Raw genomic sequence first — 69429 nt, 5'->3', positions numbered from 1 at the left:
AAAAGAGGTTTTTTTACGTTCATTATCTTAAAAAATTGTTGGCACAGCTGAATATGTTATTAGCCTATTTTTACCTCTCCGAGGGGACAAAGTCCCCTAGGAGGAGTTATACAACCACCGTGTCTGTCTGTGGGTCTGTCTGTCAGGCCTGCGAACGCGTTCGCATTTTCGGTGCAAAGCGTAATCGCTGCGTACGCAGTTTCTCGAGATCTCTGTGTTCGCAGTTTCTCGAAGGGTTGGCAAAACCACCGTGTGACGATGAGCGTTAACGGATTCACTTGCGGTTTGGTTTGGATGGTGTTTTTTCGCTCACCGTCGTGACGGTTTGGTGTATTACGTTTTTGTAATGTTTATGCGTAGGTTGTGAATGTTGAATTTGTTGTGTTTGTGTTCTGATGGTTGTGCATGTTGAGTCTGTTGTGTTTATCTGGGCGTTTTCTCTTCAACTTCTTAATGACTTTGGGACGGGCCGAGTGTTGAGTGTAATGCTACCTCTCAACGTCCAATGTCAGGGTTTCCACCAGTTGTACACGGTATTCGTCTTAGTATTAATTTGCGATCGCGTCGGGTGGGATTTGAACCCGAGACCTCCTGTTTGACAGGCGGACGTTCTACCACAGAACCACCGACCCTCAGGATACGCGGGTGGGCAAACCAATACAAAAGCTGTTGAGGCCATGTGATTTCCTATCGTTTGATATATAATTTACCATCCTATGTTAAAGAGTGGCCACCGCCCACCCTCAGGATACGCGGGTTAGCAAACCAATACAAAAGCTGTTCAGGCCATGTGATTTTATATTATCTCGGTGATTAAATTGGTATTTTCTTAGAGCAGATATTTAATATGGATTATTAACAACTGCATAAATCATATTATTGCAAAAATGTATTTATGTAATATCATAAGTGGTATTACTCTAAGTACCCAACTTCGAACGGGTTCTATGGGGGCCATGCTTGTCCGTGTGCCAAACTCTCTCTCTCTAAAATAGTACTATCTATACCTGCTACTAAAATGAATGCTTACCATTTCCGTCGTAGGCTTACGCTTTAGTGCTCGGTTACTAGAAAGCCGACTGGGAAGAAAAAACGAACGTCTCTCGAATTTCCTCTCGATTCCCGAGGCTCGGCTCGATTCGCGGAGAGGGGGATAGTTCTGAATATTCTTTCCCCCAAAATATCCTATACAAGAGAAACGGCCTAACCCAAGGTAGGTAAAAATACTGCGTGGGCCTAGCCCTACGCCCCGTTAATTCCCGTTTGGCACACTAGTGGGCGCCACTAGCAGAAATAAAATTCAAATCTTTCTCTCTTCGATTTTTCGCGCTCGCAACGGCCCCCTGAACCTCCTCACGTGCTGACGTCACGAAAAGGGGGAGAACACGTCCCAGAGAACAGCGCGTCTTGGGTACTTAGAGTAATGCCACTTATGGTAATATGGCAAGACGGAGATTCTGTCCCCATGGTCGCATACTTTTCAGCTTAAGGGCCTGTTGCCAAAGTGCTAGCCCATTGAATTTAACATGTTTGATTCTAGCAAAGCAGACTTTTGCAACACGCCCTAAGTTCGACTGCTTTGGATTTTTTGGTCTCACTCTTTCTAGTAGACGCGAGCGTAGACGATTCCAATCTTTTACTTTTATTGTTCTATGAGACCAAATTGTTTTTTCGATCACTCTCCCTTTAAGGGGGTTGGTCGGAGGGGGCGGAAATGAACGGCACTGCGTGCGCGTCAAAGTAGTGATCGTACGGGGACACCGACCCCGACCCGGTAAGTTGGGGATCCCCGGGTTTTCAACCCCGACCCGAGTCGAGTGGGGTCGGGTTGTTAAATTTTTGGGTCGGGTTTTTTTTAGTCGGGTTTTCCAAATAAAAACAAATAATAAACGCCCGAGCGAGTGCTTAGCTACAGCCTACAACCAAAACGGAGAAGGAAGGGGCAAGCCAGTGGCCTAATCTCTCGGCGACTTCTCTCGTTCGAATTTACAAAGGTCGCGAAACACTCGCCAGGCTCGCCTCTCGTTCACCCAGGTTTTGATTTAGTTTTTGGTTTTAGCATAAATCTATAATATTGCTCCATAATTTTGTCACTTTGGGGAATATTTTACCGAGAGCTAGTAACGGAGTGACTTCATCGCAAGAAGAAAATCTCCTCCTAGAGAGGCGCTCGAGGGGCTGATCACTCCGCGTAATCGGTGTACAGAGCCGTACCTTTGACTGTACTAATGGGATTACGCGTAATCTTTGAAGTCGCTGCCTTTGGCAGTGCTAATCTCAGCGTAATCCGGCGTAATCGGTGTACAGACTTTCTAAGGGTGGTTAGCCCCTCGGCTAGATCCCGCTCTCGTATAGGGTAGGAAAACAGAGTTTTGCATGTGAAGAATAGGAAGTGTCACACTTATGAAACAATATTATACACTTATGGTTTTACTTTGACTTTTAAATAGTCGGCCGTTGAAGCGACTACTCTCGTCACTTTTGTAATTAGAAAATGCTTAATAATAAAAATTCCAAAAAACCCCGACCCGACCCGGTTTTTCGGGGTTTTTTCTCTCCCCGACCCGGACCCCAACCCCGACTCAAATGTCACCCCGTACGATCGCTACGTCAAAGAGCTCTATCGAATGACACCAACTTGTTTTTTTCGGTCACTTTCCCTTTAAGGGGGTTGTTAGGAGGGGGCGGAAATTAACGGCACTGCGTGCGCGTCATAGAGTTCTATCGAATGAGACCAAATCTCTGGACCAACTATACAAACTATACAAGTTCGTCAAGAAGGCGATAATATTATTTTGTGCCACACATAAACGACTTCGATAAGAAAGTGCCACCCTTATTTATTACTTCTGACCATACACGGTTTCGATAAGAAAGTGCCACACTTACTTATTACTTCTGACCACACACGGTTTCGATAAGAAAGTGCCACACTTACTTATTACTTCTGACCATACACGGTTTTGATAAGAAAGTGCCACACTTATTTGTTACTTCTGACGACACACGGTTTCGATAAGAAAGTGCCACACTTATTTATTACTTCTGACCATACACGGTTTCGATAAGGGGGGTCGAAATTGTGCCCCCTGTTTACCTGACAGACCTGAAACTGGCCATCGGGAAAAGTTGAGTAGCCCCACACTGTAATTCAAACTTCCCGCCACGCCCATGTCACGCTTCGTGGAATTCCACTGGGTTGGGGGCAGGGGGAGGCAAAGTTTGTGGTTAACTTGACCCTAAAACGCCGTAAATATAAGTAAAATAACGCGGAAATTGCGACAACTTAACTAGACAAATTGCCCCGCGTCGCTAAAAGCCACTAGAAGTTCCGATTATAATTTGCGTAGAGTGGCGTGGCTTGGTTGGTAAATTCGTCGGTACTAGAGATTACGCGGCCAGCGGCTATCTGAGTTCGAGTCCCGGCGCCGCCAATAAAATAATTTATAAAATTTATTTTTCGCAGCTCCATCTACCGTGTCGTTGCTTTTCCACGACAAACAAACACTTAACGACCAGACTTGGAATTAGCGGGAGTCTTGGGGCCAATGGCTCTTAATAAAAATCAGTGGGCTCTTAAAATAAATCATTCGAACGGGGGTTGCGGGCCACCAGGGCTCTCAATTTAATTGAAAAATATTTATTAAACATTTTTCGCAAATTTCTGGAACATGATTTGTACGCCGTTTTTGAAACCCTATACGAGAGCGGGATCTAGCCGAGGGGCTAACCACCCTTAGAAAGTCTGTACACCGATTACGCCGGATTACGCTGAGATTAGCACTGCCAAAGGCAGCGACTTCAAAGATTACGCGTCATCCCATTAGTACAGTCAAAGGTACGGCTCTGTACACCGATTACGCGGAGTGATCAGCCCCTCGGATCTAGCGTTACAAATGATTATGTGGGATATTATGATATACTTGCTTGTTTTAAAGTTAATAAATGTTATGTAAGTAACGTAACCAATTTTTATTTTCCTATTTTCCCTACCTAATTTTAAATTTTCCCCAATTCCCCCCCCCCCCCTGGGCCAGTGGCTCTCAATAAAAAAAAACTTAAGGGGGTCGGGGGCCCTCAGGGCCCCCGTAAAAAATATCACTATTTCCAAGTCTGTTAACGACAATCCATCCATACCAATAGTCCCACTTCGATATATATATATATATCGATGTGGAACTAAAAACGATAGTTTTGTTGTTGGCAATATAAAACTTTGATAATCGACAAGGCCAAGAATGATTTCTTGACAAGGCTGATATCAGAGAGTGTATTTTTCTTTTCTTGAGATACACAAACATCGGTGTCGACCCGAGGCCTTAGACACCAGCACAAACACAATAACTGATTAATCAGGGTGAGATATGTGTAACGGCCACGACAATGGGGGGACACGTGGGGACAGGGGTGGGGACACCCTTTGCGGAAGTATCCCGACCACCCGTTGGGGGATTGGTAGTCGTCCTCACACGGCCTTCCACAAACTCTGCCTCCCGGACGCCTGGGATTACAGGAGTGAGCCACTACTCCCGGCATCAGAGAGTGTATAGTATAAAGAGACGTCTCTCTTTCAAAAAGCCATAATAATTTTTCTGGCGGGAAAATGCTTATAGGATCCGGATAATAGATGGCGCCACCGGTATCGCCAGCTAGTAGCGCGCGTTTCAACACTGGTGGAGGACGATGCAAAAACTGACCAGTTTGCATTTGATATTTTGACAATTTATTTTTTTGTAAAATTCTTTAAATATGCCTGGATCGTTTTGTTCAGTCGGAAATTGTTCCGCAAATAAAAAACCAAACTATCAATTTTTACATCTCCGAGGGGACAAAGTCCCCTAGGAGGCGTATTACAATCACCGTGTCTGTCGGTGTGTGTGTCTGTCTGTCTGTCCGGGCTGCGAACGGGTTCGCATTTTCGGAGCAAAATGTAATCGCTCCGTACGCAGTTTATTGTAATCGCTGCGTTCGCAGTTTCTTGGAATTGGGAAAAGGTTTTTCCAAAAGCGCCCTCTTTTGTCATTGGGTGTATTACTAGGACGTCTCAAACCTGGAACCAGTTTTCTCCACAAAAACTTGGGCGCAACCATAATCATTTAATATATTTAATAAGGTTAGTAAGAATGTCTAAGATCTTAATTAGAAGTTTTGTATGATATTATTTATAATGTGAGTAAGCTATTATTTATAATGTGAGTAAGCTATTTTTTATAATGTGAGTAAGCTATTATTTATCTAAAGGTGGCGTTGGTTTAACGTTTATTGATATACGAGCTGTCGTTTAGTCAAGTAGCTTTCTGTGCTTTGTTAATGGTAAGATTTTTGCTTCTTGTTAATACATTTGGTGTGGATATTTTGATATCTACGATTCCTAATGCAGTCATTGATTTCCTGGGTGTGCGAGTCATTATATGATATTGGAAATTGGATGGCATTGGTCTTTTTTACGTGGTATGTGTCACAACGTCAACAGGAAGTCTACGAGTCGTCCACTACCTGCAGATGTCGAATATAGCTATTCTACGGTATCTTCATCAAGGGCGAGTCTTGAAATAAACTGAGCGTTAAAGATGCGGCAAGTATTTCGTAAGCGAGAAAAATACAAATACCCTCTGTAGATATTTCTTTCATTAAAATTAGCTTCGTATTATATTTCACTGATAAACTTGTACTGTAAATAGGGTTGAATACAATTGTGCATTGTGTTAGTACGTCTAACTCACTGTTGTAACTACTTAATTTATAATATTCTGAATAAATTAAACTCGGTTGTTACGTCTCAATTATTTTAATTATAATTAAAATTTTGGCCACCCACGCGTTCTACCCTTTAACCATCTTATCTGCTGACTGCGCTAAAACAAAATTTGACCTTTAAATTTTCATACGTAAACAATTTAGACTTTAAAAACTATTAATATACTCTTCCGCTTAAGCTGAGCTTATAATTTTCTTTGAAACGTAACACGTATCGGTAGTTCTGTGGTAGAACCATAGAAATCTTATAACATAGAATGATTCCGTATAAATACAAAATGGGCCAATTAAATTTTCGGAGGTTTCGTCATCAGCCAATCACGATTCAAAGAGTGACTACGGCAACGATTCGTTGCCATCTAGTTTGAGTTACTGAAAAAAATAATTCGATTATGGATTACGTCACCTTAAGAATCCGCATTTGATTGGCCCACGTCAATCGAGTCACAGCCCTCTGCAAGCGCTCACGTGAGCGCGTACATGGGGCCGTGAACGAGGTATTTTTTAAACATGGTAGACTGTTTCTTTACTCGTAAAGATTTTTCTCTTATATGCAAACGTTTTGGATAACTATTGCGTTGTTTGTTGTTATGGCTCCTCGATGTTTCATTTCCACATGTAGAAAACGATTTGCGGTGGACGGTAATGTGTCGTTGTACAGGTAAAAGTTTGGGTTTCCTTAAGCCTCGGGGCAATTTGAAATGATAACAAACGGCGGGCTTTCAAATTGATGATTTGGTAAAAATTACTTCAGGAAGTTCAGTGAGCCTAGTGGAACAACAACTCTGGACTATAATTACTGCAATATCCGTTTTTTTAAAAACACTTTATTTAACATTGTGAATATCGGTCGTCGTTGAGTACTTTCTCTTATGTTGTTTAACAGTGGAATGTTAAATTTAAGCAGAGTGCGAGGCATTTATCTTAGCTAAGCTTCTAAGAGAAAAAGCATATTATTAAATAGAAGGTAAAGTTTGGAAAAATAAGACAATTATCAGTATGATTGTTGCTGTTTAATACAATGACTGTCGTCAATTCGTCATAATTGTCATTCGTTAGTGTAATGTATTTTTTCTGGGATATAATTACTCTTTCATAAGGTTTTTGTTTATCTAAGTTTCTACAAACATAATAATAAATATAATATTAATTACTTAAAATGTGAAATAACCTTTAAATACAAGGGTTAATACTAAGGACCTTCAGTCACTGCTTCTCCCAAAACTGCCCTTGACATTGCCTGCTATTTTAAAAGTTAGGCCTATGTCAGGCCTAGGCTTAAATATTTTCAAAGCGAACCAAAACGAAATCTTATTTATCTTCCTCACAATGACATTTAAATATTCCTTATAATAAGTAAATATGAAAACAAAACTAAAAGTTCAAAAAATCTTAACACTTTCATTAAATAAAAATCCAAAAAGGTTGAAGTGGTTCATGTGAAAAACTCCAGCAAAAACCTATGGGCAGGGCCGTAACCAGGGGGAGGGGGGCGGTCAGGCCGTGCCCACCCTGAAACGTATGGTTGTATGTACATTTTTTTATTTTATTTTTATTTGTTTCCATTTCAATTCGATACTAAGACGAATACCGTAAACATTTGTTGGAAACCCTGCCATTTGGTTGGACGTTGAGACGTTTACCGTAACGCTCAGCACTCGGACCGTCCCAAAAGTCAATAAGAAGAAGTTGGAGAGAAAACACCCAAACGGAAGGGGCACCGGGGAGAACAACCCGAAACTCCCTATTTTCAAGGTAATTATAACCAGAAAGCCAGTTAAGCGTGGGACCCCGGACCCCATAAGAGTGGAGCTTGGCCTTGAGAAGCTCCTGGGGGACCGAATCAAATGCTTTGCGGAAGTCAAGGAAGATGATGTCGACATGGCCAGCCTGCTCAAGGCCAGAGGTCCAATCCTCCACCATAGACATAATAAAGAAATAGACACCTTACGCGGAGTTTGATTTGCCAAAAATATACGGGAGCGATAACTAGCAGACAACCGGTATTTGTTCCGTATTCCTGTGGTACCACGTTTAAGTGACGACTGTTGATTAGACGAGAAAATACAAAATCATCACGTGACACATCACACATGTTCGTGTTTGTAATCTTTTAGGTACTCTGACGTGATTCGCGAATTTTTTGGCTGTGAGAATTTAAAATAAGGTAAATTTTTATTATAATTTTTAAATAAGTCAATTAATTCTCTCAAAACCCAAATAAAAAGCAGCAGATGATCTTATAATTAAAAACAAAAAATTCTAATTGCGAAATGATATTTTGTCAAAGGCTTAAGTAACTATCGGGTTTGTTGTGGTTATGGCTTGTTATGGGAATATTCTGAGATTCTAAATTATAAATAAAAGTAAATGGAATTTTGATGAAAAGGATAATTCTACCTTGGATTAATAATGATTCTACTAAAGGTATGTAGCTATTGTCCTTGAAATAAAATTAGCTTTGACAATTTAAGTCTGATGGTTTGACCCTTCATTTCTAGATTTTTGTCCTTCGCTAATTTGTGGAGTCTGAGCTTGCAATATAAATTAATAACTTTCTTAATGATGATGTTCGATTCCAACTTCAGGATCAAACATGTTCGTGGTGATCTGGTAAGATGTCCATGCCAACAATATTTCGTATGATTTTGTTATTTTCTCGCCTAATCGACAGGCGTCGCTTAAACGTGGTACCACAGGAATACGGAACAAATACCGGCAATCTGCTAGTAATCGCTCCCGTATTTACCCCCCCGTAGAATCTTGGGTCTATTTCTTTATTATGTCTATGTCCTCGACGCAGCATAGGCAGGCCCGTACACAGCCGCCAAAACTCGGGGGCACTCAAATTCTTTTTGGGGGTGCCAATACCTTGAGTAATTTTTATCTCCCCACCTATGAAATTAGTAAATATACTAATCCGGTTGTAGCCCTAAAATATCCGTCGAAACATCTTTGATCAGCTAGTTCAATATTTCTACAATTGAAAAGTTTTTCAGGTGCAGTGAGACCCGCGAAAGCAATTTTCATGAACTTTAGTAAAATGGTTTCAAATATTTACTGATACTAGCTCTCTAGTAAAAGTAATTTTCCTTTTTGATTAATATACAAATATTTTAGATCATATCTTTCGGTAATTGAGCAATCGATTTTTTTTGGGTCAGTCAGATTGGGGATGCTCAAGTACTCATTTGGGGGCGCTGAGCATCCCCTGGCGCCCCCCCCCCGTGTACGGGCCTGAGCATAGGAGTTGGGTTCCATCAGATTGTGCTGGATGAAATGCGTAGAAATGGCAGACGCTCATCGGCTTTCAGAACTTGGGACAGAAGAGCAATTGGGCGGTACTCAGTAGGAACGGATTTATCTTCACCCTTGGGTATCGGCGTGACATTAGTCCGACTCCACTCACACGGAATAGCACCAGCGTCATAAGACAGCTGGAAAATGGTCGTAAGTGGAGCCGCGCTAATGCATCGGCGCACGGGCTCAATACAATTGACTGGATGCCGTCAGGGCCAGGGGCTTTATGCGGTTTGACTTTGGTCAACAGCTGGTGTATTCCTGCATCATACGCCGGAAAAGTACGTCGGAAGGTAGACGCCAGGAGATTGGCTTTGTCTACTGCTGTGGTGAACGTCGGTCCAGAGCTGGAGAGATCGGAACTCCCGCTGACTTCGCCTTCTTGGAGACTAGCTGGTAGAATTTTTTGGAAACGTAGATTTCCAAAAATTAAAATGAGGTCGCTCTCCTGCGGCAAACCAAAATTTCGAATTTCTGGATAAAGGGATAATATGTTAGTTATGTCTTTATATATATTTTTGGTTTTATTGTACTGTTAAAGATAAGAGCGCATGATACTTTTTATTGAAGAGACCGTGTGCAAAATTGCGCAAGTCAATTTATATTAAAGAATTGAACAGCGCCTGCCACAAAAATACAACGTTTATACAAACAAGTCGGTCAAGCCCGTAATATTACCTCTCCTCGGAGGATATATCCAGGTGTCGTCACACACCACTATAACTGTATTTAAACAAAACTGTTATAACGGCGATTTGACCAAAAATAAAGAAAACAGGCCGTAAATTTAAATATTATATATATATATATATATATATATATATATATATATATATATATATATATATAGGGTACCAAATTGAAATTAAGCAACTTGTTATATTAAACAAGATTAAGTCTTCATAATTTCATTCTATTCGTAAAAAAACCACATTAGGCCTTCATAATTTCATTCGTAAAAAAACCAGATTAGGCCTTCATAATTTCATTCGTAAAAAAAACCAGATTAAGCCTTCATAATTTTATTCGTAAAAAAAACCCGATTAGGCCTTCATAATTTCATTCGTAAAAAAACCCCGATTAGGCCTTCATAATTTTATTCGTAAAAAAAACCCGATTAGGCCTTCATAATTTTATTCGTAAAAAAATTCAAAACTTTATTAACTATTATGATTACGATGAGTGTCTTATTTGCAATATAGCTAAGGGGTTATCGTTGGTTCTGTGGTAGAGCGCTCAACTGCCTAACTGAACGGCCCGGGTTCAAAACCTGGGTGGCGCATTTGTTTTTAATCAATAGAGAAATCGCTAAATTAGAATTTCTTCGGTGCAATAATTTGAATCTTACACGAAATCTTGTTCTATATCAATTAAACCAAAATTTCATACTCTATTAAATACGCTTCCGATAAAGCTGAAGGTCTAATTTTCGATGAAGCGTAATGCGTGTCGGTGGTGCTGTGGGTTCTCGGGTTCGAAACCCGCCCGATGCGATCGCAAATTGGTACTAAGACGAATAGCGTGAACAATTGGTGGAAACCCTGCCATTGGACGTTGAGAGGTTTCCATAACACTCAGCGCTCGGTCCGTCCCTAAAGTTAATAAGAAGGAGTTGGAAAAAACACACCCATGACAACCGGCGCGACGGTAGGCGTTAACGAAACAAAAACCAACCAACCAAACTCAACGCAATCGCAAATTTATCCGTTAACGCCAACCTTTAAACTGCTAAAACGGTTATTCGACTGCGTACGCATTGAGCCAAGAAACTGCGTACGCAGTGATTAACCTTTGCCCCGAAAATGCGAACGCGTTCGCAGGCCTGACAGACAGACCCACAAACAGACACGGTGGTTGTATAACCCCTCCTAGGGTACAAAGTCCCCTCGGAGAGGTAATAATTATAAATGATCACCAAAAAAAACCGCAAGAGAGAGACACTTAACGGAGAATAGGTGCATATTCAAAATGTCATTTAAAAAACTCAATGGTCTGGATTTCTCAGCCATGGCCGTCTCGAGATCTGCTTCGCGCTCATAGCGGCCCAGGCAAAGATTTCCTCTCCTATGTATTTCCGCGAATACCTTCTTTTAACACTAGGAGCGCTGTCTGAGCCCCCCCTTAAATGTAAAAAATTAGCGGGATATTTAATAGTTTTCTATGGCGGTAAATTCAACTAGTTAATCCTTTTTGCATTGTTTTTCAAAAACTTCTGGAAAGTTTGGGATATACATCTTATGATTTGATCTTTATCTAATAAGTTTTCATTTAAAACATTTATTTAATTAAAGTAATATGCTTATATTGAGTTTTATTAGTTAATTGCTAAGCCTAACCAAAGTTTATTTTGTTTTTCACAATTTTCAAACCAGTATTCGCATTTTTTATCAGAATTTTAAATAAATAACCACAATATTATTCATATTATTTAATAAATACCTTTATTATTCTTTAAATTAAGTTCACATTTCTCAAACTTAAGTTTTAAAATATTGCCTATTTTTAATTTGCAAAAATGCCCACCACAAAAATTTGTTGTGTTCCATTCTGTGAATCTAAGAAGAATATCAATGTATAATTTCATCAGTTTTCAGTTGATGAAAGTTTATGCAAATTATGGACTAAGAACATATCTAGAAAAGATTTTGGGGTCAATGAAGCTTACGCATCACGCAAGATTTGTTTGTAGTGGGACATTTTAAGGAAAGTGATTACTATCAAGGTCTAAAGATCCGCAAATTAAAGAAAATATTGACAAAGGAAACATATGAATCTATAATATCTATTAGAATAACTTCATTGTCTACAATATCTTGCGTGTCATACCTCCTTAAATCTGGTTTCCAGTTTGTCTTGACAAGAAATTTAACGAGCAATGCTATTGAAATGTTTTTCAGCATTCTCAGGAAAATGGCTGGAGGGAATGACATGCTTGATGCAAGATAAACTATATTCAGTTTGGAATCCTACCTTAAGAGAGGCACTATATCATTAACAAAACCTAAAACATCTAACGTTCCCCAAGACAGCTTCACAGATCTATCAGCCATGATTGATACTAGACTCGATGGATTTTCAACTATTTTTAACGGCAATGAAGTTACGTTACCATCTGAAGTTATGAGTACCCAGATACACAGAGATGCACCTTACGGCTAGCAAGTATCGCATACTTGGCTGGTTATGTAGTACAAATCCTAGAGGAAAAACATTTTTGCGAATTGTGCCTTGAAAATGTATCACAGCCTAATTCTGACTCACCATTAGTTGGATTGATAAAATTGTCCGACAGAGGAAACCTTAGGTATCCGCAGCAAAGCTTTATCATGTTAATGGCTATAGTAACAACATTCATAGAGAGAGCTGTACCCTATCTCCGGGTTCATCTGCCATTTTAAAAAAACATTGAAATCCACTTGTGGCCAAAAATTGCTCTATGCCCTTACATCCAATGTGACTTGAATAATAATCACCGAATGAAATTGCTGATTTAATTTGTTGAAAGGTCGTACTTCCAATTATCACAAATATTACCAAAACTCTGTCCGCAAAATTTGAGAAAGTGAAAGAACTTGTGCATAAGCCTCTTTCTTGAAAAGTACTCAAGTTGTAAATTTTAGTTTTCTAAATTTTTAGTTGTGTATCATTCAGTGGGAAATTCACATAGGTTTATTATATTTATCAGATTTAAGTACCTTCCAAGTTTCCATCACTATTTTCATTCATAGTGATCTTCCAAGTGTCAGTTAGTTAATTAAAATTCATTTATTTCACTACTTTAATTAAAATAAATTTTTAAACATTAATACAAAACAAAGGCCTCTGGAAGTTACTACATAGCAAAAATACAGCTGTAAGGAGAACCACGTGTTTATGTTTACATTTATATACAGAAAACGTCGACGGCGACTTCTGGCTCCAGAATGACCAAATTTTAATAACGTTTTTCAAAACTTTACTTTGCGTTAAAAAATCTCAAGAGGTGTTTAACTTTTTTATTATTAATTAACTTACATATTACTAAAAAAATATTTTACAAAAAATTACACATTACGCGATAATAATTGAAATTCCAAAGTTCCGCGCAGTTCCTCCCATTCGATAACATGGCTGCGAATTTTCTCAAGGGGGGGCTAGACTAGCGCCAGAAAACGATGTGAGAAGTTTTTGAACTAATTTCCCATACGCGATTTTCGTACGATCGCCTGGGCCGCTATGAGCGCGAAGCAGATCTCGAGACGGCCATGTCTTAGCCTAGGCTACGTTCAGCAGCAGTCAACGGAAAAAAACCCGATGTATTTTATATTTTCCACCGATGAGCTTTTTCGTCATAATTACGTCGTAAGTTGCTGAACGCTTTTATTCAGTCATCGGTATTTTTTAAAATGGCGTAGCTTTTATAATAGTTTTACGTCAGAAATGACGTCAGTCATCGAAAAAACCGACTCTTCCAGCCGATGACTTCGGTGAGTAACCGATGACTATCGTGACGTCAAAACCGGAAACGCGAAAAAGCGTACAGTAGGAAACCGATGTCACCGATTAGTAATCGGTGAGTCCGATGAGCTCTGCTGAACGTACCCCTGGTATTTAGAAGGTCGCTGCTGCTGCAGGGCCCTGATAAAGACAGCTCCGCCACCTGACGGTGACATTAGTATTTCGCCAAACTTGACGGCGGACGTAGTTCGTGGTGGAATCTTGTTGTTTCCGTTAATGAGGTCAGATTATTTGTATAAGCTGTGTTATGTTCCGGTAAAAATACTAAAACGTCGTTTTGTACCTGGGTATGCTATATTTATTCATATTCTAAAGTAATAATTTTATAGATAGTTTTTATTATTGGGGGGCCTTGGCAATGTCAAAGTCAAATAACTGCAGTGTTGCCGAACAACTTTTCCCCCTTTAAATTTTATTGGAACATGGAACTAAAACTACAATTTTTTTATTATAAGTATATGAACTTGAAAACGGTATTCAATCACCTTGTACCAAATTATTGTGTAACTTAAATATTAAGATGGTTTGCAAGAGATCTGAGAATACTACATCACCTTATTTCCTGACTTGACTTTTCATGGCGCCTACTTGATCCTTAGTTGCTCCCCAAAGTGACTTTTGTGGTGAATATAAGGAGCTTACCAATTAGGATGAGTCGCTATATTGAACCTCAGTTATTTTGGTGATTATTTTCACGTGAGTTTGATTAAATACGCTAATAAAAATAAAGAGTTTTGTTTTACGGGATCCCATTTGGTCACAACTACAAGTCTGCACTTCACCTGTGTAACTCAAGTTTTATACATCTAGGAGCAACAAACACAACACCCCACACAAGGAGAACACAACCCGTCAAAAGTCGTGTATTTTCTTGTGTACGTTTTTCATTGGCTAGACGCTTTAGCGCTTGCTGCCATTGGAAGGGGTAAATTCTGAAATTGTCTTCCCCCCCACCCGTAAAACGTTCAGCGTAAAGGCTCGTGACACTCGTCCAATGAAATTCGCACACAACCCTGCGTTCTCCTTGTGTTTGTTGCTCCTAGCCTACATCAACTAGGTTTTTTAAATATGTATCAATGTTTCAATGTAACTTGTATGTTCACCTCTGCTAATTAATTTTTCCATAGATACATGTTTCACATCTAATACATGATAATAGTGTTTAGTTAAGAGAATCAAAACTAACAACCATGCGTGGATTAGGAGCAGCACTACTTTGGTATCAGAAAAAGGTATTTTTTTACTTCTATGTCATACTATTTAGTTTTATTAGGAATGAACTGCTTATAAGTCAGCTGTAGTTCCAGTGGTGGTGTTTCGATAAAAACTTTAGGTGCCAGCTTGCAAATGTATACACGAACTACCTTAAAGGTTTTCTAAATGTCATTAAAGCTGGTAGCTAGTATTCAAAATGTTTTGTTTTATTGAAATTTATATATGTAAAAACATAAATACAAGTTAGGATAGGAAGCTATATAGCTATTTGTATTATAACAATATTAATAGGTGTTTCCATAAAATTTACCCAAAAAAAAAGTATAAAATGTTTTCTCTGTTTCATGAGCTTAACCTTTTTAGTACATTATTGGCATAATCATAATCTTTATCAACTCCATCATGAGCACTCTATCTTCAGTAACTATAGCTAGTGAAGTAGAAAAAAAAATTACATGTGACCTCCCGTATTTTATAAAAACTCCTACTGTGAGCATATACAAAAGAGAAAATATTTAATTTCGACAGCGTCAAATGTTTTTAGGCCACCGAATTTTTATTTGCAACTTTTCCAAGGATGAAGGATGTGTGTAAAACTCATTGCAATCATCTGCTATAACTGGATTGAGTTTCTGGCATATACCTCATGTATACATGAGTTGACTTAAGTTTTTACTATATCTCTTATGAGAGAAGTATCCATCTAGGCCTTAGAGATGGACCCAACAAATGATAACAAAAAGGCTCTTTCAGTTATTAAATCATGTTTGTTTGTAAATTTCACCCTCTTTGTGTATATTTTTCTTGTTCTTTGTTGTGCACGACTTGGTGTGAGGGGCAGTCTTTGCCTCTTTCCAGGTAAACAAACTTGAAAAAAAAAGTTGCCATTGCTTACAAATTCCATCCAAATTAGAGATAATTTCTAACAATGTAAAATCCATATAATTTTAGTAAATTAGCCCAGCACTATTTTTCTTCTGAAACATTGTCAGTGAGACCCTGCCATGGTACATGTTTCAAACAAATAACATTAACAAAATAGGGAAATGGATGCTTAATCTTTCAAAAGAGATATGTAAACTTCTTTTATTATGATATTCTTACAAGGAGGTAAACTATGCACTAATAATATTACAAATGCGATGTCAGCTATATAATCTTACTCATTTATATAAATATCTATAATGCGGAAAGTTATTTTAATTATCTAAAGGCCTAAATTAATAGTTTTTGTAATTTTTGATAATTTGGTTTCTGAATATGAAATTGCTTGATATAAAATGAAGGCTAAATTTCTTATGTATAAACTCAACATCATACATTAATAAGTTCTTACATTTTTGTTGTTAAATTTAAGATTGGTGCTTATGACAAACAATTATGGGAACGTTCTGTGGAACAACATATTTTGAGAGTAAGTTTATAATTTTAGATGTTGAGAACTCTAATGTACAACAAAACGTTTAGGCCATTATCAATATTTCACTTATTGCAGAATGTCGACGAATTGCCCAAAAAATCTGCTAAATTAAAACCAGAACTAATTGATGTAGACCTTGTTAGAGGTCAGAAAGTCTAAATTAACTATTTTACAGTTTACACATCAGATGTATATTATTTGTGAAAGTTTTTGTGGAATATTTACAGGGTCAACATTTCCTAAAGCTAAACCTCAGAATGGTTGGATTGCAACCACCTCAATTGGAGTTATACGTGTTCTCCTTTTACCCATATATTGTACTTGGCAAGTGTCCTTTCTTTGTGCTACATAAACCTTTAGATAATTCAGAAAAAGTTAATGGTACGCCTCTTTCATGATTTTATGAAGTAACGTTTAAAGGTTAAACCAAGAAAAGGCTATTTACGGCTATAGATCTTTAAGGCCGCTTCCAATAGTTCTGGTGTCCCCCCCCCCCCGAACGAAGCCTTCATTTCCAGAGCAAAAATCACCCATGGGGACAGACCTGAGATGGTGACTTTTTGGGACGTTGGAAGTATGGAACTTGAGTAGATAGCAGCCCAAAATTTTATAAGAAATCCTAATACCCCTAACATTGATTTAAATGACTTTGATAATTAGTTTGAGCCGTCACACTTGAATTTCACTAAAGGGCAAACATTCTGAAACTGAAATATCTATCATATAAGCATATTCAGCTCGTATGTTCATATAAACAATATAGTTTTCATTAACCATATATGCAGGTGGAAGAAACAAACCTCCAAGTCTGTTTGTATTGGAATCTTAGTTTTATATTTTCTCCAGATAGCGATATTGTTCCTATTTTTTACTGCAAATGATGACTTTGAGGTACTACCAAAAAAACTATTCGTTGTAGTTTTATTTTAGGGCTATGGCCATAAGCAATGGGTTATAAGCTTAGATTTATTTTTACATTAGGATGTTTCTACATATGAAGTTATGACTCCTGTTGCAATGATGATTGTCTTGGGAGTAGTCCATTCTCAAATTGTGGCAACTGTTTCATCAAAAAATAGTCACAAATCAGTGTGCAGGTCTAAAAGGCATGGTTTTTATTATTGTTATTTGTACTTACTTTAAGGGCTCGGACCAAAATCCCATACACATTTCAAAAAATGAATCTAAGAAATCTTAAAAAACAATTTTAATATTTTGAAAATCTGAATATCATTTTATTGGATATCACAATTTCTAAAATCTTTAGGAAACTGTAAATAAGTTTTAAATACCAAATATCCAATTTTTAAAAAAACTTTTTTTCATAATGAGATGCTGTTAATTTTGGACTCTTGAAGATCACCTACCTCAGAGCTGCAGTTCGTGTAGTTTCTTTGCGCTACAGCGATTACTTAACTAGCACTTTTTTTTTGCTAGGGCTCATACATAACCATTAAAGATATCCAAAAATCCATTTTAAAACTCCATAGAAATGCTTATACTAATATTTGAATAGTTACAATTGTTTGGGTTGAAAAGGAGAAAGTGTGATAGAAAAGTTTTTCCAATATTCTTTAATAAAAGGTTTTTTAAACCTTTGTAGTTTGTACTATTTAGCCCAAAGACGTGATTTAAAATCTTGAATCAATGTCTCCGTAATTTTTAACACTTTAAAATATAAACTTTTTCAAAATCGTAAAACAATTTTGGAGTTTTCTAATGAATTAAGGATTGCATATTTAGTATTCATTTAATGTCCGATACCTACTCAAGGCTAATCCTGCTTTTACAAATCCTTATTAAATAAATCCTTTATTTAAAGGAAAAGGCTGAAACGAAAATATCGTATAGTACCAGAAAATAAAGAGTCTTCAAAGTCATCTCCTGAGACAGCATCGGAAGAAAAACTTAATAAAAACTCTGTTGATTCAGAACAAAACTCTACCAAAAATGATCTTGATACCACAAACCATATAGAAATAGTTGATTCTAACAACAAAGCTAATTTAGTGGGGGATTCCAAAGGGGAAAGTGATTTAAACAGTTGCAATATTGCTCAAGTGAATGATATACATGCTCAAAACAATGTGGAACACATACTCATAAATAAGAAACCTAATGGTACCTTTTGTACAAATATAAATACATGCAATTCAGCGGATATCAAAAATGTCCCTATGGAGAGGGAGAGCTTTTATAATGATCCAGAATTGAGTGAGAGAACAACTCTATCACATAAGAAAGATTTGGAAGCTCCTGTTATTTCAAATCATGAAAACAATGAACAAGGTGTAAATACACAGTGCAGTGCCAATTACTTAGATATTCAAATAAAACAAACATGTAGAAACCGTGATGTTTCAAATCTTAAAGATGAAGTACTTTTGAATGACAAAGGTGATAGTAATTTTAGAAATGAAAATGGAAGCAAGGAAACAGCTGAAGCCAGTTCTGGTGAAGAATATTTTGTTGCCAAAAAATCTAGTCTGTTAGAGTCTCAAGATCATTCCTACCATAGCACACCGAATCATCGTCGAAGAAATTCAGTTTATGGAAACAAACTTAGGTCAAGCGCTGAAAGACAAATTTTTCCACTCTATTGGAGAAGATTTTCAGATTTTGGAAATAAACCTGAGAGAATGCATTCCCAATTGGCAGATAGAAGTGGTTTTGTCAATAACACACTTCGTAGATTATCTGAAGGCTGCTCTCTAAATAAAAGAATCATTTCTCAGGAGGACAATATTCCTCTAAATACCGCCATTAATAATACAGAAATGAACCGGATGAATCAAGGAGTTCCATTAATGACTCCTAACCGAGCAGACCCTCTATATAGCTCTTGCGAATCTGGAGATTCAACACCAACGACACCAAATAAAGTAGGCGCTAAATTAATGTTGTCAGTGACCAATTTTTCAAAATAGTAAAATTATTTTCCTTGAATTTCAGCCTCAAACGTCAGATATTGAATGGCCTATTATTACCAACACTGATTGTAACAGTGACAGTACCGATTCAGCTGGCAGTGACCAAGATGATGGTAATGTTTCAACTTATGAAGAACAACCTAGCCCACTAGAAACCAATGAAGTATAAATTACTACTTTTAACTAATTGTAATGAATTACTGATGTCCAAATTTTTTGTCAACAGGCTCATGGACAGTTTTTAAGTCCCTATAGTGGTTCTGATAAAGGTGAGTTATTTTTAATGTCATCTTTTTTACACTTACCTTTGTCATATCAGACTGTATAGTAAGCAAATAAGAGTTCATTCTATAGTACCTATTTCAATAATTTGTCTTATTTCTGGTACCCAAAAAAATTATATTTACGAAATGTGTGAAGCATGACATTGCTTGAACGTGTGTTTATAAATTTTTTTCTTTACATCCTAAGAGAGATGGTAGGCATACTAAAAAAATTCAAGTGGATTTTCTCTCCTTAGAAAAGAAAGCTATCATGTTTAAACTTTGTACAAGGGATCGCTTAAAAAATGAATTAAACGAGTATTGATATAAAGGGGATAGACCAATTTTGTTTTTGGAATTTTGGACGTGTATTGTTAGCTTAAAGGTTGTGGTGGCTACAATTAAAAAACATAGGAACGTTTTCCATATTACACGAAAAAGACCTTGTAAAGTGGTGTGAAATTTCACTGGCTAAGAAAATTTCTTGATTCTTTGAAAAATATTTAATATTTGATAAAAGTAATGAATCTGTGTAAATTTTCAATAGGACCTGTTGCGATTAGACAATTATTTAGTTGAGTTGCCATATGTAGGGTTTAAAAATCTCTACCAATTGGACAATGACATCTACTGAGACAGCGAGGTACTAGAGCCACCACTTGCTTATAAACACAATTATCTGAGTATAGGTGGACTGATATTTTATTTTTTTAATTCAAATGATGTACTTTCTGAGTAATACCAGTTGGTAGTATATTTTCTTTAAAATAAGTCAGCAATTTTGGTTTTCTGTTCTAAACTTCTCTTTGTGGGAAAACTTGTTCGTATAATTTTTCTTTTTTTAGTTTAACTAATTATTTATGAAATATCTTGCAGCTAGTAATATTTAAATGCTAAAATTTTTAAATATTAGTTTAAGGTTGAACTTTTGCTTTAATGATAGGCTTGCTCTTTAGTAAATATAGCACTTTCTAAAGCAATTACATCCGCTAAATTGGCGCTAATTAGTCACAAAATACGCACCATCTCCTTCTAGCTCAAATGTGAATGCACCTTTTTTCCTCTTATAATTATTTTTTTTGACTATGTTCAATTACTTTTTCTGAATATGGGCTACTTATTATAGATTTTAAGTTTGGTGATTTTCCTTTTTTCAACCTTTTACCACTTTTATATCAATAAAACAACATGGGTGTTTTTTTTTCTTAGATAGGGAATTATAATTGTTTTTGTAATTTTTAATTTCTGCCTGTTTTTCATAGGGAGGTGTCCATCGAAAGGTAGTTTTTGTTTTCATTTTTTTCCCCTGCATTCTTTGGGGCGCAAAATTCTTTCTGTTCTTTCACTCAAGCTTAAAACCTACCGCACTCTCTATAGGTTCTCTTTGCATTTAATTGAAAGGTATTATCCCCAATCTTGAATCTTTCGCTTGCTGCATGTTCTTTACATTTTTAATTGCTCATTCCTTATAATTTAAGTAGCCCATTATGTGAAAATCATTTTTGAAAGTCTTATTGGTACCAGATCAACAATGGAATATTTCTATAGTGTCAAAATATACCGTAAAATTATAGGCATATACATACGTTTTTTAATTTGTGATATAAAAAACTACAACATAACCCATATGTTCTTAAGATAATGTCCATATGCTGCTAAATAATTTGCTTCAGGGTCTTTTTCTCTTTTTTGTTTTGCTATGTGCTTTACATTCATGATCCCTTCCGGCCCTACTTTTTTTCCTTTTCATCATCTTGTAAAAATCCTGCCATATTTTATTGTCCGATTTGGACTGTTAACAACATATATCAGTGAGCTGTACAATATGGGAGAGAAATGAGTGCAAGAAGGTGGATTTAACTGTATTGGACATTAGTTCTGCCATCATTGTCAAAGTGGATTCATTATCACACAGCTCTGAATATTTAATTGTTGGACTTCTCTGCGCGCTTATTTTGGCAATGTTGCCTGTTTTGTTTCGGCTGAACTTCGTCGTTTTGAGGGATGAATCTCTTCAAGGTGTTGCATCTGAAGTACTCTTATTTTTTGTTCCAACTCCAAATGGTCTCGCAAAACTTGCACAAAAATTTCAAGAAGCACTTTTGGGGTCATCTATTAGGTACACTTACCTACAAATCTGAATCAAGTGAAAAATATTATTTATGCAGTTGTAATTTCAATTGTAGGAGCAAAATTGTTGTCTTTGGAGCACTACTGGAGCGTTTTACACTCAGTGCAATGTATTTTTTTATTTTGGCTGTGGCAGAAAGAACCTTCAAACAAGTAAGCCAGGAAAAAATTGTAAAACACTACCAAAATAACAAAAATTTTGTTATAGCGTTTTTTGTACGCTAAACATTTTTGCCATTTGACTTCTGCCAGAAGAGCAAGGAGGTCTGAGTTGCCTCACTTTCGCTTAAATAAAGTCAGGAACATAAAAACATGGTTGTCTGTTAGGTCATATTTAAAGGTAAGATTAATTGTGGAATGTGGTGTATATTTTATATTTCTACCGAATAGTACACTTAAAATTATCTTGTTCTAATTATAGAAGCATGGACCAGAACGATCTGTGGATGTAATTGTTTCAACCGCTTTTGTGTTGATCGTTTGTCTTTTATCATTTCTTTGTGTGCAGGTACAGATAAATTATCAAGATTGTTAGATTATCAAGTGCAATTGTAATACTTAGATTTGACTTTTTACAGTTATTGAAAGGGAATCAGCAGTTTGTTGATAGATTGTATTGTTGGGAAATAGTTTTTTGGTGTATAGCATTAGGGCTATTTCTCATGAGATTTATGATTCTTGGTTCAAAAATTAATAAGAAATACAGAAATTTGTCTGCACTAACGACTGAACAAGTAGGATTAGTTTGAAATACCTAAATGTAGCTATAGGCAATAATGTATGATTGGAATGATAATTTATGTTATAGATTAATCTTTATCTACATATGGAACAAAAGCCACACAAAAAAGATGAGTTGATGTTGGCTAATAATGTACTGAAACTAGCAATTGATTTGCTTAAGGTAATTATATATAATTGTGTCAATTGTTTAACCTACAAATTTTACATTTCTACAAATCCAAGGATGACAATAGCAATAACATTGAATTTTTTTTTTGTTTCTTAGGAGCTGGAAGGGCCGTTTAAAATTTCTGGTTTACGTGCCAACCCATATCTGTACAATGTCACAAAAGTAGTAGTGCTTTCTGCATTTTCTGCTGTTCTGACGGAACTTTTGGGCTTTAAACTTAAGCTATACAACATCAAAATAAAGTAAACTCTTATCTAGCATTTGAGTTATGTGTTAGGCCCATAAAATATTCATAATTGCCATTTATAATTTTCATGAATATCTTCAATTATTAATGAATACATTCATGGTAGTATTCATAAATCAGATAGTTTTTGATGTTCCTTTTTTATGAGAAAACGTGAGATCAAGATAAGCTATATAAAGATATTTTAGAAATATTTAGGATTGTTGACTCGTATTAATAGAAAATTAGAAATATAGCTAGATTTCGGTACATATGTCAGTCTCAATGTGGACAAACTTCGGGCAGATTTTACCTATTTTATTTATCCTTTATCTATATGTACACTCTTTGTGATGTACTATGATATCTTTATAGAGATCTTCATTTATAATTTGATAGTTATAATTATAACTATTATTATTATAGTCAAAGAGCAATAGTAAATATATTGGTACAATTATACTTTGCAGTTAAATATAATTAGAAAGCACCTGTGTATAATTTAATTAAAATAAAAGAGAGAAACAAACTACTTTAGTTACACAGTAAAACGTTTATTAATTAAAACATTGACACGCTATACAGCTCATGACTAGTGTCGTGTCTTACAGAACCCTCATAAGGTCTGAAGAGGCAAAACTAGTCGTTGGGCGCTGTGTAGCGTGCCAATTTTTTTTATTAATTAATCTCTTTTATTTTAATTTTAATTGTACTGTGCAGTATCCTAGTAAAATAGGATAGTTAAGTTTTAGTTACATATAAATTTTTGACTCTAATAGTGGCCACTGGAACCCGAAAAAGATTATGTAAAAAAACTTTCCCGTGATAAGAAGGGGTCTCAAAACAAAATTTTCAGGGCAGGCCCTAAAGACGCATGTTATTTAAGCAACTGGGCTAGAATTATCTTTAAATATAAAATAATATAGTGGAAACTAATTTAGAAATAATTTAATTATACTTATTTAGTCTATATAGTAAACCAACAGATTGTTGGTCGTAACTTTTGAGTAAGTGCATAAAAATTGATTCAGAGTCCTACTTAAAATATATTATGTTTGGGTTCCTATTAAAAAATAACTATATTGACTCTTCTATCGGGTTATATAACTATAGTCACTGAAATATATAATTAGGGGATAATTTGTTTTTTCAAATATATGTACTTCTAATTCATTAGCATTTAACATACGTAATAATGACAGTTATTCATATTTTTATATGAAGTTTCACTTGAAGCCAGTTCTAAATGTGAAGTTTCAAGTTTTTTGTTTTGTTTGTGATATCAAATTTTATTGCTCAACAAAATCCAAGCGTTTTATGCTGACCAAATACAATTTTAAATATTCCTAAAGCAGAAGCATACCCGTATTTGCCAATTTGCGTTTATATTTAAAAAAAAATGATGAAATTTGATGAAGTGACTTTAAACTTCAAAAAAGTAATTTATTAGTAGATTGGTATATGTATCATGAATTTATGGTAGATCTTAATTTAACTTTGTGGTAGGAGTAGAAAAGGCCGCAACACTTTTGTATTATAAAATGTGTTTAAATGGTCTTTTCAAGGTGAAATTGGTTTTGTTTTGTAGTCTTCATTAGGTTGTTTGTAACTTAATTCATTTATCAATTAGACCCTAAGAAATTCCTTGTAGGAATGTTTTTTACCCTAGAGCCTAAAAGCTTTATAAAAACAATGCAGGATTTGTATTGCGTAAGAAGTACCACCATTTAAGAGTGGATAGGATCAAAGTATGGCATATTTTTGCTAAGGAAAGAAATGAATGATATCATTCCATAAACAAAAGATATATTTTAAATGATTGTCTGTAAATGAATCAGATCATTCATAATTGAGGAATGTTTAAGAATGATTGTATTTCATATACTTAAATGAATGTTTTTTTCTCTACTTAATTGCGCATATACCATGTTAATTAAAATATATTGCTACGTTTCGGTGAAAAATAGAAACTCTTCCAACTATAAAGAGAGTATGGATTTTCTATTTATTGACAGTGGCGCAGCCAGAAGTTAATGGAGCGAGTACTCCAAGGGTGGGTAAATTTGCCAAGGGCAGGACTCCCAGCCAATAGTCCCCAAAAATATACAGGTATTAGAGGATAAAAATCTCAAAAGTTATCAAAGATTTATTTTATAGGATTACAAAAGAATTGTAGTACCCTAAGGCAGTTGAGAGGAAACTTTTAAATATTTGTGTCCTTGAACAGGAATCGCTCTGTTACAATCTCAATAATTGTGATGGCCATGACTTAGCAGAAAAATACCGAAGTAAAAATAATTACCATTGGTCTTGTATCATTTATAGGTATCACTTAAACAATATGCTAAACATATACGTGTAGGAATATCGGAAGCATAGCATAGAAAAGGAATTTTAAGGTTTTACATTTAAGAATTAAAGGATTATAGGACCACTGGGAGCCCAGCAGTGGTTTAAATGTTTATGAAACTTTTAATACTGTAAAAGCTAGGCCAAAGGTTAATATGAATATAGAAACCTATTTGCCCTTGTCTAAGCCACTACTTCTTATTTGAAAAAGTTGGTAGCTGGTCTGATGGTACAATTGGAAAAATATTTTGGCCCGACTTTGAGGTATAAAGCCAAATTTGAAACTTGAAAGGGTGACATTACTAGTCAGGTGCACAGATATGGGCCTTAAAATAAAATTATTTTAAATAATTTAAAGGTTCAATAGTTGATATGAAAAATGAGTAGAAAACTAAACCCACACTGCTCTATTTTAATATCTGAAAGATAAATTTAATGTACGATGGAAAATATATTGTGTTACCCATTTCAAAATTAAAAACATTACTTTTAACAGTTACCATTTTCATAAGATTAATTTAATCGTCTATTTAGGCCCTGAAATATGACTTTTACCCCAAAACATATGAGGTCCAATAGCTAACCTCTGAATACTAAATAATATAAATTTTTTAAGGAGAATATATAGTAAACGTGACAAATAAATTTGTAACTTAAGAAGCAATTTTATTGTTGTAATTTGCACTTTTCTTAAAGGAAAATATTTGGTAAATGTGACATAGAAAAATGTTCTCACCATTCTGTGATGCACCTTAAATATGATTGTGCAAACCCTCATATTTATTAACTAATTCAGGAGCTCTCTCACACCTAAGTTTAAATGGCATATCAGAGAGGGGTCTACAAACACAGTGTTATATTTTCAGACATATAGTATTGGATTTACTTAGAAAATTCAAGGATGTGCCAGTGTAATCCTTTTGTAACTATAAAATGTAGCCTCATTTCATTTAGGGTGTGATCCCCAAACAGTATTAATTTTTTTTGTAACTTGTCTATGCAAATAGCCCAAAAATGTTAACTGCTGCGCAAATTTTTGATACTTTAAAAAATTGTTCGCTCATGTTTAAAATGTTTGTTAGTTTGCTTTCAAATATTAAAGAGAAACAAGTTAAAGCATAAAAACGTTTTTTATTCAATTTCTCCCAAAAATAATTGTTTATCACTTGAACAAGATAAAACTGAAAGTAAAATTTGTATATTATTTTACTGTCACAAATCACACTTCAAGGGGAAATAACTTACTTATTGGTTCTTTGGGATGGAAATCTACTTCATTTACTGAACCATTGTGACCGGGTAATTTGTAAATAATCTTCCGACTTGTTGTGTCCCAGATATAAACAAACCGATCCGCCGAGCCAGCAGAGACCCGGCTCCCATTAGTTGACCAACTAAAATTAATTTGTAAGTTAAATCTTCAGATTCATTTCATAAATAGTCAGCCAGTAAAGTACCTGCAACGTAGGAGATTCTGCAAGATAAAATTTTCTAATTATTAGCAACATCATCGTAACATTTTAAAAGATATAGCTTTCATACCTTTTCAAAATTATGTTGGTGTCCTTGCATAATTTTAACACATCTTTCTTGGGGAGCAAATGGCCTAACATCCCATATCCTTACTATAATATTAAAATTATTTAAAACATATCCAGTACTACCATACCTCTTTAATAAATTAAATTTACATGTATTATCCATAGCATTAGAGAGAACGTAAGAACCATCTGGACTTAATGATAAACCTTATTAAAAATAATTGTTTTTAAGATTATCTGTTGGAAGTAATTTAGTAACGACTAACGAATTACCAGTAACAGTATCCAAATGCCCAATCATTTTGTACAGTATTCCATTTTTTCTTAGGTCCCATACCTTGACAATGCAATTAAAATAAGAATGTATGTCTTAAGTTACCATTAAGAATTCTTAGTGATATACTTTTATGGTATTATCAATTCCTCCTACAATGACTTGTTCAGCTGTGTCATTGAATGTAATGGCAGTGATTTGATATGTTTCTTGGAAATTTTGAATAGCTCCTCTTTTTCGAGAATCCCATAACTAAATATTCTACAGATATTATTGATCATGCCGTTACAACGTATTATAAAAAAAAAGTAATTTGACCTTTATAGTGCAGTCATCACTACCACTGCATATCAACTGCGGTCCTCTCCTGGCAACATTACAACAATTAACGTAAGATGTGTGACCCCTCATTTTTTTCAGCCTGGCACCAACTTCCACGTCCCACATACTAATAGTCTTGTCTGTTGAGGCTGTGAAAAGGTTGCTTAACAACAAAATATTTTTAGTAGGATTTTACATTTTGATATATTTTGAAAATCCCATTATACCTTCCATCAGTAGAAAAATGAAGGTCTAATACTGCTCCAGTATGGCCACTTAAAACAGCGTAATTTTCACATTCTCCGTAAGTATTCCAAAGGACTTAATAGAACATTTTTTGGTAGATATTAGAGATTGACATCTCTATTATCATAAGGTCCCCATAAGCAAAGGTCTAGGCCAAATTTATTACAATCACATATCCATTATTAAGAGGTAGGTATTCAAAACCTGCACCTCCTAGTGGCTACATCCTCAACTCAGTTGAACTGGGATGCATTTCATAAGCCGTGTGTGAACGTTTCCAATCTGGCTATTAGAAATAAGAGTTATGTTCCTGAAGGGATTTATTTTTTAAATTTGAGATTTAGACGCGTTTTAGTGGCATTTATCAACCCGAGCGTGGCTGCTCTACCAAGTAAGAGAATATTTTAGATTGTTGTACGTTAATTTTCTTCTCTCCAGGGCAACGCCATTACCATGGGCCCCTATGGTAGACCTTTACTTATGGTAGGTTTATGCTATTATGTATACATGTATTTACTAATGTCTTACAAATTTGTCTTTCATAGCCAGAAGAAGCTAGCAAGGTACCATCTGGATGGAATTTTGAGCAGTATATCTCGCCCATGTGTCCAGTTAGAAGCATAATGGGAGCTTCAAGATTTGATGTTCTAGGTGGAGCCTGATAGTGGTAAAAAAATACGGGTAAGGATGGCTTGTTTTAAAAGATTGTTAGGTTTGAGATTTTAGCCATGTTCAAGGGGATAAAAAAAACGCCCCAAAACCAATTCAGGTTGAGTCAAATTCATAGTTACTCTAAAATTAATCACCCAGGATCCCAGACTTTGCAGGTGAAGTTCAAATTAAAGGGATTAATGATTGATTAGTGGGTTTTTGATATTGGTTTCAAATAGAACTGTAGAAATCGGACGTTAAGTGACGTTATACAATTTCACCCTATCAAAAAATGGTGGCCATTGGCAAAATCGAGGGGTAAGACAATCTGTACAACGAGTTCGTTAAAGGTACGGCAGTGTACACTGAGTTCGCAGAGTGTCTTACCCCTCGGGCAAAATTACATATCAATTTTAAAACCCTTAAATTACTGTACCAAGCTGGTGATCAATGTTACAGTATCTACTGTCAGTGTTTCCTTTCTGAAAGCCGTTAAGCCTTAGATATTGTTCCAGAATTTACCAGAACTATACTTACACCGAAATTTTCTATTTGTACTAATTCATTTCTTGGTCTTTTAGAAACAGGAACTAACGCTCCTCCCTTTTCTGGTTTCCTTTTGTAACTTTCTCCGTTAAACATCATGGTTAATATTTTTGTGAACAACGGGACACTATCTACGGTTTTTAATCGCAACTTGGGAAAGTATAAGTGTAGTCTGCTACTATTATCATTCTGCTTACGAGTTACGCTCAACCAGGGTGGGAAACAAGAATTTTTTTGAAAGTGGACAGGTGACTAGACACCCCCTGGCCTAGAATGAATAAACTGAACCATGACCAGTGCACGTCGTCTGCTACATTAGAATAGCCCGAGGAATAGCCTCTTGTTTTATCTTTTAACCGTTTTTAATAGGGTGAGTTCTAGGGCTGTGCGAGTCATAGAAATAGAAATGAGACTAGAAGTTCTACAGTAGAACCACTGCGCTATCCGGTAATCTCAAGGGAAACGGGCATGCTAGAAGGCTTCCATGAGAGTGGAATCACTTCTATTCCACGCAGAAGTACGCCATCTATTAAAACAAAATTAAAACTTATAATTTTTTAAAATAGATGGCGTGCTCCCACAAAGAATACTGGCGATTCCACTCTCATGGCCGCCTTCCTACTCCTACATCTCACCACAATCTAATCGCACTTCTAGTCTCATTTCTATTTCTATGGTGCGAGTACTCGAGCAACATCGATCTTGGAGGAATAAAACAAGTTTTATTCCTCCAAGCATCGATTACTCCGCGTTTTTGTGAAATCTAGTACTCGAACTCGACCTCGAATAAGTATTTGGAAAGCACTCATCGATTATCGAGTACCAAAAAAATGAATAGTTGGGTACCCGATTACTCGAATAAGCTGCTGTAAGTTCAAAGACGGGTTTTTGCAACTTTTTGGGGTGGAAATAATAAACGTTACCTACAAGTGGTACAAATAACAAATGCTTTGAATGACCTTGGGGATGGATCACGGTTTTTAATACGTTGTGCACCGGCGCGGTTATTCTTACTATTTTACTATTAATTACTGTAATTAGGCTAATATAATACAAGTCTAGTTATATCCCACTAGTCACTGAGGTTACTTAAGTTCTGGAAACTGTGGTTCATTTAAATTAAAGGAATATTTTTCAGCATCGAAAACTAGTTTATGCTAATTTTAATTTTAATTTCCTAATTACTCAAAAGACCAGCTCCTAATCAAGTATACTCGACAACCCTACTCTTTAAAAATATCACTCGAGTTTTTATCTGCATTACTTGACTTAATCAATTAGTCAAGTACTCGACTCGACTGGAATACTCGATGAAAAAAAATCGTACTCGATACCCGACTCGATTGCCCAAAACCACTACTCGCACACCCCTAGTTATTTCAAATTGGAGTGTACAAATATGCCACAGCCGCCGTTACACAGACCTTCAAATCCAAAGACTAATAATATAACATTTGACCTACCAATTTCCAAATATTCAAGCAGAATCCATAGATATAGGAAACGTATATAAAGGTCTAGATAAAATATTTCAAAGGGAGTGAATACGGAGGTGACAGCTAGCAGAAACGCGCTATCTATCGGTAAGAAAGCTCGTGCTATCGTCGCGAGAGCCATTGTCTCCTGCTTAGAAATTATACTAAAAGTCACCAACAGATGGTGTCTAAAGACTTCCGCCTGCGGAAAGGTCAAGCACTTAGTACTAAAATGCTAAGAGAGCTCGCGCTCTTGGTCACGTGCAGCCTTGGAAATAACGGTGGTCAGGTGGTCAAAGACCAGTTAATTAATTGTTCAGACCAGTTTATTTATTCAAAATTTGGGGGGTCACTGGTCACCGTGTCCAGTTTATTAATTCGAAATAATATCAAAAAAACAGAAGTTGACCAGTTTAATAATTCCAAATAATATTAGATTAATTAAAGGTTTATATCAATTTGGATTTCCCTATGTACAGCGACTCCTATTACTACCGCCGGGGCCGCACGTCGAGGTTTTATGTAGAGTCCCTTCGCTCACATCCCTTGAACGAGTCGAACTGTCTAACCCCCCTCTGGCCTCAAACCCTCAATCCTCTAGTCTCACTTTCCCCCGAGTAAGGTAGGTACCTGGCTACGCGGTAACGGACCGGGGACTCTGGAGTTACGGGGCCTAGAGAAAGAGAGGTAATACGGTAAATTACGAGGGTCTTCTAGGCTCTGGTAATAGTCTTAAACGAGATAGTACTATATTGTACTATTCTGGTGGTACTCGTAAAATAAAGTTAACTATTTTGAATTCATGCAAAGTTAATGTTACCAACATAATCTAACTTCATTTTATATAAGACCAGTTTAATAATTCATAAGCTAGGGGGTCACTGGTCATAAGGACCAGTTTATTATTTCATATGCTAGGGGGTCACTGGTCATAAGGACCAGTTTAAAAAAAACCTTATTTCCAAGGCTGATTGGCACATTTTATATAAGACCAGTTTAATAATTCATAAGCTAGGGGGTCACTGGTCGTAAGGACCAGTTTATTATTTCATATGCTAGGGGGTCACTGGTCATAAGGACCAGTTTAAAAAAAAAACCTTATTTCCAAGGCTGGTCACGTGCCTTCCTCGGTGTCTGCTAGGTGTCAATTCCGTATTTTATGTTAGGCTTAGACGCCCCGAAATTTATCTAGACCTTTATATACATTTTTTATATCTATGGCAGAATCACTTAAAAAAATTTAAACACATCGGATTAATTAAGTGGTCCAGTGGACCACTAACCCCCCTCCAATTTAATTAATAAACTGGTCCGGGCCATTTTTAAACTGGTCATTTGCCCACTGCCACCGCCTTATTTCCCCTTAGAAATAGAAATTAGACTAGAAGCATGCCCTTTCCGCCAATCCCAAGGGAAACAGGCGAGCTAGAAGGCTGACATTAGGGTGGAATCGCGATGTACGCGCCATCTGACAAACGCATTAAACATTGTCTACGACGCGAATTTCGAAGAGGGAAAAAAAGGCGATCCACTGCGCATCACGTCGCGCGCAGCGGCGGTCTTTTCGTGTTTAAATTTTTGCGTCTAAAAGCATATCCGCAAAAATGGTTAAAAACTGCGCTTTTTCACATTGTAAAAAGAGATCTGGGAAAGAAATAAAATTATCATTTAATAAGTATGTAATATTATAGTAAATATTTTATAATAATCTCGGAATAAGAGATTTTTTTACACTAAGATTTCCTCTGAAAAATGCTGAATTACTAGGAAAATGGGTTTTAGCGGTAAATAGCGAAAATTGAACTCCATCTTCAATTACTTCATATGACTTTGTGTGTAGTAAACATTTTATGCCGTATGAAATTTACTTTCAAAATGGAAGGCACAATTTGAAAGCAAATGCTGTACCGATACAAGTAAAAATTACCCTATACATTCTGAAATAAAAAACTAACTGAAATATGAATAATTTCTTTATTAAAACAAGAATTTGAAAGAGCTCCCAAAAATATCTATTCCAGAACAAAGCATATTTACATCTTCTAGAGTATGCCAATTTATTGATTTTAGTAATTGTTATTTAGTTTCCCTATTTATCAGAGGTTATTTCAGAAAACTTACGGAAAAAGTGAACTACCGGAAACCACTCAATTTGACTTGACTAATACTGATGATAGTTTAAAAGACACTGAAACCAAGATTTTGGAATCTCATGTATACATATTTTAAACCACACTAAAATAATTAAAATTTAGTTAAACTGTGATGATTTGTGGTATTTCAGACTTACAATGATTGCGCAAAGTAGATATAGCAGATTCTTGAGATTTTTATGATTTTCCTAAAGCTGTTTAAATAACTTAATATAATGTCAGATAAATAAAAAAAGTTTTTAATACGATCTGTTTTATGTTATTCCACGTGACCATATTTACTTATTTAGTTTAAATTGTTTCTATGAGATGGCGCGACTATCGCGATTCCACTCTGATGGCAGCCTTCTAGCTGGTACGTCCCCGCCCAATCGTGCTTCTAGTCTAATTTCTATTTCTATGGTTTTTCGCGGGGGGGTGGGGCTCCGGAGTTACAAGTTACGCCACTGCTTGGCAACCATGTGGATTTTAAACAAGACTCAGAGAAGCTCATTTAGCTGCAGCTAATCAGATGCTTTTGAAAATTGGGACAAATTTTGTGATTTAGTGTTTTATCCTACTCTTCTTTTCTAAAAAAGTTTCAATAAAACTAGCCAAATCATGATAAACTCTGGCTCAGTTATATTTTCCAAATCACGAAACATTTATTCAAATTTAGCTTTTGAAGAATGGTTTTATAATAATTTGAAATGTACAGAAAATGATTTAAGTTTCTTATTGATGTGGCAAAATAAGCCCGCTGTTGTAATTGGTAAACATCAAAATCCCTGGTTGGAGTGCAATACTAAATTTATTAGAAAAAACTACATAGATTTAGCTCGCCGTAATAGTGGAGGTGGAACGGTTTATCATGATATGGGAAATTTAAATCTATCATTTTTTACGCCTCGAAGTAAATATAATAGGATAAAAAATTTAGAAGTGATATCTGAGGCACTTAAGAAATGGGGTCTTACTGTCATTCCTTCTGAAAGGCATGATTTGCTTTTGAACAACTTTAAAGTATCCTTTCCCAAAAGTTCTCCAATTAACTTTTAAAGTTTAATTTGAACTCAATATAAGATTAATAGATTTCTGGTACTGCATCTAAATTAGGACGAGAAAATGCTTATCATCATTGCACATTATTGTTAAATGTTAACTCATTTGCTTTGAGGAACTCATTACATCAAGATATAGAAATGGTAAGTCAAAAAATATTAGGTTAAAATAATAATGCTAATTTTGTTTATTAGAAAGAAGTAACATCCAAAGCAACACAAAGTGTTAGAGCATCCATTCAAAATTTAAAAGATGTTTGCCCCCATCTAGACACTAATGAACTTCTCAAAGAAATAGCTAAAGTCTATCAGTCAAATAATAAGGTGAATATATGGTTTTTTTTTAAATTCATCTAGTTTAAAATTCGAGATTACTTCAAGGATTGCGGAGTTTCTTACATTGATCCCTCAGACAACATCTATGAGAATCTCAGCCAAATTGAATCTAATCTGCGAAAGTGGGAATGGATTTTTGGTAAAACTCCAAGGTTCACTTTGAAAAAGGCTTTTCTGTTACCAAAATCAAATGAGGCTAGTTTGCAAGGTTCTAACGAGCTAAGAGTTGAAATGACAATTTTTCACGGCAGAATTGAGAGCCTTAAAACAAATCCGTATCCTGAACAAGCTCCAAATCTTTTACTAAAGACGAAGTTTGATTTATATGATGTGAAATTGACTCTAGAAGAATGGTTATCTAATACTAAACTTAAGGACTTTGAAATTAAAGATTTCATTGCTAAATGTATTGTGGATATAGTAACTAGTTTTTAGATAATTAAAACGTTGAAACAAATTAAATTCTAATTGCAACAGCTTTAAGTTTTATTGGTTCACAAGTTACGATACAGTAATACAATTTTTTTTTTTAACTTTTAAAGACTTAAAATTTTGTTTTGGAATGAACTAAACCATTTAAAGTGAGAAGTTAAATCTTCACTAAGCACCTCCACGAAGACGCAGTACCAAGTGGAGTGTTGATTCCTTCTGAATATTGTAATCAGAAAGGGTGCGTCCATCTTCCAACTGCTTTCCAGCAAAGATCAAACGTTGTTGATCAGGGGGAATTCCCTCCTTATCTTGAATTTTGGCTTTGACATTTTCTATCGTATCACTAGGTTCAACTTCCAAGGTAATGGTCTTACCAGTCAGAGTTTTGACAAAGATTTGCATTCCCCCCCGAAGGCGTAGAACCAAGTGAAGGGTAGACTCCTTCTGGATATTATAGTCTGATAGAGTACGCCCATCTTCTAGTTGTTTACCAGCAAAAATCAAACGTTGTTGATCGGGTGGAATGCCTTCCTTGTCTTGGATCTTTGCTTTGACATTCTCGATGGTGTCACTGGGTTCAACCTCCAAGGTGATAGTTTTTCCAGTTAGGGTTTTGACAAAAATTTGCATCCCTCCTCGCAGTCTTAGGACTAGATGGAGAGTCGATTCCTTCTGGATGTTGTAGTCAGACAAAGTTCTTCCATCTTCTAGTTGCTTTCCCGCAAAAATTAGACGTTGTTGATCAGGAGGAATGCCTTCTTTATCTTGTATCTTTGCTTTGACATTTTCAATAGTGTCGCTTGGCTCTACTTCCAACGTAATGGTTTTCCCAGTCAGAGTTTTTACAAATATTTGCATACCTCCTCTCAACCGCAGGACTAGATGCAATGTTGATTCCTTTTGAATGTTATAATCCGACAGAGTTCTACCGTCTTCCAACTGCTTCCCGGCAAAAATAAGGCGTTGTTGATCTGGAGGGATGCCTTCTTTATCTTGGATTTTGGCTTTAACATTCTCAATAGTGTCACTAGGTTCAACTTCCAACGTGATGGTTTTCCCAGTTAGAGTTTTGACAAAAATTTGCATTCCTCCTCTGAGACGTAGAACCAAGTGGAGTGTGGATTCTTTTTGGATATTGTAATCTGATAGGGTCCTTCCATCCTCCAATTGTTTTCCAGCAAAAATGAGACGTTGCTGATCTGGTGGGATACCTTCTTTGTCTTGTATCTTGGCTTTAACATTCTCAATCGTATCACTCGGTTCTACTTCTAATGTGATGGTTTTGCCTGTTAGTGTTTTGACAAAGATCTGCATTCCTCCCCTGAGACGTAGAACCAAATGCAAAGTTGACTCCTTCTGGATATTATAATCAGATAGAGTACGGCCATCTTCCAATTGCTTTCCAGCAAAGATCAGGCGTTGCTGATCCGGTGGGATACCTTCTTTATCTTGTATCTTGGCTTTAACATTCTCAATCGTATCACTCGGTTCTACTTCTAATGTGATGGTTTTGCCTGTTAGTGTTTTGACAAAGATCTGCATTCCTCCCCGGAGACGTAGAACCAAATGCAAAGTTGACTCCTTCTGGATATTATAATCAGATAGAGTACGGCCATCTTCCAATTGCTTTCCAGCAAAGATCAGGCGTTGCTGATCCGGAGGGATTCCTTCCTTATCTTGAATTTTAGCTTTGACATTTTCAATAGTGTCACTAGGTTCTACCTCCAAAGTTATAGTTTTGCCAGTCAAGGTTTTGACAAAAATCTGCATTCCTCCTCTCAGTCTCAAGACCAGGTGAAGGGTGGATTCTTTTTGAATGTTGTAGTCTGACAAGGTGCGACCATCTTCAAGTTGTTTACCAGCAAAGATAAGACGCTGTTGATCAGGTGGAATGCCCTCCTTGTCTTGAATCTTAGCCTTCACATTTTCAATAGTATCACTTGGCTCCACCTCCAAAGTGATAGTTTTTCCAGTTAAAGTTTTCACAAAGATTTGCATTTTGACTATAAGAGAACAAAAAGTAATATTAGTGAGGTTAAGACTTCAAATGCTTCGTTTAGATAATCAAGGTCATTTAGAGGACATAATGTTGGTAAAATTAACCCTACAGAAACGATTTAATCAATGCTAGGATAATTTTATTTACCTGTATAAAAACTAATGTTATATTATACTCGATTTTAATTGTAGTAATTTCAACAGCAATAACTAAAGTAATAATTCCTTTATACGTTTTAAACAATTTCAACAATGTCAAACAATGGCGACCTCGCGCTTTATATAAGGATTATGAGCGTATGAGCACGGCCAACTTTGATCACGCGCTGTTGATGCGCGAGAAATCAAAGTTGGCCGTGGTCTGAGTCAGATGTCGTGACGAGATTATTTGACGCGTAAACACCTCAGCGGTAGCCAACTATCTTCAAAAACAGCCAAATTTCGGCGTTATTTATTGTGTAAAAAATTTTTTAATACCACCAAATTTTTGCTTTAAGCCAAAAACTTTCCAAACTAATTTTATTGAAAAAATTATACCTTGGAGAATTTTTGTAAAATTTTAGTCTCATTTCACGGTCATGTAATTAAAAAAAAACCGCCAAATGTACTAAGTTTATAGCCAAAACAGAAAATTACTAGAAAGTTCTAAGAATGTGACGAAAACAGTCGTGATTCGCTCATTGGATTATTCTTCTTGGCACCTAGGAGCAACAAACACAACACCCCACACAAGGAGAACGCAAAAGTCGTGGATTTTCTTGTGTACGTTTTTCATTGGCTAGACGCTTGAGCGCCTGCTGCCGTCGGAAGGGAAAAATTCGGAAATTGTCTTCCCTCCCGCCCGTAAAACGTTCAGCGTAAAGGCTCGTGACGCTCGTCCAATGAAATTCGTACACAACCCTTCGTTAGCGTGTTTAAAGGCTAGCTGCGTTCTCCTTGTGTTTGTTGCTCCTAGTTGGCACAAACTCTTTTTAATTACGTCATTTAATATTAGTTCTCTATAGTCTGCTTAATAGCTTTTTAATTAGTCGAATAGATTTTGATTAATTATTTATTTTTACTATGGTCAGAGCGTGGTTTATGGATGATTCCTCAGAGGATCAACGTTTGGAACATCATTTAAATCCTCCTAAATATGTAGACATTAACGATCTTTACAAATTAAGTGGAGTTTTGCATTGGAAGGTATGTTTTCTTGGAGATTTCATAATTGCTTTTTGACCTTCAAGCAGTGGCGTTAATAAGGCCCCGCAGATCCCTCAATACAGGAAGGCTTCAGGGGGCCGCTAAATTCCTATCAAATAATATGATAGATACTGACTAAAATTCAGAAAGAGTTTCTCGGTTGTCTTAGCTACGCCACGGCCTTCAAGGGTATACAAGTCACTCACTCTACCCCTCATATTTAGTTTTAAAAAAATGGTCTGTACAGTTTACCATATGGGATATTTAAGGATTTTTATTTTCCTTGTCTTTTTTTAAATTAACAAAAAAAATTTTAAAGTTTAAGATCATGTAATTTTGGTTTAAACTTCAAACTTCCCTCAGGTAGATGATGTAGTCAAAAGAAAATAGTCTGACTACTTTTTCTAATTTCCTTTTGATGTAACCGAGTCTATTGGTGCATAGAACTAACTACCTTAGTTCCATGATTGTTGACTATCATGACAATGTATTAGAAAACACTATGGTAATAAACTGAATTGAATTGAATTGAATTGATATCACTTAGATCCTCCTAGGTGATAGTGAGATGAAGCCTGTTTTGCAACAAGAGTTTGGAAACCCATACAAGGCGGCCTTCTCCCTATTAAGGCTATTAGTGAAATTCTCAATTTTCTCAAAACAAAAGAACAGTATTGTTATGTGAACTATCTCCAGATGCATTGCCCCCCCCCCCCCCCCCCCCGGAAGTATAGTTCACATAAGCAAAAACACCCTCCACTACTACTAGCTATCAGCTAGTGTGATTTCAATATTTTTGGCGTCACTGTGACTGTAGTAAAAAATTTACTCAAATGTCATGTATTATTTGATTTATGATAGTACTTCTGAGGGAGATAATGCAAATTAGTTTCAAGGGAAACTATTCAAAGTTTACAAATATTTTGCCACACCCTTCTAGTTTTTTTTAATATCTTGCTGTGCTTCCTAGAAAACTGAAATATTTTATAGACATGTATGATGTTATTTCGAAAAAAAATAAGTTCATTATAATTATAGAAAAAATAAGTTTTGGTCGTTACAGTCAACTCATGCTGTTTAAAAGTAATTTTATTAAAAATAAAGTTTTTATCTATATCTATCACCGTGACAAGAATCAGCCTCTATCCATTGTTATTATTGCTATGATTATATGGAAAATGCATTGTTATATGTTTTAATCAAAAATGTTTTTCAGATAAATGTAGATGTTCCTGTGGATGAAATGCTAGAGAAAATTAAAAAGGATAGGGGGTACACCTACGAAGATATAATAGAAGTTACTAAAGACAAATTACCAAATTACGAAGAAAAGGTGTGAAAAAATTGCTTAGTAAGGATAAACCCAAATTTAACCATTAATTGAGGATTGGTATATTCTTAGATAAAACACTTCTTTGAGGAGCACTTGCACAGTGACGAGGAAATACGACTAATTTTGGATGGGAGTGGTTATTTTGACGTCAGGGACAAAAATGACAAATGGATTAGAGTTGAAACAGTCAAAAGTGATCTTATTGTTCTACCAGCTGGAATCTATCATAGATTTACTCTAGACAACAAGGTAGTTAATTTAAGTAGATTATGGAAAATTAAAAATAACTTATATCCTCATTGTTAATGTGAAACATTTCTTTTTGAAGAACTTTATTAAAGCTAAGAGATTGTTTGTTGGCGAGCCAGTTTGGACCCCGATTAATCGTCCGGCTGATGAACACCCAGCTAGGCAATCGTACCTGCATTCCTTACAAGTCTACTAATAACAATAATATCTAAGATTCATTACTTAGTTATCAAATGTTTCAATAAAAAAATATAACAATAGTGTTGAAAATTTATAACTAAATTTTTTTAAATTTGTACAAATCCCTTTAATGGCTATTAAAGTTTATTTTATGTTTTTTAGTTTTTCATTTAATCTTACGCGCATGTGTGTAAGGGTGTATAGATGACTAAATCAAAATCTCATCTATAACCATGCCCTTTTCTATAGAAATTATCTGGCCTACCACAGTTTTCCTTGGTACACATAATTTCCTTATATAAGCTCAGCCCAGGGTTGGCAAGAACCAGCCAGAATGGTTTAAATAGTTAAAACCACTTTTTGTTTATAAAAAAAAAATATTGTTATTTTTACTAATTTTTCTACCTTTTTATAACACAGTTTATTCCTTAATTTCGTCCAAACTAGCCTGTAGGTTGAAAATATTCTTTCTATAGCAGCAGAACTTGCTGGGCAGGCTAGAAGATAAGACAGTAAAGAACAAAATTCAGCGTTGGACTTTTAATTGTGTCTTTGCTGAATAGTACTCTCAACCACTTTTTGAGCATTTGCGAAGTAATACAATATGAGCATTTTTTTATTAGTGGATTTAACTAGTTTTAACCAAACTGGATTTTTTTTTATTTAAAAAATTCTCATGACCAAGTCATATCTTAACAGCTTATCAAAAACGTGATTAGATAACACTAACCCAAAAATGTTACCAATTCTGTGACCCTTTAAATAAATTCATGGTTGGATTTAGCCTAGTATCCAGGATTTTATTTCAGGGGGGGGTTTTGAGGGAAAATTTCAAGGGGGGGGTGCTGACGGAAGTTTAACTGACTTTTATTAGGCACCCCCCCCCCCAGTCATCAGCGTTTCGGGAGGGGGGTTTGAACCCCCAAAACCCCCCCTTAAATACGAACTTGGCCAAAGCCCTTCGCTAATGATTATTATTATAGTAATGATGGTACTCTTTTGTCGCAGGTTCTAATAATTTAGGCAGAAACTTAGTCATTTTCATATTTCAGAAATTATTTAAATCTTCTTTTTTTTAAATAAAAGTATGATTCAGTGGTGGGATTTGAACCAGAGCATTTCGTTAGATAAGAAATTATGCTACGACTAAAATGAGCAATGGAATGCCACTAACAATTTTAAGTGAATACTTTTTGCTTGTTCTGGAACAAACTAAAGGTGTACATTATTTATGCTATATTGCACTATTTCCTTTTTATGATGGAGAGAATTACTCTGCTCTACACTAAGCATGTGAGAGTACTCGACTCGAAAAAAATCGAGTGTCTACTCCAAGCCAACTTTTCGAGTACTCTGGAACCCTATTTTAAAAAGATCCTTACTCGCGAGTTTTCAAATTACTCGAGAGCTTGCAACCAGGGAGGAAGAAGCACTGGAGAGTGGAGATATAAATTGTGGGGGAATTCGTTTCCGAGCACCACGGGAGTTTTTCCCCTCTTCACTTGGGGGCGTCAGAAAAAATGTCAGCAGTGATGAGAGTTTCCACGGAATAAGTAGAGAGGGCGATAGCGTCGTTTTTCAAAAATAACTTTTCAATCATACCTTAAAGGCGTTGTTGGCTATCCTTATCTTTCATCCATGCGCATACACAATATTGTGTTTTGACGGCGCTGGTTACGGTTTTGTCTATGTCACAGTAGGATCGCCTCCAAGTTTTCTTTTGTCTTTTTCGGCTGGCAATAATTAAGCCTTACTATTCGAGTACTCGCAATATCAGCTTAACTATTCGAGTACTCGCAATATAAGCCTAAATACTCGAATACTCGATAAAATTTAAAGACTTGACTCGAAAACTGAAAATTTGGATACTCGATACCAAGAAGGATATGTCGATACTCTAATCGAATACCCAAAATCAGTACTCACCCATCCCTACTCTACACCGTGAACTATTGGTCAATGTCAAGAGTATTAGGGCTACACGTTTTACTCCTACTTAAAAGTAGGACTAAAGATAAACTGATAAAATAATCTGCTTATCCAGAATTAATCTGGTAAAATCGGGTAAAATTGCGAAACCCAGCCTTTTTGGGGAAACGTTTTACCCTAACTCGAACCATTCGCCACCACAGGATCACGCACTAAATATTTATATACCCCCGTTACCCCGTACCGTAAATAAATACATAAGAATAAAATGACGTCACAGAATAAGACCGACTTGGTTGAAAATTATATTTTCAGTTAGTACTGATCATTTCTGAACTATGTTTTCGGTTGCATTAAGAAATTTAAATTTTAAGTGAGATTTCTGGCCAATTCGCGGGACCCAACAACCCACGTACGCACTATTGTGGTATTTGAATTTCGTACCAATTGATACAATCACCATCTAATCGATCTAACTCATTCGCGTTTCGCTACCTTATTTCGAAAACCCGGGTAACTCGAAAAATTCGGATTGTATAAAAATTAAATTAACGTGTTTGCGTTTCGCTACCTAGCTTAGTTCATTTCATTTCCGATCAAATTCCTCTTCGGTTTAGTTAATGTACAAGATGATTGAAAATTTGTTCAAATTTAAATTTAATATTTTTAATATATTTAATACATCGGGTGTATTGTGTGTTCTTAAATGTCCGTGACATCTAGTTTTCCCTACTCCGAAATCCTAGAAAAAGCGGAAAGTATCGATCTATAATAGCAAAAGTAAATAGGGGGAGAAAGTCTATCACTGCCTTCAGATTTTACCTTCCACCATGCTTGACACCCTTTTTGAAGAGCTAGTGATCACGTGATATTTCTAACCAATAAGGATAGCACATGCTTAGTGTAGAGCAGAGTAATTATCTCCATCATAACAAGGAAATAGTGCAATATAGCATAAATAATGTACACCTTTAGTTTGTTCCAGAACAAGAAAAAAGTATTCACTTAAAATTGTTAGTGGCATTCCATTGCTCATTTTAGTTGTAGCATAATTTCTTATCTAACGAAATGCTCTGGTTTAAATCCCACCACTGAATCATACTTTTATTTAAAAAAAAAGAAGATTTAAATAATTTCTGAAATATGAAAATGACTAAGTTTCTGCCTAAATTATTAGAACCTGCGACAAAAGAGTACCATCATTACTATAATAATAATCATTAGCCAAGGGCAAAAGTAAATAGGGGGAGAAAGTCTATCACTGCTTTCAGATTTTACCTTCCACCATGCTTGACACCCTTTTTGAAGAGCTAGTGATCACGTGATATTTCTAACTAATAAGGATAGCACATTACGCGCGAAGTAGTGCATTTGTGGTATTCCGGTCCGCGCTCAAGATGAAAATTTTGAATTTTATTCCCTGGCAACCATGTCACCGCCTCGCGATTTCAAATAGTCTCTCTGTCAAAATGCTGACCATTATTTCCTTCGATAACGGTTGATTTTAATTAATAATTACTATATCAATTGTAAAATAAACAAAAAAGCTCGTAGCTATAGCTATTATTTCAGTTAAACTTGCAAATTGTTAGGCCTTAACATCGTAGATTTACCAATTAGTCCCGATCTCTGCTCTTAGATGGCGCCACGCTCTCCACGATTTAAATGATCGTTATACTAGTTACGGTTTATTACTTTTCAAAAGACGTGTTATTATTTTTTAAATGTTGCATTTTAGTTTCTATCATATATCTACTTTATTTAGGAACTAAATTAACCAAATTATCGAAAGCAAAAGTTTAATATTCACGTATTTTATAGATAACTATTTTTCATCGTGGCGGAGTACAACCGATACCTTTGTGTCCCTGTAAAGAGGCGAGGGGGCAGTCATTTCCGAAGCCCAAAAATTTTACCCCTCAAATAAGACGTCGTGCGGTTGCACCCAAAGAATAGATAGTCTTTGGTTGCACCCAAGTGCCAGACTTTCTCCCCCTATTCACTTTTGATAATAGGTGGATACTTTTCACTTGTTTTGGGAATTTTCGGTAAAGGGTAAAAGAGTAACCCCATAACATCATTTTACCTTGCTCCGATTCTGTGGCGGCGTAAAAATGTTTTCCCAAAATGGTTGCCCCATTTTAGTAGATAGAATCTGGATAAGCAGACGATTTTATCAGTTTACTCTCTTTACACCTCCTTTTCTGGAGGAGTAGAAAGTGTAGCCCCAATACCCTGACCTTGACGAATAGTTCACGGTGGAGAGTAAATATCTCCACCAGAACAATCGAATTGTTCAATTTAGCTTGAAAGGTGTACTCTTTTTGTTCCAGAACAAGCGAAAAGTATTCACCTTGTGACGAAAGAAAAGTACTTCGTTTACACCGACCAGTTCTTAAGATTTTGTCTTGCTTTATATTATTAAGGTGAAAACTATTCGCTAGTTTTGGAGTAATTTTTTAGGAAATAGCGAGCAACTTCAAAATACAGTTTGGCTGTTATTGTATGGAAGAAGTTGGTAGTTTGGGGTAAAAGGTGTACTCTTTTCGTCCCAAAGCGAGCGAATAGTTTTGGAATATATTAAATAAAACATTGGTGTACTCCTGACCACAAATGTATTTATTGCTAATTATATTTTCAGAGGTTAATCGATCGTTATGATATCGTACATTTTTAGTCACGCTATTTCTAAGTGGTAAGAATTATTTACAGATAATTTAAATAAATAATGAAAAAACTGAAGATTAACTTTCAAATAATAATGAACATAACAATAATAGTGTAATGTTTCAAGCTCCATTAAATTCTAGACTTATTTTATGAAGTGTTCAAAAATACCTCCATTGCGATCGTGTATTAGTTTCTTATTTATTTCAATTACTTGTTTAGTTTCTTTTGTGTTTAAAACATTTTAACTAAAAAAAGTTCATAAAAATACTTGGTACGTCTTAAATCAATTAATTAACGTTTATTTTTGAGTTTTATTGGTTATTTACCTCGGGTAAAAGGTAATTTGACTTAAAAAACCTCGGCGGGCATTTTTCTAATTGGAACCATTATCCTAATCCTAATGGTTCTCGAGATAAATTTTGAATGACATTGAACTAATGTTTCAAGGTCATCATAAGTTACAAATTACGAACTCCCCCAGTTTAGAGTGTCACGACAATTTTGATCCATTAGATCTGGTAGTTTTCGATTTATAAGCCCTTAAATGTCGTGTCTTGATTAGAATACCACACACAACTTTATGGTTTTTGGTCTAACATTTCTCGGTTTATCATTGGACAAATAAGATCGGGTCAAAGCTCTTTATACTTAAAATTAAACGTAGAACAGCTTTCTAAATGGAACCATTATTCTAATCCTAATGGTTCTCGAGATAAAATTTGAATGACCTTGAAGACCTGGTTCAAGGTCATTGAAATTTTCATTGACATTTGTCCCCCTGCACCCTCTATGTAAACTGCAAATTTCAAATTCTTACATAAAACACATTTTGAGTAATTGGCTCTGTATCGTTTTTTAGTTAACACCCTGTATATACAGGTAGAGGCTTGCGCCGCCGCTAAACGCCGCCGCCGCCGATAATTTTGAACGCGCCGATCGCGCCAACGCCGATTGTTCGAAAATCGGCGCAAGCCACCGCCGCCGATACAAAGAACGGCGCGCCGCCGTTTCTTTTTTTCTTTATACACTTTTTAGTTCCACATCGAGATATATATATCGAAGTGGGACTATTGCTATGGACGGATTGTCGTTAAGTGTTGTTGTTTGTGTGTTTGTGTGTTAGTGTGTTTGTTGTGGAAAAGCGACGACACGGTAGATGGAGCTGCGAAAAATAATTTATTAATATAATTTAAATTGCTGGCCTGGTTGGGGCTCGAACACAGACAGCCGCTCGCCGCACAATTTCTAAAAATTCCCACGGCCTACCAACCTAGCCACGCCGTCTTCAATAAACATTCGTTTGAAATTTTACCGTTGAACAGTTTTTTTCTTCCATTGGGGGCGGGACGAAATTTTGCGTTTACTCAAAAGCGGGACAAGTAGATTGTTAACTAGTAGTGCCCGTAAAGGCAGGAGAGCGCGCCGCTGACGGTGCAGTCTGCGGATCGGACTGAGGATTTGCGGACAGCCATATTCCGTTCTCTTTTCGTATCACATAGGCTTTTTCGCCCGTCAATTTTCTCCCTCGCCCCTGAATCGCGAAGCCCCGCTGACGGTGCGGTCTGCGGGTCGGGCTGGGGATTTGCGGACAACCATATTCCGTTCTCTTTTCGTATCACATAGGCTTTTTCGCCCGTCAATTTTCTCCCTCGCCCCTGAATCGCGAGCCCCCGCTGACGGTGCGGTCTGCGGGTCGGACTGGGGATAATAAGTGTGGCACTTTCTTATCGAAACCGTGTTTGGTCAAAAGTAAGAAGTGAGGCACTTTCTTATCGAAACCGTGTATGGTCAGAAGTAATAAATAAGTGTGGCACTTTCTATAGCGGTACAAGTAGATTGTTAACTAGTAGTGCCCGTAAAGGCAGGAGAGATAGATCCGTTAGACATTGCAGCAGAGAGCATATAATGTTATATAATAATAATAAGTGTGGCACTTTCTTATCGAAACCGTGTTTGGTCAGAAGTAATAAGTGTGGCACTTTCTTATCGAAACCGTGTTTGGTCAGAAGTAATAAATGTGGCACTTTCTTATCGAAACCGTGTATGGTCAGAAGTAATAAATAAGTGTGTCACTTTCTTATCGAAACCGTGTATGGTCAGAAGTAATAAGTGTGGCACTTTCTTATGGAAACCGTGTATGGTCAGAAGTAATAAATAAGTGTGCACTTTCTTATCGAAACCGTGTATGGTCAGAAGTTATAAATAAGTGTGGCACTTTCTTATGGAAACCGTGTATGGTCAGAAGTAATAAATAAGTGTGGCACTTTCTTATCGAAACCGTGTATGGTCAGAAGTAATAAATAAGTGTGGCACTTTCTTATGGAAACCGTGTATGGTCAGAAGTAATAAATAAGTGTGGCACTTTCTTATCGAAACCGTGTATGGTCAGTAGTAATAAATAAGTGTGGCACTTTCTTATCGAAACCGTGTATGGTCAGAAGTAATAAATAAGTGTGGCACTTTCTTATCGAAACCGTGTATGGTCAGAAGTAATAAATAAGTGTGGCACTTTCTTATCGAAACCGTGTATGGTCAGAAGTAATAAATAAGTGTGGCACTTTCTTATTAAAGTGAGAGTGACCGAAAAAAAACAGTTGGTCTCATTCGATAGAATTCTTTAACGCGCACGCAGTGCCGTTAATTTCCGCCCCCTCCGACCAACCCCCTTAAAGGGAGAGTTACCGGAAAAAAAAGTTGATTTCATGAGGGTGGGCGGTGGCCACTCTTTAACATATGATGGTGAATTTTATTTCAAACAATAGGAAATCACATGGGCCCAACAGATTTTTTATTAGTTTGCCCACCCGGGTCAGCTGATGGTGGGCGGCATCCACTCTTTAACTTAGGGTGGCAATTTATTTATAAAAAGATAATAAATCACGTAGCCTCATTAGCTTTTGTATTAGTTTGCCTACCTGTGTCTACTAAGGGTGTATATAGAGCTCTGACACTGGCCATAAGCTCCGCCTCCGTTTCCATGACAACCACTGTAGCAGACGACTTTTCAAACTCTTGGAGGACAAGCACGGTTTTACAGCGGGAAAAACTATGGAAGATAGCTAGTCATTTTTAATTTATTTCAGTTTTAAAATTGGTTATAAGTCAAAAGTTACTAATAAGTGAATATTTTAAAAGTCCGTGTATTACGGACGTAGCAGCGGGGAAGCGGTATGCTAATAAAATTACTTTAATAGATGGTGAAGATACATATTTAGTTGGGGTTAGGCCCAATGACAACATAACTGATATCAGACTGTGGCTTCCAATTACATATTTAGATTTATTTACATACTTAATTTTACGTAAAAGTGCATACACGCTTGATGAATTGAAAGCTTATAAAAGTTTAGAAGCGTACAATTTTTATTTTGACAACTGTTTTTTCCCCATTTTTAAATGCAAGCAATTTCACCTCAGCACAATGGAAACCTACTGAATCCTCGTATTTATGAATAATTAAATATAATGTTTTAACAGATATTTTGAAGGATAATATTTATGTTTTACCAGCAAGTATTAAATGTCCAGGCCCCAAATTTTTTAATATACCACAATTTTCAGTCAAGTGTTTATGAGACACTCTTCCACCAAATGCTTTGGACAAAAATGAAACAGAGCATAAATTGGTTACTCCAATTAAGAACTGCCCTTTAGCTAACAAATTAGACGGTTTTTCCATGAAAATCTGGAAACAGTCAATTTTAACAGCTCCTTTATTCCCGAACACATTAAAAAATGAACGTGGCATAGTTTTGTAGAGTTGATCTCTAGATGGGCAAATAACAAGATGCCCAAGTTGAAAGGGAAAATACATCCAAAATTGAATGAAATATTCTTGATGCTGTGTGATTGGAAACATTAAACCTGTACGCTATATCTAAAAAGTCCAGATTTAATCTCAACTTCATAATAAAAATAATAACTTGTTCAAATTTTGCTAGAGCAGATTTATTTGGTTTAACAATGTTGAATACAATCATCAGAGTTTCACAACTTGATAAGCCAGTAATAATATTTCACTTTCAATTAATCTAGAAAGTTTTCTTCCGTAATTGCTGCAGCTTTGAGTTTCGCGGTAGTTTTTGGAATTAAGTTTTGGTTTCTAAGATTTCTTATTCAATTTTGACTATATCTTTTTCACACAAATCCGATTGAGTTGAAGCATCTTGAATGTTAGAACAAACTTGAATGCACCAATAGATGAAGACTCTTCGTGTTCAGGTAAAGAAACGATATCTTCAAGAACCACCTCTTCTTCCGAAACCATACGGGTGTCTTTTGGCTCTTTAGGCGTATCATGGGTGTTTGTCTTTGATTTAGTAATTTCTAATCTTCGCAGTAATCTTTCTCTTCTATCCATAATCTTTAAATGTTAATTGGAATTTTGAGATTTGTAACCCAAATTCAAACTTTGGATCCAATCTCTGTTATCTTGGTCTAACAATTTGGCAGGGGCTCCTGAAACAAATATTTGTTAATTTACCATTATTTACTTAAATTTTAAAAGAAACATATAAACTCACCTGTGATGAAATGAAGAGAACATATTATTGCACTTTTAATTTTGTCTTTACTTGGTTCTTTCCTTTATAAAGCTTGAAACCACCTTTGCCTCCTTATTTTTGAGTTTTACTATGCCTTGGTTCTTATTATTTTCGTTTAATGATGGAAAGCCATAAAAATATACCTTACTGCCGTCTCGATTTCCGCGTATCGTAAAAAGCGCAAAAATTATTTATTTTTAACATGTTAAATAGATAATTTCACGAAATTAATAAGAAAATAAGTAATTTTATTGTAAGCTCTATATGCCGCCAAAACCCTGTTTGCCCTCCAAGGCTCGTTTTCAAATTGAGAATATGACGTCACACCTACGTAATTTGGCTAGACCGCGCCCAGTGTCAGAGCTCTATATTTGTCCACTCTAATACACTGATGTGGAACTAATATTACGGCCTGGGCCGCCTTGTTTTGGGATATTAAGCTTGGTTTTCATTTACGCGAAAATAACTACATTTGAACACGACGTCGAACGTCAAATTTTGGTTTTCGGATTTCGGTCGACGCAGAGTAATAGCATTTTCACTTAGCGTCAATAGATTCCAGCATTGTTATCTTGACTATAGAGAGAGTCACTAATATAACCAAGGCTTATCCACATTTTAATTATCTTTAAATTTAAATGTTGCTTGGCTTATCGATATGTTTTCTAAAATTGCATTATAATAATCAGTGGCGGACTGGGTCTAATATTTTTTGGTTGCTAGGAGACTTAGGGTCCCATTTTTAACAACTATAACGCTACCATGTTTACGGGGACACACTTCATGAACGGTCCATGGGATCCACGCCATCGGGCAGGTTACCTCTATGGCCAATCCGAGACTGATAATAATTTTTTACTTTAAATTCAATAAATGAAGCATTTGATATACTGCATTTTAGACGTCCAATACGTTTATAAAATCACATCATAATACCTTAAATTATTTTTAAATGGAACATAACATATCAAAATAGCAATATGTATGTTCACCGTGCGATGATAACCAAAAATGATATTATTCGTTACTCGGATATATTTCTGATTGGAAGGCTCAGAGCGTCAGTGGCGTAGCCAGAATTTCGTCAAAGGGGGTCCAAGAATGTTAATTTTAAGAGGGGTGTCGAGAAGGGGGTGTCAAATTAGTAAAGTCAAGGTAGGCCCAGGGGGTTGACATTGAACCCTCCTTGTCTACGCCACTGCAGAGCGTTATCGTGGAGCACGACCAAAAAAATTAAAAGCCAATATCGAGCCTTAAACCGAATTTCGACCCGGCATAACTGCGAATAATTTTGGTTGTCGTTTGAAGCAAATATTCGGGAACGGGGCGTCCCTGTGCGAAGTACATTAATTAGTCCATGGAAGGACTAGTACGAGTTGGTATTTGCCCTTGCCCTTCTGGTCGCGTTTTTTAAACTGTCACTACAAGAAATAGCTCTAAAATTTATACAAACGCCGGCGTACGCCGCCGCCGCCGGTCATTTTGGCCACGCCGAAGACGCCGCCGCCGTAGGCCTAAACGCCGGTGTAAGCTGCCGCCGCCGGTATATTTTGGGTCAAACGCCGCCGCCGACCCATATCAGATCAGCGCAGGCCTCTATATACAGGGTGTCCACTAAAAAATGAACCAGGGCGAATATCTCAAAATCTGTTTTAGGTACGATTTTCAAATTTTCAAGTCGTATATCAGATGTAGGGGGAAACCTACTGCGAAAATGTCGATGACCTTGCACCATGTCGTCAAGGTCATCCAAAAACTAACACGATAACCGTAAGTGTAACAAAATTGGTTCCAATTAGAAAAGTGTTCCACGTGACTTTTTAAGTACAAATAGCTTTGACCTGATCGGATTTGACCAATAGGAAGCCGAGAAATGCTAGATGAAAAACAAGAAGGTCGTTAAGTTGATAACGTGTCGAAAGCGAGGTTCGGGAGCTGATAACTCTAAAGATACTAGTGTTAGAGTACTGAAATTTGCTATACATTCTCATCAGGATGGAGGGTCCTTAGTTTAAAAATTTCAATGACCTTGAACCATGTCTTCAAGGTCATCCAAAAACTAACGCGAGAACCGTAAGTGTTAGAAAGTTGGTTCCAAGCTAATTCAGTTTCAAGTTATTTCTCAAGGTCATTTTTGAATGTCTTTGAAGACATGGTTCAAAACTACTTAGACGAGAAAGTGGTGATTAGCAAATTTCCTATTGAAACCTAGTTTCTAAACCCAATGGATCACGAGATAATGTTTTCACACCTTAAACCACGTCTTCAAGGTCATCCAATTTTACAAACTTGAAAAACGCCCACCATAATGAGTTTGTCTAGCAAATTTCGATGTAACACGAATTGGTTTCGAGTTATGGGCGTTTCCTTTCAGTTTTCATTTTAACGACCTTTGTGATTTTGAAAAACAGTTCCTCGACTTCCTATTGGTCAAATTAGATCTACAATGTGACGTGGAACACTTTTCTAATTGGAACCAACTTTCTAACACTTACGGTTCTCGCGTTAGTTTTTGGATGACCTTGAAGACATGGTTCAAGACCATTGAAATTTTTAAACTAAGGACCCTCCATCCTGATGAGAATGTATAGCAAATTTCAGTACTCTAACACTAGTATCTTTAGAGTTATCAGCTCCCGAACCTCGCTTTCGACACGTTATCAACTTAACGACCTTCTTGTTTTTCATCTAGCATTTCTCGGCTTCCTATTGGTCAAATCCGATCAGGTCAAACCTATTTGCCCTTATGGTTCTCGAGTTAGATTTGAGATGACCTTGAAGACATGGTTCAAGGTCATCGACATTTTCGCAGTATGTTTCCCCCTACATCTTGTATACGACTTGAAAATTTCAAAATCGTACCTAAAACAGATTTTTAAATATTCGCCCTGGTTCATTTTTTAGTGGACACCCTGTATAATAATAGACCCGGTAAATGTGCATCCGTGATGCGGTGTGCAAATCCCCGTTTCGGCTGGAAATTCGTCCCCATTGAAAACCGCGCCGAACCTGCGTAGATGGATACTTCTTTCGTAAAAGATATATTATAAACTTCTGCTTTTATTTATCGATATCAACCGAGATAAATGCTACATTTTTCGAAAACTAGTTTTTGAATCCCGTAAATCACTTCCGCATTTTCCAGTTTCCTAAAAATACTTCCGTTAACGGGGGCAAAAAAAAAGCGCTTCGAGAACTTTGAATGCTTTATATTATCCAGGAAACAAATAGAAAGCGAAAGTTACTTCTTTTTTTCTTTATCTTTTTTTCGCGGACCTCAACGCAATAACAAGTAGCAGACAAATTCGCGTACATTTAATACTTTTAAACGAATCCTATTCATCGTACAAGCCAAAAATAGGTCAAAAGGGAACAAGTTTCAAATGTAAAATTATTAATCCCTCGGAAGAACGTTTTTCTAACATCGCGTGGTAGAATACTTGAATAGTTTACCAAAGAAAGTGTGTGTTTCGAATAGAAACTGTTTGAACATCGGGTGTGTTGACAATAGAGGGGATTTGTTTTTTTAAAGTTTCGTAATAACTCCAAATTTTCGTCTGACATTAAGGATAGAAGATGAGATTCGAAAGACAGTCCGTTTTTATGGAATTATTTTTCGTCATAGTGAAAGGGTTTTATATAATATTCTGCGAACTTTTTGACGCGATTTCACCCAGAAAAAAGTCTGTTTCTTCTAATGTGGTTTTAATAACAGGAGCTTCCCGAGGATTGGGCCGTGAATTAGCCATCAGATTCGGAAAACTAGGGGCCAGAGTCGTTCTTTGGAGTAGAAATCAGGTAAAAATCGTGTTAAAATCTTGTCTGCTTACACGTTTCTTTAAATTAAGTGCAAAAGTCTTTTCTGTTTGGGTGCTTATGACTCTAGTTTAGGCTTTCGACGTCTATCGGTTTTACTGCCGTTGCCGCGACAACAAGATAATTTTAAGTAAATTGAAAATATATACTGAAATTGAGTTACAAATTGTGCTTTTTCTTAGACCGCGGTCAATTCTGTGGCCCGAGAAATAACAAGTGCAGGCGGAGAAGCCTATGCTTACGAATGCGACGTAACTGATGAGACGCTTGTTGGTAAAATGGCTGCAAAACTCTTCGAGGAAGTTGGTCAGGTCGACATACTGGTCAACAACGCGGGCGTTTTTTATCAAAAACCTCTAATGTTTCAGAATAGTAATCAGATCAGAAAAACTTTGGAGGTTAATTTGCTCTCTCATTATTGGGTAAGCGGAAAGATTCATTCCTTACAGCTAATTTCGAGTTTTTCAACCTTCTGTATAGTTAAAATGACTTTGTCCAATGTAACAGACGGTAAAGGCATTTCTTCCAAGTATGATCGAACGTGGACGAGGTCATATCGTGGCTATTTCAAGCGTAGCGGCCTTGGTCGGCGGATCGAAGACAGCTGCTTATTGTAGTTCCAAGTTTGGAGTCGTTGGGCTTATGGAATCTCTTACCGCGGAGCTCTTCGAACAGAACTTGCTTGATCGAATCCATTTGACAACAGTATGTCCTGGTTCTTTCACTTCAGGATTACTTAATGATCCTTCAACCAGGTTTGTGTCCAGCTCATATCTACCCGCGCTTTTTAAACTCGGCGTTGCAACCTTTTATCATGCGTACAGGTTTCCTTTTCTGTTTCCTATTTCTACCTTAAAAGAAATGGGAGAATCGACCATGGATGCGATACTGCGAAATAAATCGAAAGTGATAGTCCCGAAACGGATAGGTTTCCTTGTAGAGCTATCTCGGTAAGTCATTTATTTTGGGTATAATGTTTTAGCGGAAAATTCGACGACTGTTAATTTTAGATTTTTATGCCTATGTTAGAATAACTCTACCGAAAAGAGTTGCGTTATTGTGGCAGCATTTCTTTCAATACATTCCCGGTCACCAAGATTCCTAAAAGCAAAATGATTTTGTTTTAAACAATTCAAACTGTTCATTTTTTTAATAAAGTTTTTTTTGTTGGTTTTAATAATACTTTTGTAGTCCGACAGACAACAAGAAATAAATATAAGCTTCCCCGGACTTATAGCTAAAATTATAGATGGCGCTGAAGTACCGTTGGAAAGAAAAACATTTGTATGTAAACAGATTAAATTTTCATTCGATCTGCGTGCATTGTTACGCTAACTGCGGTATGACTTCTGCCAGTTATTGCGGATTTCGATGTAAATGTTACGTTTTATTTCTGAAATTTCTGGAGTATTTAGCTTAGCTTAGATATGAAAAAGCACGAACTTCTTAATTGAAATGTCAGCTATTTACAACTAAGCATTTGTCAAATGGCTTATAATTAAGAACATATTAGGCCTTGGTTAACGAACTCGTGCTCCGATTGGTCAATTCGCGTGGCTCCTTTTTAGTCACCTTCCCTGTATATATCACCTCCCTGCAGAGGGGATTCTCAAACAATACTCTGACTCACTATAAATCCATATGACACATATCAAAGTAAGCATAAAAGATCTCTGTGTTTGGTCTTAAAAGGTAGATATAAAGAATGTGTTTTAAAATAAGTTTCATTCACTTTCTTTAGATCAACCGGTTTTGAAGTATTAAAGTTAACAAAAGATTTTTGTAGATTGAACTACATCAATACGGTGGAAATACATTTTGAACTACATATCAAAAATGCGTTGGATTGTGACCCTGGAGGGTGGCCCTCGAAGAGTGAACCATGCCGCAGTTGCTATTGGAGATAAAATATATTCTTTCGGGGGTTTCGAAACTGGAGAAAACTACGAGATCCACAGACCAATTGATGTACATATTTTAAATTCAGGTATTTAATTTGCTTTTACGAGCATTGGGTAAGTTTTAAGCTCATGGGGATTGTGGAACATACTAGCAACAGTTATTGAGTTTATTTTGCACAGTGATTTCACTGAAAAGGAGGTTACTTGGTTTTGAAGTATTTGAAGCCGGTGCAATTATTATTATTTGAAAAGGAGTTAAGGTAGATTTTTTACACATTTTGGCGGCTTTTAGGGAAATATTGTTTTTCCTATTTCCTGCTATAATATTAATTAACTCCACCATTACAATTAAAAAAATAGGCTGTGAATGTAATAAATGATACAATTTTATCAGAAATACATGTATTTCTGATTATATGCCTAGTAAGTAAATAAATCCGGAATTAAGATGAAAAAAAAACTGTGCATAGTATTTTATTATTTATGTTAGAGTTATAGTAAATCTAGAGAAAGTATGTCACTTTGGAAGGATAAGATTATGCATATCACACTTTGAGATAAGGACTATTGGAGTTCATAACATGATAGAAAGAGTTCTGTATTCAGTGTGTCTCTAGATTATCAATTAACGGAAAGTTAAATATAGCTAGCCCACTTTCTTGTGTATTACGTAAGTACCCATATTTTAAGAAAAATTTTGAACATATCAGATTAAAGATATGGTTAACCCCTTTACAAAAAAAAATGAGAAAGATATTGCAGTTTTCAATAATACTGAGCACCTAATTTTAGAAGCAGAGTAAAACCTATACATTTTAACCATATAATTTTTAAACATCTTATGGGCCCTTTACTTATTTTGGTTATTATGGTACTCCTCTTTATAACTATTGAATGGTACACATTTTGAGTTGATGTTTATAACTGATTCCATAAAAATTAACGTTGAGGGAAATATAATTTCTATAGTGGTTTGTATGAACATTACAATATTCACTTAAAACATTTCTGAAACAAATTAATAGCCAATAAAATATTTACTTAATTCCCATAAAAATAAGAAAATTAAACTTCTATTACATTTTCAAATTATCATAACTGACCAAAATAATTAAATTCAAGTTCAAAAAGAATATGATCTATGCATAATTGATGGCAGACAACCTAACTTTTTTAACATAATGAAGTAGTCTTAAAATTCATATAGCAGTACATGTTAAGACCAATTAAATAAAATCACAATCCCCTTGAATAAATAATTTTTTGTACAAATAGGTTTGATTAAAAGTGTCACATTTTTGTACCAATAGTAACATTAAGATGGTCTGTTGTTCCAATTGATGAATCAGATCACACTAATGTTCCATTTCAAAGGTAGGTTGGGATATTTTCTTCTTTTTTTACCAAAATTTTAATTATAAAATTTTTGAAAGGTACGGACATACGGTAGTTGCGTATGGCGAATGTGTCTTGCTTTGGGGTGGAAGAAATGATGAGGCAGGCTGTAATATTCTTTATTGTTTTGATACTGGTAATTCAACAATATTACATTTCTTTGATTTAATATTTTTCGAATAAGGTAATAAATATGCTGTTTCGTTGTAATTCAAAAAGGTACTTTGAAATGGTCAAAACCCACAATAGAAGGCAACCCTCCTTATCCTAGAGATGGTCACTCGGCTTGCGTAATTGAAACGTGTATGTACATATTTGGAGGATATGAAGAGTATGGTTGGTTTTCTCAAGAAGTTTGCTCATTGAATTTAGAATCTTTTAAATGGACGCATGTTACCACAAGAGTATGTATTTCTCTTTTTATCCATTTTCTATTCTTCACCTGAATGAGTTTTAAAATATGCTTTAAATAGGGTGTGCCACCGACTTGGCGAGATTTTCATACTGCTTCTGCAATTGGCAATCATATGTATATATTTGGTGGGAGAGGAGACCGTGATGGCCCATATCATTCAGGAGCTGAGGTGTATTGCAATCAAATATCTTACTTGGATACCAAAACAATGACTTGGTATCAACCTCAAGTGTCTGGTTTCATACCTATTGGGAGGCGTAGCCATTCAGCGTGTGAGTTGAAAACTCTTCAGTTAACTTTTTGAACCATCTGATGGAAGGATTAAAATCAAGTGACTGCACTAGTCTAGTACCTCCTAAAGAGCTTGATTTATTTTGACTCATTCTCTTTTCTTTTGAACAAAAATAAGTTGAATATATATCAACATATTTTATAGGAAGTTTGGTATTTTCGCAGAATTACAATTAATTTTCACCAGTTAAACTGATTAATTGATCATTAGGTGATAAAATTAAAAAAACTTGTCTTGGGTCTATAAAAGGAGTAATATTTTATGGAAGTCTTTTTTGAATAATAAATAATTAAGCCGTAACTTGCTTTAAAAGACCTGTACAATCCCTAAGCTATCACCATAACTTTAACTAAAATCTATATTAGTTAATTAAACTGCAGAGTGTAAGTTTGGGAACAGGAAACTCCTTGCGGCCTCGAAGAATATCTTTGTTTGGCATAATTATGCTGAGTTAGTTTGATGATATAAATACAAACAAATTTATAGTTGTGTGTCATTAACATACCTTCCATAAGTTACATTTCTACTGGGAGTCATATCTAAAATGACCCACCATTTTTGGTGTAATACACAGCTTTGCAGGGAGCCATGTCAAGGAGTAGGACCAGGGTGTTGATAGTTTGTTTTTGGGTATGATGGAAATTATTTTTCACTCTTAGCACAGTAATGGTATAAGCAAAAATTTGTTAAGGTCTCGAATTAAAAAAAAATACTATTTATTATAATCTATTTTATGATCATTATTTAGCCACACTGGATTGATAACTATTCATAGAAATAAAAGCATTAGAAGAATAGGACCTGTTATTCTCCGCATATACATATAATAATAAACCTATCACAGTGGTGGTTGTAAAGATTAACCAGCTATGAAGGGAATAATAGTTTTCTTGGCTTAAAAGACTGTTTGGTTTTTTACCAATTTGCACAAAAAACTAGAAATTAGTCAGTCCAACATCACTTGAAGTTTAGCATCGAAACTTCTGAGGAGATTTGCAGAAATCAAAACCACTTTTTGGAAGTATTTAAATTTTGTAGAAAATACCATCGTTTCCAGTCTATCGAGAAGAAAATGTACAATATTTTGTGTTGGAAATAACTTGAAATTCAGATAAACTTTTTTTTTGTAGAAATTCTATAATGTTCTCATTTGATTTATGTTTTATTTTTGATCAATTTATCTGCTAATAGGTTCTATGTTATAATTTACAAAACTTTAATACGAGTTAAAGAATTATACTATCTAATATACATCCAGAGTGCCCTATATGTGAGCAGTCCACTGCAATTTATTTATTTATTTATTCTTCTTATTTAACTTTCGATATAATTTATCTCAACGTTGGAATTCAATGGACACCAGATCATAAAAGTTGTCTGCTGTATAGCGACCACCATGCTAATAATTGGTGAAGGATTTCACTATAAATTTCAGTGGACCGCTCACATATAGGGCACTCTGGATGTATATTAGTTTTACTGATATTGCCAGAGTTCCTACACAGTACTGATGAGCCCCGAAATGGCGAAACCGGTCTACTGTTGGAATCTCTGGCTGAAATTTTAACTTTCGATATAATTATACTATCAATGTATAACAATCTAACAGGTCAAAATATTTAATTTCAGTTGTTTACAATTCATCTTTATATATATTTGGGGGATATAATGAGCTTTCTGGTCATCACTTTGGAGAAATTTACAGATATAATCCAGGTTATTGTATATTTTAATTGTAATCTCCTTTTTTTACTAACCCTACTATCACAGTTTTTATTGAACCCACTTTGGGAAAAAGTATCTAACTCTCCATTACACCTGTGTTTTATTACAATAAGTAAAGAATCCACTTAACTTAAATGGGCTGACTGCGCAAGTCTTGTAAAAGTGGATGCTCCTCTTCTCTGAATTAATTATTTATCATACATACCCCGAGAAAAAGAACAATGCCAATTTATTAACACTATTTTGGCAATTTATGGTATTTTAAAAAGCTTGTTCGCCAGTTATAGCTTATCAAAATGATGTTACAAAGAAAATGTGTAGTTAGATACTTCTCATGAAATCTGAAAAAATGAGTCTAACTCTTCGATACGTAATATAATTATCTAGATGCTTGTAAATGGTATCGAGTAAAAGTAAGGGGAAAAGGTCCTTGCCCTAGGAGGAGGCAACATTGTTGCCTGATTGATAAAAAACTATATTTATTTGGAGGAACTAGGTAATTTAACACAATTGTTTTCTCATCAGTGTGACCATTAAACTTTGCGGTGTATTTTTTCCATCTTTCTCCTCTATAATAGTCCAAGGGAGATATCTTTCACTCCATTAGTTTTGACATTAATGGGTGGAATTAATCCAAACTTAATGGATCATTCGGATTTACATGTTTTGGATTTTTGTAAGACCTATTTCAAATATTTATCTGAAATTATCTGTGTTGGTTACTTTTTAAACAATTTATTTTCTTTGTAAACAGTTCCATCCCTAAAGACACTTTGTCTAATTCTAGTCATTGACAATAATTTAGATCAATCCAATTTACCCAGTGATATCCGGTAAGTTAAAGCTCAAATTCTTCCTTTCATGAAATGACATGCTGAACTTATTATAGGTGGGAAATAGCCGCTATGACCACAAACAATACAATCAGCCGACCTTTAACAAATGCTGGATAAAAACTAAAGTTAAATGAGCTATTTATCATTGTAATAAACTGTTTTATACTGAAACATTGTTCTTAAATATTTAAGATACAATATGTTTTTTACCTTAACCTTTTTTCAGTTACAAATAAAAATTATTTAAAATGAATTTTTTCTTTAAATTGATATTCTATTGTTGAACCACCCTCCATGTCTCCAAACTGATCTGCTAAAACCTGAACTGAACTGTCCGCGCGATTATCGCGACCGTAGTTCTGCTCATGCGCGGATTTATAAAGAAAAGCAGTGCCAGGACCTGTAAATAAAGAAAAGGGATTGATTTTCATTATCATAAGTAGCTTTTTCAAGTATATACATTTTAGGAGGATTTCTGATCCAATGAGTAAGTTGGGTTTTGCTTTATTTGGGAGTTACTAATGTACCATCAATTTCTTTAAGAAAGCATACTGATTCAGTAGAATGTTATTAAACAATATTAAGCCTTGGCGTAATTTTCCCTTAGTTTTGACCCCCCCTCTCCCAAAAAACTTCATTTTTGTGCTACTAGTTCCAGAGCCAAAATTTTGGGAAAAATTTATCTAAGAGTAGAATTTTATATTGCATAATTCTTTGGTTTAGACTTCAGAACCCTTAAATTTTTTCAATGTAAGTGCATAACCGCAGTGATCCCTGGAGCTGCAACAACTAGCTTCCATATGAGTATAGTGTAATGCCAGTGTAGGCAATCGCACCAACAGTTTATTCAAATTAAAAAAAAATTGTAGGTGTAAATAAACTCCAAAAGCCAAATAGCAGTGAAAAAAAAAACCCAATTTCAACCATGTTCAGAATGGTTTTACTTGAAAACCCACAGTTGAACACCAATTTTATTTTCAGATGTCAATAAAATATCGTGATCTCTGCTTATATTCCAAAAACTTAATTTTTTATTTAAAATACCTGTAAAGACATAGAGCCTTAAAACCAAATATATGTCACTTATATTACTTGTTTTTTTTTTTTATAAATTTTGAGCCAAAATCTATGGTGATTTTTGGAGTTTTTATTAAAAAAAATTCCAATGTGAAGAGGGCTTAAATATGCCCAAGAACATGACATTAACAAATTTTACTAAATTGATGGCGAGTTTGAATTAGCTCACGTAAGCCATAGTTATAGCGCCAGGGGTCGCAGTGATTTTACACTTACATTATAATAATTCATATAGTGTACTGAACACAAATTTTTGTATAGATAATTTTATTTAAAATTTTTGCTCGAAACATTATATATGGCAGTAACATATTCCTTATTGAAATGTAATGGCAAGTAATTAAAATTTTATTTTTAAAAGTATTTTAATTAAGTGGCGTAACTAGGAACTCCGGGGCCCCCCCGTGAAAAACGACTCGGGGCCCTTTTAAATAGCACCGATTTTAATAATAAACGTTTGGGGGCCCCCTCGCGCTGCGGGGGTGCTATTTACGCCACTGTTTTAATTATTATTATAAGACAAGACAAACTAAAACTGGAAAATAGGTACCTAACCTTAGGTATGCAGACAGTTAACAGATAAATTTTCATAATTATTAATTTTTCTACTGCATCAGTGAAAATTTTACTTTTGGTTCTTAAATGTTATAGAAAAGTTTTCAAAATTACTATCAGTCCTATACAGTTTTTAAGGGCCTCACCCAAAATAAAATATACATAACTTATATTTTGAATGGATTTGATTATTAAATTTGGAGGCAATGCTAAGATATGATACCAACTACCTTTTTGTTAATAAGCATGATGTTATAGAATATCCAAAATATTGGGAAATTTTTATGAGTAGATGAGAGGAGTGACTTTCAGCTCAGAAAGGGTTGGAAAGGAAAAGTCATGGAAATAACCTCAGGAGTTATTTCAGTTGAAAAAGGGATAATCACCTTGTTAAAATTTAAAATTAATAATTTTTTAATATTAGTTTATAAAAGTAATGGAAAACCTTAAATAAATTAGAAAATTTTAACTGAAACCTTAGGGAACATTGTAGACTCCTTGTTCAGAAAATAGATAGTTGTGAATTTCACTGCGATGTTTTTAATGCACAAAAGATGAATGGATGTTCTCTAAGTGTATTTACATGTAATTTATCTGAAATGCTACAAACATTAAACCAAAAATCTATTCTATTTTTTTCCAAAACTTATTTTGTTATTACAGTATATACAATTATAAAATTCATTGTTTTCAGTATGTTTCTAAAGCTGGAATTAGTTTTTAATAGCTGGCGTGATGAGCATTGCCATTTTAGAGTAGTTTGATTGGGTGTGTGAAACAAGGCTATAATTTTACGATTATGTTGTACGCTATGTTATTTAAAATGCATATTTTTGAAAAACAGGTTAAAAATGGAAGAGCAGATTACCAGTGGCTCAAATGATAAGCAGTTTTTGTCTCTAAAAGAAAATACAGGCACAGATCGTCCGTATGTTTGCTCTTTATGTGCTTTCAGATTTAAAAGTAGAGGCAACCTCAATGAACACATGAATTTTTATCATGCTAAAGGAGCTGTTGCTTGTTCAGCGTGTCCTAGAGTATTTCCAACATCGCGGGACCTTAGAGCACACAGATTAGAACATTCAGTTTTGTGTGGCAGATGCCCGCATTGCAGGACAATTATAGTTGAACAAAGTGTTTTGAATCTTACTACCTTTGCCAAAGAGTACCCCATTCACTTGGAAGTCTGTGCGAGAAAGCCGAATAAAAAGGCATCCAGTCAAGTAACTATGGATGTCTTGAGAAAGATTGATTGGTCCGGTAATGACACCGAAAATGGACAGACACACTGCTCCAGTTGCTTAAAAATTTTTAGTGATCAACTTTTGCTTAAAGAACACAACTGTGAGACCAAAATTGAGTCAAGTACTCTGGCTATCTCATTACCGGACTCGAGCTCCAAAGATTGTTTATCAAAAATTAGTGAGCTTAACCCATGTTCAAAATATCCCAATAGTTTCTGCATCCTTTGCAATTTGGAGTTTGACAGTACGGGTGATCTTAGTCAACACCTATATGAGGAACATCAGAGCAATGAACCAGAATTCCTACCCAAAGTGCCCATTGCCACTCCAGCACCAAATATATTGTATTGTTATCAGTCTCCAGTTTTGCCTGGAGAAGCACCAGTTATTGACATAAAAGAATATCCATGTACTTTTTGCAATAGAAGTTTTGAAACTGAAGAAGCCATGTGTGATCATATTGAGAGTTGCATATTTAGTTCTCAAGAAACTCCCATCATAGATGACAATGAAAATACCACGGGCATTGAAATCGTTGAAACTCATAGCCTGAAGGATATTGAGAAAGAAGTAGAAAGTCAGCCTGATTCAAATGAATTGGTAAATGAAACGACCACAAATTCAGATAACAAGGAACCTGAAAATATGGAGTTACTAGAGTTGAATGAAGATTTAGATGAAGACCTAAAAGAGGGAGTAAACGCTGATGTTTATAGTTTTTCCATTCAAAACCTTTCTTTGGAAGTCAACAATGAATGCTCTAGTACGTGTAGCACCGCTGTTGTTGAATCTACAACCAGCTCTGGTATGGAAGATGTTCAAGAAAATTCACAATCATCAATTATTGATAATGATAATATGAAAGAAAATTCAATTGTCATCAGATGGTTATGCAAATATTGTAAAAAGACCTTTGGTGAGCAATCTGAAATGAAACTACATAAAAGGCATTGCTCAAGAAAAGAAAGTGGGTCTTTCTCTCAAGTTAATGAAAGTGAAGTTATTAATCTAGCATCCGCTGAAATATCTGATTCAAACACTGACATATTTGTCCGCTGGATTTGTAAATATTGTAAAGCTCAGTTTGATGAAAAGATTACCATGGAAACGCATAAGCAGTCTTGTAAGAAGAAAGAAGCTAGGCGACGAATCCACAAGAGTTGCAGTGTTACGACTACAGATAGTGATACTCAACCAGAAAAGGAAATTATGCCTAAACCATTAGGTTCCATTAATTTTACTAGCAATGATGACAAAGATGGCGGCAATTCATTGAATAAAAATGACTGTATTGACGTTGCCCAAGATACCAGTAATGTTACCACTGAAGATAAATGTAATGACTCTAGTAAAGATTCTAGCATTGAAAACAAGGGTTCAGCTGAAGAGAGGTCTATGGATGTTGATGTATCAGATGCCACAAATTTCATTGATTTGTATGAGGAAATGCCCCTTATATCCCGAATGACGTATCCTTGTGAGTTTTGCAGTCAATCTTTTGACGATGAAGAAGATAGAAATGAACATCAAGTAGTATGTGCAATGAGTTGTACCACCGTAATAAGCCCTGAATATAAGTGTGAATTTTGCTCTTTGTTATTCGAAGGACAAGATCTTCTAAATGACCACCAGTTTGTATGTCCGCAAAAGCATCCTCCATCTTCGTGTTTTCTTGGTTACTGTAAATTGTGTGGGATGAATTTTACAGATATTGACATTTACAATTCTCATAAGAAGCAGTGCTTAATACCAGAGGAGTTACTTTTCCCAGATTTTTACAAATGCAAAATGTGCAATTCAAAGTTTTATGATTCATTAAAATTTAGAGTTCATACCCGAAGCTGCTCTAATAAACCAAAAGCTATCCTTAGTACAGTTGTCAGTACTGGTAATCAAAATTTGAAGTGTAAAAGTTGTATCAGACTGAAGAAAAGTAGACCAAATTGTTCTCAGTGCAAGGTTTTACAAAATAAAAGTTTTGAATCCAAAAGAGCCAGTGGAAGAAGTGATAACAGAAACAGTGGTGAGAATAATCTCTTTGATCATCAAACAACATCAAAGGGCAAGAGAAACTTGACTAATAGTGAAAATCACCCGAAGGATGAGGAAAGCTCAAGTAGCTCTTGTACTTCAACTCAAAACACTGGAGGCGAAAGTAATGATTCAGATGAGGGCACTCTAGAATCTGATGTCCCTAACAAGCAATTTGACTTTCGTTCTAAGCCAACTGTGGTGTTAGATGAGATATTACTGTCAACTTGCTCCAAATGTGACACACATTTTAAGGATGTAATGGATCTTGCTGATCACTATAGTAAATGTCAGCCTAAGCTTATTCCTGGAAATTTCGAAGCATTTGTAAATCGTAATTTACCAGTTTTGAAGTGCTTAATGTGCAACAAGTTTTTTAGAGGGGCAGATAGCCTATCTAAACACAAATGTCAAACAATCACGAAACGACAGGGTAGTAGTGAAATTACTGTACCTTTGAAGAAAAAATGTACCAATTATGGCGAACCACCACCACCAACATGTTTCATATGCAATAAGAGTTGTGATGACTACAAAATGGTTATCTTGTCATCGGGAGACGATGTCACTTACGCTTGTCCACCTTGCTACCAAAAACAAAAGGAAATTGAAGGTTCTGATATTACACTGCACAAAGCGGCTCAGAATACTATAAGCAAGCCAAAGAACGCTAGTGACAAAGAAGCTCCGATTTCTGAAGGAGAAACTGTGAAAGACATAGTCAATGGTAAAATTATTATGTATCCAAAAGGCGCCATTTCTGGAGTTAGACAGAAATTTATTTCCTCCAGTAATATTGCCAGGAAATCTGCAATACTTGTGGCTATGGCCCCCAAGATGGTAAATAAATGCAATTCTGTAAATGCATCAAAAGTTGGATTGCCAGCACAGAAAAACTCTTCTCTTCATAAGCCAATCACTGGATCATCTAATGTTACTGCTTCAAAAGTACAAATAACTAGTTTAGAAACAAATACAAGCTTGCCAACCAGTGGTGAGACACATAAGAGCTTTCCAACCAATTTTGGGGCTCCTAGAAGCTTACTAACTAGCTCTGAGACGTTAATAAATTTAGCATCCAATGTTGGACATTTGAAGAGAACAGTGGGAAATATCCATGCTACAAGATTTTCAACACCAAATAACAATGCAACTTCAAACAATATGGTACTGAATAGTATACCATCTGCTATGGGTGCACCAAAAAATGCTAAATCAAGTCTCAACAATTCATTTCTGGGTACACAACTCTCAAAATGGAATTATTCACTAGCTAAGAGGCCAAATCTAACACCCACGCTGAATTTTGTATGCCCAATCAATAAAACAGGCACTGGACGTGTTGTGCCACAAAATCAATCCATAAGCAACTCTTTAATAGCTGTTCCAGCTCTGAACATGAGTAATGTAAATCAAAATGCCACAAATGTTTTTCACAATTCTAACTCTCCGGCTAGTTTTCTTGCACTAATCAATGTACCTGTGTCACCACAAACATCAGAAACAAATATCAGACAAACTGTTTCTCATCCAAATAGTAATGTCTTCAGGTTTGTTAGCCCATGTACTTCTACAATTCAAGCTGCTGGTAAACCTATGACACAAAATATAAAACCAATGCCTGGCCTAAAGTTGGGGAACCCCCGTTTATTAATGAGAGCAGATACTCAACAAGGACAAAACCAAAATGATCATAATGAACCAGAACAAAATAAGAATGACCAAGCATCAGTCAATAAGGAAAATCAAAAACGGTTACCATTGTCTAGTGTAGACGATTGTGATGGATGGCTTTTGGAAGGTACTCTAAATGAAACTGGCCATAAAATTGCAGTGAAAAAGTGCATTTGTGGAAATTGCTACCGTTCTTTCTACAATGAGGAAGCGTTAAATGAACACGCATGGCTTGCTCATAAAAGATTAGTTACAGAAAAAATGTGTTTGAAAAAAATTGAAAATGTATCTAGAGATGTTATGAAAAAGGCATTAATTTTTGCTCAAACTTGTTCAAAAAAATACAGTTAAAAGAGAGCTAGTCCTATAAATCTTAAAGAAAATTGTTTATGTTGTTATCATTACCACTTATAATAAGTCAATAAACTGGTTTTTAATTTCCGCAAAAAATTAAAATTTTATAATTTGCTCATTTCTTCAAATTTATTGCAGTGATTTATTTGTTAACTAACTTAAAAACAACAACATCCACTTCTTGTACAATAAAAGGTTGTTATTTAGTCGTTTTTATAAATAAAAATTTTATTGTACAAGAAGTGGATGTTGTTGTGTTTTTTATTTGTTAACTGTCAAAAGTAATTTTTATTTAACTCTTATTTTAACATGTGAAACTCTATTATATCGCTTACTTCTCCATCGCACACAGAGCGCTTGGTGATTTTTTTTTTGAGATACACAAATATCGGTGTCGACCCGAGGCCTTAGACACCAGCACACACACAATAACTATAGTGCATTTCTCTACAAACCTTGGGTAAGATATGTGTAACGGCCACGCCAACGGGGGGATACGTGGGGACACCCGTGGCGGAAGTATCCCGACCACCCGTTGGGGGATTGGTAGTCGTCCTCACACGGCCTTCCACAAACACTGCCTCCCGGACGCCTGGGATTACAGGAGTGAGCCACTACTCCCGGCTGAGCGCTTGGTGATAAATTGTTCGGAATAGGCGCTTAAATAAATCATAGCCGCCTAGATTAAACAAATCATCCTCCCAGGAAATCGCCAAGAAGTAATATTTCCGAGAGCCAGGACCAGCAAGTTATTGATATATAGTGCTTTAATGAAAACTTTTACTTCTTGGCGATTTCCTTGAAGGATGTTTTATTTAAATTGGAACGGCCAAGCTTTTCCAAATATCACCTTAGTTGCATGTCAAAAGATCAACAAGACGTTCAATAAACTTACATGTACCTTATTTTGTCTTCAAAAAAGAGTTTTTGACCCAAAAAATTGAAACGCAAAATAACGCCAAGTATTTGGGTTTGAATTTTCACCGCCATCTTAGGGTGTTTCGCCAGCGCCAGCACGACAACAGTGAGCGATTTGCGAACTAGCCTAACTTTTGAAATCGTCTGCAAAAAAACTCGAGCAGGGAGTGTCTCACCGGTTTCTCACCAGGTGTCGCATCGGACGCGCGCTTTTCGATTTCCCGAAATTTCTTTATTAAAAACTAGCTTTAATACCCAGCTTCGCCCGGGGTCTTAAGCCAGGCGCTTACTGCTCTTCGTAACGTCTTCGTCCTAGCTTCCACAAGGCTTTGCTTCGAAACGGAGACAATGCCTTGTGGAAGGCAAGACGGATACGAAACGGAGAGCCAGTGGGCGCCTAGCCTTAGTTTTAATGAATAGGCAGTTAAATAAACCCGTCTCTGACCGTCTTGCCCCCCTGTTGAAAAATGCTGCCAGATCTGTATAGAAAATTCTCAGCTTTGGCAGTATAAAGAGAAACCATAGACAAACCAGTTACATGTCCAGTCGCGGAAGCACAAACTCTATAATCGGCTATGAATGGTCTTTCATTTAAAGGACTATTAGATCTGATTTGTACGTAAGAAAGGTAAACGCTGTAGCAAAAACGCAAAACGCGTAGCAAAAACGTAACACGCGTAGCAAAAAGTCCTGAACTACTTAAAAATCCCATCTAAACCTCCCCTTCTACGAAATCTCTTTCTTTCACACTAACTGCCCTTCTACGAATTTCACACGAACCCGTTAAAAAGTTTAAAGGTCGGGACGGGCGCAAGGAACTCAAGAGAGGAAAACAAACCGGGCAACGTTTTTAAAAAAAAGTGATCCGAAAAATAGATAAGGGAAGCAAAGGGGTGGAAGTCAAGAAAAGAAATTGAAAACCGAGAAAATAGATAAGGGAAGCAAAGAGGCGAAAGTCCAAAGTCAAGTAAAATAAAATGAGTAAAATAATAAAATTGAATTAGATTAATTAATTAATTTGGAATTAGGCGCGTTTAGTTGGAAATCAGGCCCTGAACATTGAGTTAAAATTTCAAAGCTCTAGAGCTAACCGTTCTCGAGTTTTTAGGAACATGTATGACATACAAATAAATAAATAATAGGACCAGTGCCGGCCTTAGGATTTGCGAGGCCACGTGCAAAGTCACCTTGCGAGGCCTTAGTTTAGGCCATATTTTTGGCGCATTTTTTAAATAGTTTCGTTAAATGACGTTATATTCTATTATTAACACATTTTATCAGTATACATTTTTATTTACATTGAAGTATACAAATACAACTAAAATGCAATCTTTCTCACTTTTCTGGCGGTAAAATCGTCAATTAAGGTTGAAAAATCTAATGAATGACTTATTTCATTTTCAATTGAAATCATTGCTAGTCCAGATAGCCTTTCTTGGGTCATGGTGGTTCGAAGGTAAGTCTTGGTGCTTAGAAAAGCTTCTTTCTGCAATAGCAACTGAAACAGGCAGTGTTAGCATAATTCGAAGAGCTACAATCAGATTTGGGAAAATTTCAGCCAACGAATTTTTATGTATATATTGCACAAGTTCTAAAGCTTTCATTGAATTTTTGGCTGATCGCATTCTAATAAGAGTTTTTATTTCTGAATGTAACTCATCCACAGTAATATCAGCTTCATTGGCGGCAGAATCTGTTAAAGCAAGCTCTAACTTATCACAGGATATTTTAAATTCTTCGTCATTAAATTATTCCATTTGCTTAGTGCTGCACAGGAAACCAAAGATATCACAAAATGTTTTCAAAATTTGGAAACGTTCTTCAAGGGATTTAACGGCCACATCAATTAAAACATTATAAAATTCGATTTTAAATTGCTGTTCTCCACTAAGAGGCGCGTCTGCAGTCTCATAATCGAATTGTCTACGTTTTCGGCAAATTCGTTTTTCAGGAAATGTAATAGTTGTGTTTAGTGTGGACGCTACGACTTTAGCCTCTGCAATAATATAATCAAATGATGAATCACAACGCATATCTTGCAGAAACAATTTTGTTGCCTAAATTAATTTGGTGACTTCACTTATACGACCATTGATGGATTTTGAACAAGCTTGCCAACTTTATTAATTTCGAACAATATTTTATACCATATAATCGATGATAGAATAAACTGAAATGAAGAAATTTCCTTAGCAAGACTTGTCGCCTCAGAAACAGCAACACTGTCATTACTACTATCAGCAACGTCCTGAAGTGCTTTTTGAACGTGAATCAGGTTTTCTTTAAGTACTTAAATGCTTTTTATTCGGCTCTCCCATCTCGTTTCCGACAAGTATTTTAGTGTAACGAACTGTAGCCGCCGCAAAAAATGTAAAAATACGTTGTACAAAATATGAAATTGCCTGTGTGGAAGACTTCGCTGCATCACAAACCATGAGATTTAATGTATAGTTAGCACAAGGAACAAAAAAAGCACGATTGTTGATTTCCTTTAACCTAGCTTGAACGCCTTTGTACTGCCCTCGCATAATGGATCCGTTGTCATAGGACTGTCCACGACAGTTTTCAATGTCGAAACTCATCTTTTACGTTTGACACGATCTTTTTTAGAATCGCATTAGCTAACGAATCAATTATTTCATTCTGAATTATTTTCCCCAAGTAATGATCCATTGCTTCATTGTTTTGTATACGGCGTACGTGTTCTGAAATAACCGGATCAAACTTGCTGATCAACTCTACTAGCGTCAAAAAATTTCCGTTATGAGGTGAAAATAATTTATCCGACTGCCCCGAAATGCCAATGACCTTTCTTCCAAGGTCTGGACAATAGCAAACAAACGCTCCATAACAGATCGCCAATGTCGTTTTTCAATGTCTATAATTCGTTGATGATGATCATCTAGTGTAGACTCTTTATTTAATGCCACAGCCAAAGTTTTCCATTTCTGTAAGCTCTGAATATGATCAGAAGCGCTGTCATGTTCACTTAAGGATTGAGATAAATGACGCCAATCATTATATCCGGTACTAGTAAGTTTAATATCACGTTTTGAAAACAACTTGCAGCAGAAACAAAACAGAGTCATTACG

General features: G+C 35.8%; 8 protein-coding genes and 1 long non-coding RNA gene across 18 annotated transcripts; 6 read left to right on the top strand and 3 right to left on the bottom strand.

Annotated features, from left to right (window-relative positions):
* Window positions 1–11553: 11553 nt before the first annotated feature.
* On the bottom strand, window positions 11554–13016 carry LOC149940872 (uncharacterized). 2 transcript variants are annotated; one of them, XR_016481257.1, is made up of 5 exons: window positions 12753–13016; window positions 12504–12681; window positions 12319–12443; window positions 12028–12254; window positions 11554–11612 (listed from the first exon to the last, which is right to left on the bottom strand). It is a non-coding gene; the product is annotated as an uncharacterized LOC149940872 (long non-coding RNA). The 2 variants fall into 2 exon arrangements; XR_016481256.1 differs by having other exon boundaries at window positions 11560–12254.
* A 493-nt stretch (window positions 13017–13509) lies between these two features.
* phtf (putative homeodomain transcription factor) lies at window positions 13510–22729 on the top strand. 4 transcript variants are annotated; one of them, XM_090179802.1, is made up of 18 exons: window positions 13510–13775; window positions 14682–14786; window positions 16127–16183; window positions 16265–16334; window positions 16417–16513; window positions 16975–17080; window positions 17171–17295; window positions 18012–19071; window positions 19142–19282; window positions 19346–19388; window positions 20645–20662; window positions 21195–21501; window positions 21569–21665; window positions 21721–21852; window positions 21934–22020; window positions 22091–22246; window positions 22321–22416; window positions 22522–22729. In XM_090179802.1, the coding sequence occupies exons 2-18, from the start codon at window positions 14745–14747 to the stop codon at window positions 22669–22671; spliced, it is 2784 nt and encodes a 927-aa protein (XP_090035928.1). In that variant the 5' UTR covers window positions 13510–13775; window positions 14682–14744; the 3' UTR covers window positions 22672–22729. The 4 variants fall into 4 exon arrangements, with proteins under 4 accessions (XP_090035928.1, XP_090035927.1, XP_090035926.1 ...); XM_090179801.1 differs by having other exon boundaries at window positions 13510–13833; XM_090179800.1 differs by having other exon boundaries at window positions 13510–13841.
* A 3382-nt stretch (window positions 22730–26111) lies between these two features.
* On the bottom strand, window positions 26112–28745 carry LOC149940870 (U5 small nuclear ribonucleoprotein 40 kDa protein-like). The gene is made up of 11 exons (XM_090179804.1): window positions 28571–28745; window positions 27911–28040; window positions 27364–27457; window positions 27134–27299; window positions 26945–27067; window positions 26815–26878; window positions 26692–26748; window positions 26543–26625; window positions 26458–26474; window positions 26246–26394; window positions 26112–26181 (listed from the first exon to the last, which is right to left on the bottom strand). Exons 1-11 carry the CDS (start codon window positions 28676–28678, stop codon window positions 26132–26134), a joined length of 1041 nt encoding a protein of 346 aa, XP_090035930.1. The 5' UTR covers window positions 28679–28745; the 3' UTR covers window positions 26112–26131.
* A 3729-nt stretch (window positions 28746–32474) lies between these two features.
* Lipt1 (Lipoyltransferase 1) lies at window positions 32475–34052 on the top strand. 2 transcript variants are annotated; one of them, XM_090179773.1, is made up of 4 exons: window positions 32475–33209; window positions 33278–33391; window positions 33443–33571; window positions 33629–34052. In XM_090179773.1, exons 1-4 carry the CDS (start codon window positions 32808–32810, stop codon window positions 34016–34018), a joined length of 1035 nt encoding a protein of 344 aa, XP_090035899.1. In that variant the 5' UTR covers window positions 32475–32807; the 3' UTR covers window positions 34019–34052. The 2 variants fall into 2 exon arrangements, with proteins under 2 accessions (XP_090035899.1, XP_090035900.1); XM_090179774.1 differs by lacking the exon at window positions 33443–33571 and having other exon boundaries at window positions 33605–34052.
* On the bottom strand, window positions 34041–36312 carry LOC149940868 (polyubiquitin-C). The gene is made up of 2 exons (XM_090179772.1): window positions 36162–36312; window positions 34041–36018 (listed from the first exon to the last, which is right to left on the bottom strand). Exon 2 carries the CDS (start codon window positions 36011–36013, stop codon window positions 34184–34186), a length of 1830 nt encoding a protein of 609 aa, XP_090035898.1. The 5' UTR covers window positions 36014–36018; window positions 36162–36312; the 3' UTR covers window positions 34041–34183.
* Window positions 36313–36984: 672 nt separating this feature from the next.
* Window positions 36985–39116, top strand: Adi1 (acireductone dioxygenase 1). Its single transcript, XM_090177614.1, has 4 exons — window positions 36985–37198; window positions 38415–38531; window positions 38601–38780; window positions 38860–39116. The coding sequence occupies exons 1-4, from the start codon at window positions 37076–37078 to the stop codon at window positions 38974–38976; spliced, it is 537 nt and encodes a 178-aa protein (XP_090033740.1). The 5' UTR covers window positions 36985–37075; the 3' UTR covers window positions 38977–39116.
* Window positions 39117–51679: 12563 nt separating this feature from the next.
* On the top strand, window positions 51680–53024 carry LOC149940866 (short-chain dehydrogenase/reductase family 16C member 6-like). Its single transcript, XM_090179384.1, has 5 exons — window positions 51680–51901; window positions 52102–52341; window positions 52427–52674; window positions 52744–52869; window positions 52949–53024. The coding sequence occupies exons 1-5, from the start codon at window positions 51680–51682 to the stop codon at window positions 53022–53024; spliced, it is 912 nt and encodes a 303-aa protein (XP_090035510.1).
* A 229-nt stretch (window positions 53025–53253) lies between these two features.
* LOC149940865 (kelch domain-containing protein 3) lies at window positions 53254–58726 on the top strand. 2 transcript variants are annotated; one of them, XM_090176953.1, is made up of 11 exons: window positions 53254–53575; window positions 53706–53906; window positions 55131–55194; window positions 55254–55351; window positions 55435–55619; window positions 55689–55902; window positions 57552–57638; window positions 58035–58143; window positions 58226–58323; window positions 58402–58480; window positions 58537–58726. In XM_090176953.1, exons 2-11 carry the CDS (start codon window positions 53756–53758, stop codon window positions 58598–58600), a joined length of 1149 nt encoding a protein of 382 aa, XP_090033079.1. In that variant the 5' UTR covers window positions 53254–53575; window positions 53706–53755; the 3' UTR covers window positions 58601–58726. The 2 variants fall into 2 exon arrangements, with proteins under 2 accessions (XP_090033079.1, XP_090033078.1); XM_090176952.1 differs by having other exon boundaries at window positions 53661–53906.
* Window positions 58727–58790: 64 nt separating this feature from the next.
* Window positions 58791–65494, top strand: LOC149940864 (uncharacterized). Of its 4 annotated transcripts, none has more exons than XM_090176948.1 (2): window positions 58791–58970; window positions 60960–65494. In XM_090176948.1, exon 2 carries the CDS (start codon window positions 60967–60969, stop codon window positions 65413–65415), a length of 4449 nt encoding a protein of 1482 aa, XP_090033074.1. In that variant the 5' UTR covers window positions 58791–58970; window positions 60960–60966; the 3' UTR covers window positions 65416–65494. The 4 variants fall into 4 exon arrangements, with proteins under 4 accessions (XP_090033074.1, XP_090033076.1, XP_090033075.1 ...); XM_090176950.1 differs by lacking the exon at window positions 58791–58970 and adding an exon at window positions 59711–59729; XM_090176949.1 differs by lacking the exon at window positions 58791–58970 and adding an exon at window positions 60779–60883.
* The last annotated feature ends 3935 nt before the right edge of the window (window positions 65495–69429 follow it).

The sequence above is a fragment of the Leiobunum rupestre genome, chromosome 6 (assembly GCF_980474605.1).
Source record: "Leiobunum rupestre chromosome 6, qqLeiRupe1.1.hap1, whole genome shotgun sequence".
NCBI classification, from domain to species: domain Eukaryota; kingdom Metazoa; phylum Arthropoda; class Arachnida; order Opiliones; family Sclerosomatidae; genus Leiobunum; species Leiobunum rupestre.
Note: the sequence above shows the minus strand (reverse complement) of the source record. Positions and strands in the feature narration are given on the sequence as shown.

Excerpts from the sequence above, each read along its gene's own strand:
- phtf (XM_090179802.1), top strand. The coding sequence starts at position 14,745 with ATGCGTGGATTAGGAGCAGCACTACTTTGGTATCAGAAAAAG. Across the intron at positions 19,072-19,141 it reads CACCAACGACACCAAATAAA|CCTCAAACGTCAGATATTGA; the intron begins GTAGGCGCTAAA and ends CTTGAATTTCAG. Across the intron at positions 21,853-21,933 it reads CTGTTAGGTCATATTTAAAG|AAGCATGGACCAGAACGATC; the intron begins GTAAGATTAATT and ends TTCTAATTATAG.
- LOC149940866 (XM_090179384.1), top strand. The coding sequence starts at position 51,680 with ATGAGATTCGAAAGACAGTCCGTTTTTATGGAATTATTTTTCGTCATA. Across the intron at positions 51,902-52,101 it reads TTCTTTGGAGTAGAAATCAG|ACCGCGGTCAATTCTGTGGC; the intron begins GTAAAAATCGTG and ends GCTTTTTCTTAG. Across the intron at positions 52,870-52,948 it reads TTCCTTGTAGAGCTATCTCG|AATAACTCTACCGAAAAGAG; the intron begins GTAAGTCATTTA and ends TGCCTATGTTAG.
- LOC149940868 (XM_090179772.1), bottom strand. The coding sequence starts at position 36,013 with ATGCAAATCTTTGTGAAAACTTTAACTGGAAAAACTATCACTTTGGAG.
- Lipt1 (XM_090179773.1), top strand. The coding sequence starts at position 32,808 with ATGATAAACTCTGGCTCAGTTATATTTTCCAAATCACGAAACATTTAT. Across the intron at positions 33,210-33,277 it reads TGCTTTTGAACAACTTTAAA|ATTTCTGGTACTGCATCTAA; the intron begins GTATCCTTTCCC and ends TAAGATTAATAG. Across the intron at positions 33,572-33,628 it reads TCTATCAGTCAAATAATAAG|GATTGCGGAGTTTCTTACAT; the intron begins GTGAATATATGG and ends GATTACTTCAAG.
- LOC149940864 (XM_090176948.1), top strand. The coding sequence starts at position 60,967 with ATGGAAGAGCAGATTACCAGTGGCTCAAATGATAAGCAGTTTTTGTCT.
- Adi1 (XM_090177614.1), top strand. The coding sequence starts at position 37,076 with ATGGTCAGAGCGTGGTTTATGGATGATTCCTCAGAGGATCAACGTTTG. Across the intron at positions 38,532-38,600 it reads TACCAAATTACGAAGAAAAG|ATAAAACACTTCTTTGAGGA; the intron begins GTGTGAAAAAAT and ends GTATATTCTTAG. Across the intron at positions 38,781-38,859 it reads GATTTACTCTAGACAACAAG|AACTTTATTAAAGCTAAGAG; the intron begins GTAGTTAATTTA and ends TTCTTTTTGAAG.
- LOC149940865 (XM_090176953.1), top strand. The coding sequence starts at position 53,756 with ATGCGTTGGATTGTGACCCTGGAGGGTGGCCCTCGAAGAGTGAACCAT. Across the intron at positions 57,639-58,034 it reads AATTTACAGATATAATCCAG|ATGCTTGTAAATGGTATCGA; the intron begins GTTATTGTATAT and ends ATAATTATCTAG. Across the intron at positions 58,144-58,225 it reads TATTTATTTGGAGGAACTAG|TCCAAGGGAGATATCTTTCA; the intron begins GTAATTTAACAC and ends CCTCTATAATAG.
- LOC149940870 (XM_090179804.1), bottom strand. The coding sequence starts at position 28,678 with ATGATGTTTAACGGAGAAAGTTACAAAAGGAAACCAGAAAAGGGAGGA. Across the intron at positions 27,458-27,910 it reads TGGCTATGAAAGACAAATTT|TCCTTTGGAATACTTACGGA; the intron begins GTAAGACATTAG and ends TGTTCTATTAAG. Across the intron at positions 27,300-27,363 it reads CATTTTTCTACTGATGGAAG|CAACCTTTTCACAGCCTCAA; the intron begins GTATAATGGGAT and ends TTTGTTGTTAAG.